Raw genomic sequence first — 55,786 nt, forward strand, 5'->3', positions numbered from 1 at the left:
TGCATGGATGCTTTTCAATGATACACCCAGCAACTTGAACAAAGTTATAAATGAATGAATGAATTATGAATGAATGAGTGATGAATGAATGGATGTTTTTTTGTTGTTGTTGTTGTAAGCAGTATGTTAAACATGTCACACACAATATATGTATGTATATATATATATATATATATATATATATATATATATATATATATATATATATATATATATATATATATATATATATATATATATATATATATATATATATATATATATACATATGTTTTTTTTTCCTTTTTTTTATACAACAGTTCTGTCTGGTTTTTGAATCTGATTGGCTGATAGCCGTGCGATTTTCTGCAAATAACAGCACTCATCTAGCCTCTTCACCCTTGTGTATTACTCCGCCCACATACAGCAACAAGCAGAGGACACTCTACAGTTTGACAAGTATTGCTGCTGTTGGACAACATAATGTACTTTTGAGGCTTTTTTAATCGAGAATGTAGTTGTTTAGATTGCAACTGTGCAGTTTATTTATAAGGATAGTGCCTATTTTTAAATATTTATCATTTCTGAGAGACAGCGCGTCGGCGGCCATTAGCCTGTTTTTGAGCAAAGACGGTTGACGATGTCCAACCATAAGATGGCGATAGAGACCGCAAAATAAGCTCTACGAGAAAAACAGCATAATCTTTAACTACAGCTGATCAAAGCATTATTAAACAGATAAATGACTTTCTAATATGATGTCTCTCTTTTGTATGTTGTAGTGCTGTATTTATATCATAGTAATATTATGATCTACCGATTACAACAGAGAAATAGCCTACTGGGAAATCACTGTATACTGAGATGACATTTCATGCCGATTAGCCTTATAATCTTGAAATGTAAGCAAAATCAACAGTTTTATCATCATTTTAGACATTATGCTAGAGAATCATTCAAATACTAGCTTTAAAGTGACATTAGTGAATGAGCAACGGTTTCTGCTCTTCTGACGTCAGATGTGAAAGAATGGCGGAAGAAAGTAGTTCCTCTTACAAAAAGCTTTTGAGACTCTCCGTGTTTGATTTTCTTTTTTATATACACATTTATGCCATCAAACTGTTGTATAAACGCAATATCACACATAGCAGCAGAATATCGTCACTGGCGGGACACTAAAAGGCGCACGCCTCCCACCAGTGCAGCCACATCACACTGCTGCGAGTGTGATATTGCTCATATATATATATATATATATATATATATATATATATATATATATATATATATATATATATATATATATATAGTACAATACAGTATATGTGTGTGTATTTGCGGACTGAACAAATATATAATATAATAATAACAAATAATTTATGCAAGTCGTTGGTTCGAGACCCAGCTGGATCAGTTGGCATTTCTTTGTGGAGCTTGCATGTGCTTCCCGTGTTCACGTGGGTTTCCTCCGGGTGCTCCAGTTTCCAAAGACATGCACTATAGGTAAATTGAATAAACTAAATTGGCCGTGTGTGCATGTGAGAGTGTATGGGTGTTTCCCAGTACTGGGTTGCAGCTGGAAGGGCATCTGATGTGTAAAACATACGCTGGAATTGTTGGCATTTCATTCCACTGTGGTGACCCCAGATGAATAAAGAGACTAAGCCGAAGGAAAATTAATGAATGAATGCTGTTTTACTTTATCTTTTACTTCATTTTTAATGTATTTAATGGTAAATTCAGAAAAAATCTAATTAAAATTAACATTTTCTAGTTAAAACATAGTAATGGCCATTTCAAAATCTTTTTAAAATCTGTATTTACAGCTTATACTAACTTTTGCTGCTTTTTCCGATCAACTTCAAATTGACAATTAAATTAAAAAACTTTGACTGGTCACATGGTTCTGATTTAAATAAAAGCATGTTTCAGTTGATAAGTGAAAGGCTGCTTCCCTTTCTAACATCAGAAATCGCTGTGGAGAATACAGTTTGCTATTTTCTTTTAATCTAACATTAAAAAAACTTGGACATGTGTGAGACGTTCAAGATCTGTTCAATCAAAACCTCTTTGATCATTTTCTTCCCACAGGAAAAAAAACTCTATCTCATGGCTTCTGTTTAGTTTTTTCTTTTCTTTCCTTTTGCTCTCTGTTTGTTAAAACAAACTTTTCTGTTTTTATTTTCGAATAACTTCATCTTTTATGCACTGAAAAGTAATTTCACAAAGCTTGTGATCACAAATCTCATTTAGATTTCCGCTTTGGTGTTTGTTTTTAATGAGTGATATTAAACATACAAATATTTGTGTTGCAGTATTTCCCAGACTAGTAAGCTTTTGCTCATCTAAAAAAAGGCTCATATCTAGTAGTGAAATAGACTTACAAAAAAAAAAAAAAAAAAGATCTTGAAAATGATGAACCGTCATATTTGAACTGTGGGTCGTCAGTATGACTTAACATGAGGTCAGAATCACTCTCTTTGGCCTTCCCTTTGACTGTGTTGCAACAGTCATGTCCAGTGAGAGAAGGAGCCCTCTCAGCATAACTCAGAGTATGTGTAATGGAAACCAAATGACTCAACAGCTTTTAGTCAGTGTCCATATTTCATTTGGCTATGTGAAAAATTAGGTTATGCTGCTGATGTGAGAGGAAGTGCACTGCCCATTGTGAGCACAATTTTAGTTTCATCTCTCATTTCCGAAAGCAAAATTGCAACCTAAAAACCTTTATCAATAATGAAATATTATTCGATAAAATATTAACTGCATTTATTTAAATACACACCATTGTAATGTCTACGTTTTGAACTGAGAAAAACAACTTTAGATAAATGTCAGTTCAAAAGTTCACTGTCGAGAAAAAAAAAGCCTATTCGGTGGATTTCGAAAGCTTTTTTCACCCAGGGCAAATCAATCAAATGTGCACAAACAGGTGCAGCTTTTCCCCTTGGTGATTAATAAAACATGGCTGTTCGTTATATCTGCTAACACATTCACACTTCCACACTGACTCGCCCCGAGGTATTGAGAACATTGTGCATCAATGTCACTCCTGTTGAGCAAATCATGACAGGTAACGGCAGCGTCCTAAGAGACTCCCATAATTCCTTGTAAGCCTGTTAAAACTGAGGCAAAACTGCAAGAGCGATGTTCACCGGAGAAAATGCTGGTCTGAAGTGAATTAATGACCGCCAGAAAGGAGTACTGTAGGTCCATCTAGTGGTCAAAAGTGTAAGCGAATGAATTATGGATACTTTGATATACTCTTCTGCGTAAATCACACTACAGCTCACAAATATAAGGTTAGAAAGACTTTTGATTTAAAAAACAATTATAATTCAGTTTAGCAAGGAAGTCACAGCAAACAGAAATACATGTAATATTACATAGGCTACAGTACGTCCTGCTGTAGCCTATGTAATATTACAGATATTTCATTTTAAATGCTTTCGACATTGACAGTAGCCTCATCTTTTGAGTACGTGCCACTTAAAACTATATGCACATAAAATGAGATCTTGGATATGGAAAGGTATTTTGGTGAATATTTTACACATCTGAATTCTTACAACTCTAAGTGTGATTACAGAACACTCATACGTACAATTGTTATTTATTTGATTGGATTTTTTTTATTTTTTTTGTCATTTTTGGAGCTCGACAGGTCCCCTTTATTAGATATTGTTAACATCTTGGTAGACTATAGGGCTAACTACTACTACACAACACCGTTAATCTTTTTCTGGTCTGGGAAAATGCCCTTTTAATAGTCACATATTTTTCTCCTTAAACTTTTGTAAGCTATAATACTTTTGTATTTATGTAAGGCAATAGACCTACATAAGTTAAATATATCACCATTGTGATTAATATTATTGGAGCATTTATATAATGTATAACATTAATGTATATCTAATCTACAGAAATTAAAATTCCTTCAGTCATTTTCCTTCAGCAAATGAATTATCCTATTTTTTAAATTAGAAAAACAGACTTTATCAGAATTTACCATTAAATACATTAAGTCAAATTTGAAGTAAAACGTCATTCATTCATTCATTTTCCTTCGGCTTAGTCCCTTCATCAGGGGTCTCCACAGCGGAATGAACCGACTTATCCAGCATATGTTTTACACAGTGGAAGCCTTTCCAGCTGCAACCCAGAACTGGGAAACATCCATACATACTCACATACACTAAGGCCAATTTGGTTTATTCAATTCACCTATAGCGCATGTCTTTGGACAGTGGGGGAAACCGGAGCACCTGGAGAAAACCCACATGAACACGGGGAGAACATGCAAACTCCACACAGAAAGCCCAACTGGCCCAGCTGGGGCTCAAACCAGCAACCTTCTTGCTGTAGGGCAACAATGTTAACCACTGCACCACCATGCCTCCCCAGAAATATAAATTATTAGAGTTTTTTCTTAAATATACAGTAGGCCATATATAGGTTTATATGTCAAGTCACCTTTATTTCTATAGAATAAAAGCCATAGCAACATTTCAGATTATAGAACACCAGCATTTCAAGCAGGAAGCAGAGTATAGTATAATGCTGGTATAGATTAAACCTGAATCAGTTCAGTTTAATATGAATGTCAGTGTTGAAGGACGATCCACAGAAGAGCATCTCCACCGATGATGATGATGAACAATGGCATTTTTCATTGAACTATGCTTTTAATTAATCACTTTATAAGTATATATATGAACATCAGTTGCTCCATTTGCTCCTGCTCCAAAGCCTGACTACAAGTCATAGCTAGAATTTTGACACGTTTGTTGTAACGGGATTTTTCGCTTTGTTTCTCTTTAGTGCTTTTTTGAGTGTGTTTAAAATGACGTCTTTGTTGTTCAGAATGTTGTAGGTGGTGAGGCTGGACAGTTTCTGGAAATCTTCAGGCTCATAGGTAAGATTGAGAGTGGAGAATGGACAGAACATTCTGGTGAAGTCAACATCAAAATCTCCTTCCTTCATCTCTGCTTTACCTTCTCGCTTCACTCCTAACGCACACGCACACACACACACACAAACACAAACACAAACACACACACACACACACACACACACACTCTTAGTAGTAGCAGTAGTATATTCAATCAGTAGATTATGAGGTTGATTTAATTTCACAGAAGAATTTCAATTTAAGATTAAAAGTTGAATAGTTAAGGGGAAAATTATAATATAAATAAAATATAATAGATATTTTAAAGACAACTTTTTTGGGGGGGCACACAATGAAAGTCAGTTGGGTCCTTAGTTGTTTTGGATCCCACTAAATATCAATGCAATAGAAAAACATTCTTCAGACATTCAGACTTTTTGGAGAATACATGTCCATTCTCATTTAGAATGATAACCGTAGAGACAACAACAATACTGTAATGATATTTTAAACAGCCACATTTTATTTATTATAAGCGCAGGTTCTTTAAAACAGGATAGATTTTGGTTGGCTCTCATTGTTTTATTAGATCATCAGTAAAAACTAAAATATTTAAAACTTGTTTCATAACTTCCAACTCTATGATTCCTATAGTATAGTGTAGTATATTTTTTTGTATATATTTTTTCTATATCATCGTCACACTTGGTGTGAACGTGCCTTAAATGATGACAGGATGTTTATTTTTAGGTGAACTCCAATGTGTTTTGATGGTACAAATGATGATAATATTAAAGGTAATGATGGCAATACTCACCTGGAGCTTTGAACTGTTTGAATGAGACATTGATTAAGGGAAAGTGAAGCACTATGGGAACCTCTGGATTCTCTTCATCTTCAAACACATACACTTCCCTGATTGGCTCAGTCTCCAGCTTTTTGAAATCGATCTTTGGAAATAGAATCTTGCGTTCATTGCAGTACTCCTGGGTTTGCTTTATAATCTACAGTAATGGACACAGACATAAACAACCAAATCACATTTGTCCTCATTATTTTTCTCCTCAAAATTCGACAGGTCTTTCTGGCAACTCTCACCTTGAAGTGGTCTGAGTCCCAAGCATAGTTGAGAGACAGAATAACATCTGCGTGTCTATTAGAGCGCAACACAGGAGGAAATCCAGATTTGAGAACAAAAGCGGAGTCTACCAGGCCAAGTGTGGTATCTGCTGGTGTCAGGGAGTTCGGGAAAGCGTCTGGATGTGTGTCTGCGAAAAGTTCACTTTATAATTAAGACCATGTCTATTGAGATTAAATTGATTTAAAGAAGGAATGGTGCTAATTAGGCTAAACTGAACTGCATAAATGATGTTCTGACCTTTCCATGCGGTGAAGTCACAGTTCTCAGTGTAGTTCCTGTGCAGGTGGAAGCCTCTCAGGAAGTTGAACACTTGGCTGATAATGGGGCGGCTGGTTAGAAAGTTGCTCAGCTTTTTTGCCAGTTCAGTCATAGGGTTGACATGAAGCGTGTTCGATGTTGATGGTTTGTTGTCTGTGTCTATTGATAATGGATTTTTTGCATTAAACAAATGCAAATCTAAAACCAGGTTTATGCATCTACTTAATCTGCACATGGTTTTATGAAATGATTAGACATAGGGCTCTATTTTAATGATCTAAGCACAAAGTCTAATGTGGATGGAGCAAAAGCACTAAGGGCATATTATAATCCACTTTTGCTATTTTAAGGATGAAAAACAAAACTGCACTGGTGGAAGGAAAAAAGGGTTGTCCTCTTTCTCTTAATGAGCTATGGGTGTGTTTTGGGAATAACATGCATTAAACCAATCAGAGTCTTATCTCCTATTCTCTTTAATAGTCAGTTGCATCACGCCATGGTGCATTCGCTATTTACATGCAGGCTTTATAAGCAAAAAAACTGAACTCTTTACTAGTAGGAAAACGGTTAAAGACCATCTATATGAGGTTAAAGACAATCTACAGAGTGAGCTTCTTCCATTCAACCATGGAGTAAGAAAACGGTGGTGGATGCACTCCACTGAAGACATCATTACATTTTTTATTTCGTAATTCAATTAGTTAAGTACAAAGATTTGTTTAAAAACTATTTCTAAAAACAGGAACGTGGTTGAGAACCACTGGTTTAGGTCATCTGTGAACATCATTTTTGCAGGAATCCTGTAGGAGGTAATGAAGAGCACAACTCCAATGATTCCACCAACATAGGCTCATTCTGAAAACGTCCCCATATATATTTCTGGAGATCACGAATTATGTAGCCAGAGGTAAGTATTGTTGCATTTCTTCTTTAAAACAAATGCGTTCTATTTCATGCTTACCAGCTGACCGCTTACCTCCATACGGACGGCTTTCTCTCGGTTACCAGTTTGGTAACTTAGCTCACCATGTATGTCGGTAGACTTGAGATGCAGGGTTTAGGAAAGTGGGTGGGCGGGCCAATCTGTGCTTTTGAAAACACCTTTTTTTTTTTTTTACGAAAGAGGGTGAGCGGGGGGAATCGGTCGATCGATCAGTCAGTCAGTCAGTTGACAGCAACCTCTGGTGGATTTACACAAGAACAGTAGTCGCAAATGGCACACGCGAGAGAAATTTGAGATCTCAAAATGTGTACACAGCGGTCTATGGTCGTTTTGCGAAAACAAAAACTGCAAACAAATGTACCTCCTAGGACATATTTGGTGCTCTTTGGAAATCTATATAGCATTACGTTTTCAGAATGAACCTGAGTTGGATTCCACACTAAGTCACGATGTCATCAAAATGCACATTTGTTTGTTGTGAATTTGCGCCCTCTAGCAGTGAAAATTACATGCCATCTATTTGCAAGTTTCCTCATGAATTGCACTGCCAGAAAACAATTTAAAACATAGAGAAAGCAAAGAGAAGCATGGATAACATATTTACAGTAAACACTCATTGGAGGAACAGTATTACTTACTGACCATAATGGCCCATTACCTTTAAGCATGGGAAGTTGCAGGCAAATTAGCCCAGTCAAAGTGAGTCAGTCAGTACTTGCTTACTTCCACGTTACTTGCAGTAACAACAATAATTGACTGTAATTTAAAGTTATATTAAATGCAAGTAATTAAGAGTGCCTTTTTGACCTACTAAAGTAGAAGTTACAGTAAGTACATCTTTATATGTAATGAATAATAAATGTGTAATAAAGTGTACTGCCAACAAATGTACTGACACATGTTTATGTTACCTATAGAGGCTTATGTTACAGGATAGTGATTCATTTTTTGTATTTTAATTCAATTTTATTCATTAAATTACAGTACATAAAAAAGTTTTTTATTCAAAATTAAAATTATTTGTTTTCTCCTTCATGTGATTTTAAACCTTTATGAGTTTCTGTCGTCTGTTGAAAACAAAAGATGATATTCTGAAGGATGCTGGTTACTGGCACCCATTGATTTCCATAGTAGAAAACAAAGCTCTGTAAGTCAATGGCACCAGCTACCAGCATTCTTCAAAATTTGGTTTTCTGTGTTCAACAAAAGACAGAAACTCAATTTATGAACAAGCAAAAGGTGAGTAAACGATGAAAGAATTAAATATTTGGGTGAACTATCCCTTTAATAAGGCTAAAACAGTAGTCAAAGAAACATTTGAGAAGCTTCATTGCCTGGCGACATTTTCTCCTGTGCTCAAACTCATTGCTTTTCTCTTACCTGTGTGGTTCACTTCGTCCCCAACCTTGCTGGCCCATGAGGGAATCACTCCAGTCACGACAGTCCAAAGCTGAGTCAGACTCAAAGAGAAAACACTGCTCCAGATTCCTGCAAACATAACACATTCTGACTGATATCTTAAGAACAATGAGTCACGATCATTGACTCATTATGGTTTCCTACTCTTTAGTGCATTTACATCTATTTACCCAACAGGGAGTATATTCCAGCTTCAGGGAGTTTCTTGACCATGTGACCGAGGTAATATTCACTCCCATAGTTTTGAGCAGGTATGAAGGCGCCGTACTTGGTAAATCCCACCTCATATGGAGTGAACTCACACCATTCTGACAAGAGAGCAAAGAGAAGCAGTGATTGAAGCCTTTAAAATGCTGATTTGTGAAGATTTCAAATCATTTTCTTGTTGAAGTCTTTGCTTCAAACTAGTGATTCAGAGCAAAGAGCAGAGTGTGTAAACATTATACACACAATTTGTATTTAATGACATGTTGATTTGGTAATCCGTTGCTTTTAATGAATAGAAAAGAATAGATTACATTTTCTGTCATCTTTCGAGTTTTTGATGCATTTAAACAGTTTTGACCTTTAGAAACAGTGAATCATTTTGGGACAGTTGATTCAAGTTGTTGATTCAAAAGTTTGTTTCTCCCGTCACTAATATCTAACGCAAGCACTTTTAGCTGCTCTCAATCCAAAGAATTGATCTGTTAAGTAAGAAACATAATAATCTTGACCTTAATGGACCATTATTTCGCAGGAAAGGAAGTGGCAGGCGATAACATAAGCCAAAGTGAATTAAAGTCAGTGCCCACCAGTCTCTATGGTACATCCTGTCTTGCCGTTCTTCATGTTGAGAGCTGTGTAGATGGGAAGTGGGTTCTGGCCATTACATAGTGCCATCTGCTGGTCTGATAGTGTACCCAATTTTTTCTGAGGAAGAAAATTATTGATAAATTACATTTAAATAGAGTGCGAATTACAGGGGGGGTTAGAAATACAAATATTATTAATCAAAATAATAGATAATATAAATATATATTAGACCACCCCTATAATAGATTATACCATTGTGAACACATAATCACGTCAATCAGTCTGCGCCAATAGATATGGTAAGTGTTTACAAGACACTTTTCTTGTGAAATAGGTGTTTGTTTCCACATATAGCCTAAAAATAAAATTAGATGCATAGTTTGACCTACAGTAACCTCTGAAACAGCTAATCAGAGGATATTGTAGGTCAGAATACACAAAATATCCCATAAAACACAAATATGTTTTATTAATAAATGGCATTTAAATAAATGCATACATTTGATTCACTGAAGGATAAATTAAACAAACTAATTACCGAAAAAGTTGACCCCCCTGATCCTCAATGTATAATTTGCACCCAGCATTTAAATTTGACATTTTAATGCTTACAAAATTAGTTTTGCATCTGTGATATGAAAGACCCAGTACCTTTCCTTTGACGAGGTACTCTATAGCAAGACCCCACATGTCTATGAGAGATACGAGGTGTCCTTGTTTCTCTCGCTCCTCCATCTTCTCTTTGTAGTGCCGTAGCTGTTCAGGTGAAAATACACTAAACACACTTTTAGAGATCTCCTTCTTTACAGACTCCATAGCCACATTTAGGTCATTGTTTGACCAGTTAGCATCACTATAAAGTGAAGCCATAGTCCTGTGATACAACAAGAAAAAAAAATATTGACATGATTATTTTCTGTAATCTAAAAGCTATGATACTAAACAGATAGGAACTACTGATTTTGAGTTGGAAATGTGAATGTGTTGCCTTTTATATTCATATTTATTTTACATTTACCAGGTAGAGCCAGAAACCCCTGTGATGTAACTGACTGCATCAAGAAGTTGGAGCTTTTGCAGAGCTCTTAGACCTCCAAATGTGGCTGTCATTGCTCTAGTCCCACCTCCAGAACACACCACAGCCACCTGCGGGACCTGAAGAATCACGAAAGATTTATATACATAGTAGTTTTAAATAAGTATATACATATACAGTATATGTGACATTAATTCATTTCTTGTACAGTTATGTCAGTAGATAAATTTGTTCAATATATTTATAATAAATTTTAGTGCCATTTCTATTATACATAATAAATATACATGGTAAACATGCATATATTATGTAGATACAAACTTTAATTTTGAATGTAATGAATCACAATGAATAGTTTGACAGCACTGTTAATTATAAATGTGATTCATTTCATTTAATATACACATGGAAACATGCAAACTCCACCCAGAAAAAAAAAAAAAAAAATTATGTATTTCAGGCCACTATCCTATCATCTGTTGAATGCCTTTATGCTTATGTTTGTGTTCTTGCCTTGCTAGGATCTGGTGCAGAGCTGAGATTCAAAGCTTTCTGAAGAGCTTGCGAAACAACTTTCCTTCTCTTCAGCAGAAAATTCTTCTCCTCCACTGGAATATCAAATTCCAGACGCACATCCATCTCTTCATCTGAGCTTCAAAACAAACACACATTCACGAATGAATCATGGAATCAGTTGAGAAAATGCTGGTAGTTCCTTGTGATTTACCTTATTTAATTACCATCAATAACACATTTAAAACCATTCACTTTTGATCAATGAATTGCATGCAAAAGAAGTTTATTTGAAACTTATAGAAAAGATTGTTTACCGGCCCTCTGTGTTCAGTTCTAGATGCACTTCACCCTAAAATAAATGATTACTCCAATTAGTTACTAGCTTTTCATTTTATGCTGGAAAACTATATAGATATATAATACAAATCTGATTTTACCAGTACGTACCTGTCCAATAGGCATGGAGAGTTTCACTTGCTGTATGGCCGATAAAGGTTTCATAGGAACAGATGACAAAATGTCTGCAGTCTTTGTATATTTCTCATCCATTTCTGCCCCAGCCTGGATAAACATGCAAACAAATAAGCAAGATTCAGATTTTGTATTCCTTATTTGATTTGGTAATAGTCATTTTCTGAGATTATCTGTTTAATCGGTGACACACTTTTGGGGGTAAGAGACTAAACTCAGTCTCCAGGTCTCTGTTGATGTAAAAGCACATGGTCTGCGAGCAGCTTGAGTTTTCATCAGAGCTCAGGATCATACAGTCTTCCTTATATGCGCCTCGCAGTTTTAACATCATCTTGTTCTCCACTGAGGTAAATGCAGAAAAAAATCTTATTTTTTTACAATGTTCTTATTTCATCACCTTTAACTGATTTTTTTTTTAATTTAGAACAATATTTACTGTAAATTTTTATTATTGAATTAAATAATCACTAAAATACTGGTTATAATTTCAGTTATAACAGTTCAGTTGACATTTTAAAGCTTGTGTATATATATATATATATCAATGTCACATTGTGGTTAGTTATACAGTCAAAAAAATATTTTGCTGCTTGTTCAAACTACGCATTTAAAATGAGTTGAAGCAACCCAATTCTGGATTTTTTTTGGACAACTTAACTTTTTAAGTTCAATACACTTAGGTTTGTAAAAACGATTGATTAACTTAATCGGCTTGTGTTGGGACAACATGAAAGAATTGCGTGGAACCCAGCATTTTTTACAGTCTATGTACATTTTTATGAGTACAATTTTTGACGTCTAAAATCAGAAATGATTGAATGTTCTTCTGTTCACCATTTGTCTTCAGACGTTTCTGCATCTTCACATCCAGTGCACAGAATGGACCTGCCTAGAAATGAGTGGGGAAAAGAAAAAAGTGCTTTTGCTTTTACAATTAATTCAACAATGATATTCAAATTACAGTCAGTTTTGTTTAATGTAAACTTGAACAAAGAGTTTTACATATTTTATTCGTAAAATATAAAAATGTCACTTGATGGAAGGATGGTAAAATTATAACTTTTTTCAAATATTTCATAGTTCTTGAAAAAATATTTACATTTTCTTAGGAGCGCTAATAATTCCATTACATTTAAATATGTCAAAACTCTTACCATCAGCACTCCGTTTGAAAAATATGGTACAGGCTTCTCAGAGCTGAAGAAAAAAAAAATAGAGAACATAAACAAAACATTTTTATATGCACTGATTATTTAAGACATGCCACCTCTATAACTGTTTTTTTAAGTTCTTTTCCCAACAAATTGATCCCAACAATTTTATTTTAACTCACCTCACAGTCATCTCAAACTCTACCCACAGTACACCCTCTCTCTGGAATAAATAAATAAATGAATAGATAGGACTATACTTGACATGCATTCATTTATTTAAAGTAATGGACACCGAAGGCTTCAACTTTAAAAAATAAATAAATAAAAGGAGATGTTTTAGGTCATATTTCTAATATCTAATTAACATACCTCATCGTCTGACATAAAGCATTTGGTCTGCTTTTGTCCAGGTGTGAGGTTACTGATGTCGAAAAGGATGGTGGATAAATGGTCATCTTTCGTTAACTTGTCAGCATCAAATATGTGGAATTCCAAAATGTTCTGAAGAAACAAGAATTTGGCCTACTTTAGATAAGCAAAACAATCAAATAAAATTAAATATTGTGAGAAAATTCTGGTCTGTAGCAATATAAATGTGGGCCAGCTAAAGCTAAACATGTATTAGGCCTACTTTAGGGTTGAAGCATAAGGTACATAAGGAGTAAGATTGTTTTGTTCATGTGAGTTGTGTTTCGATCCCGGGATGAAACTGATGAATAGTGTAAACTAATAAACCATAAAAACTCCAAACTCCCCCAATAACAAAATCTGTAGATACAGTATGTCTTAGGAGCACAGGTAAGTTGTCTTTATGCTGTTAGTGTTTTGACTTGCTGGAATCAACTAAAACAATGGCAGGAATAACATAACACTGACATACCAAGTATGCATTTTTATTTATTTTTTTTAGCAAAATGACAACATTAAAAACATTAACAAAGTGAAATATTATTTTAATTATAAAAATATCTCTGTGTATACAGTTACAAATATGTTTGTATACATATTTCTATTCCTGTTATTCAGTTCAGTCTTAAAAAGAAGTTTCACCAAAACGTTCACCAAACATGAACATTCTGTCATTTAGTTTGTTTCTTCTTTTAAACACAAAAGAAGATATTATGAACGATGCAAAAAAAGCTGTAGTCATTGACATTGTTAGTATTGTGGATGTTAGTGCCTACTGGGTTCCAACATTCTTCATTTTCTTCAGAAAAGTGTATATATATATATATATATATATATATATATTCATTTTGTGTTGAATAGAAGAAAGATTTTAAAATTTTTTTGGAACCACATGAGGGTGAGTAAATGGCAAGTATTTTTTTAAGGCAAACTGGATGAAAGTTGTACAAATACTATACTTTGTTACAGACGTTCACAGAAAGTATTTTTTTAAGGTACTGCAATCAAATTTAGCCACTAGCTGACAATTCAACAAGCATTATGAGAACTGTTTTGATGGTTACATTAATGTGATGAAAGTTTGATTAAGTACAGTAATTAATCTAATTACTTCTATGTATAATGGCTTTGCTGTCAACCAGATTGCCACTATTACTGAAATCAACCTCATTTGTCACGTTAGTCAAGAACAATGAGGGTGGAGAAACACTTCATGCTTTACGTCATCAAGGATATTATTTTTATTTTGCAACTGTCTAAAACAGAATTTCTCACCTTGATACCGCTGTGCACTCTGAAATGGAAAGTTTCATTCCATTTTGGTTCATTACTATTTTTCACAGTCTTAGTGCGGTGACAGCAGGCACTGGCCGTGGGTAACTTTAAGATGACGTAGCAGTCATTTTTGGACACTGGACAGACAGAGCTCAGTCAATGCACACCAAGCACGATTATTACATGGAATATGTATTCTGATCAAAGACAGCAAAATCACACAAATGCTAAATATTTATGTTACAATGTTCAGTTCAGTTTCCTTTATTTTGTAATTCAAAACATCACAATAAATTGTAATGCAGAACGAAATTACATTGCAGCCCCAACAAGAACATAAAAAACATCACTATACAAACACTATAAAATTCTTACATAATAAAAAAGCTTTTATAACTTTATAAATATATTAAAACATTGTTGTTTAAAATATAACCCAATAAAAAAAATCTCTGAAGGGAATAACTTAATACTTAAATCCCTATTGCACCATTCGTTATAATTGTTGTAAGCATATTTATCATTAGTTCTCCACAAACAAAGTTTTTCAGGGGCTGACTGATAACTCACAAACATCATATGACTGATTGAATGTTCCTCTCAACACAGTGACACCGAGGTTCCAGTATGGCATCAACTCTATCTGTGAAACAGAAGTAAAATAAAACAGATATCTTTACATTTTGAGGGGCATTTGAGACAGAAATATGATTACTGAACTTAATAGAGAAAATGTGTAATTGCATGGAATATGTGAACTCCACTCATTTAAAACTGAGGCTGAACTTCACGACTAATGAAAATATATAAAAATGTAAACAAATATATCTAAAATTGTGTTTATTATTTTCACAAGCGCTTCGGTTTTTGTAAATTAAAATTTAAAATTTGGTAAATTGTTCACTTCTGTTTCTCTGTTTGAATAATAAATCCATTGTATGACCGTTCAACTATGAATGAGTTAAAAAAAAAACATAAAGATGGCACAATTCATTATTTTATATTTATTTTCAATAGATTCTGCTTCATCGAAAAATGAACTAAATCTTCTGAACTATTTTCTAAGAACATTCTAGCCCTTTGTTGGAAATAATTTTCACAACAGGTTATTGATCAAGCGAGCTACTGAGATTTGTTGGCAAAATGAACAAAAAAGCATTGTAAATAATTACAGTCAAATTTCCATGAGCTAAAATAATACCTTCAGCATTGTTTTCTCCTCAGCAGACCTGCAGTGAAGTCTCAGAACTAAAGAAGAAATGAAGATTGCACCAGTCAAAGTCACATATAACAGAGAAAACCTGAGAAACTAGTTTGTCCATCCCTTCGTTCCCTGATAAAACATTTGATGAGGTCTTGAATTATAGCATTGAAGGGGAGTTCATTAAGCTTGCTTCCAATAATCTCTACCCTCTGCTTGCTGATCATCCATCTCTAAAAGTTATTATTGTTAATGCATTGTAGATCGGACAGCTTGCAAAAAAATGATTGTGAAATAAGTTATCAATGGCAACTTTACAGATCTTGTTCGGTTTTGACGGATAAATAAAATAAATGTGACGCACCGCGGCTCATGATATGTTTTAAAATTCCTAAGATGGGGAGTGAGTTACATTTTAGTAATAACAAGGTAAAACCCTTCCATGCCCATAAATATCAGCCAAGCCCTGTTTCATTCACATGCCCTGTTATTGTCACTCCTGCTGATTCAAGCTCCAACTGAAGAAAATTGAGCCATTATAAACTGTTTACACTGCATTGTTTACCTGTATGGGTTGTTTTGTTTATCAGATATGTGCGTGTGCAGAACATTTCTACAAAGGTTGTAAATACATACAGACAGACAGACAGACAGACAGACAGATAGATAGATAGATAGATAGATAGATAGATAGATAGATAGATAGATAGATAGATAGATAGATAGATAGATAGATAGATAGATAGATAGATAGATAGATAGATAGATAGATAGATAAAGAGGAGAACCTCTTATCACGTTTGGATTTTTAGAGAGAAGGCCAAACCATCCAAAAAAAAATTTTTTTTTTTTTTCTCTACAGTAGTGACTGGTCAATTTTTCTATTGGTCTAAATGATTTCAATTGGCAAAATGTTGTTTTTTTTTTTCAATTGTAGCAATAGCCTTTTAACATTGGCTCAATAAGAATTAATGTGTGGAAACATTTGAAAAACCATGAAGTCTGCCGAATCATGTTATTGGCACGACTGACTATTTTTAATTGTAGCATGAGTTTTTGGTTTCACCTAATTTAAAAATTAACATTGGTAAATTTACATTGCTAAAGTCTTTAGAAAAATGAAAATAAAAACTCAGAGAATCTCCTAAATTGTTGAGTACACCTCTTAGAGTTCATCATGCTGCTGCTGCTTTCTGTTTCAAGAATTCCCATCTTCAATGTAGTTGTGTGGTTTTCCAATGGCCCTGTATGTTTAAAATATAAAATAGCAGTGTCAATATTAGGTCTACGTATATCAAATACATATACATTTGTCACCATGCCATTAATTTATTTTTCAAAAACACAATTTCTGTTGGATCACAAAATGTAATTTTAGAATTACAAAATGTAGATGTTCACATACTTATTAAGTTTGGGTTGTGCAGTTTAATTCACTGAATTTCTACAAAGCATGTCGTATACTGTAAACTCACTGACTTTTTTGGTCACATCCATAACGCATAAATATTTTCCTCATTTAAAATATAAAAAATGTTTACAGATTGATATTTCTCTGCTCCCATAACTCTGTACTTTGCTTTGTAGTTTTGGAAAAAATAAACAGTTGTTTCAATATAATGTTAACATGCTTTCTCTGTAAATTTATGTTTTGAGTTTTTACTGCAAATGTCACATTCATAATGCTGGAATTGCTCTCATATATAGTTAGTAAATAAAGTCAGAAGACAAAAACAGGTTTTGTTTTACACAAAATTGACAATTCTGTCATAATTTACTCTCTCCTCACTTGTTCCAAACCTGTTTGCCTTTCTTTCTTTTGGTAAACACAAAAGAAAAATTTTTGGCATCCATAGTATTTGTTTTTCCTACTATGGAAATAATTACAGGTTTTCAGTTTTTTTCAACATATAGTATGTAGTGTTTAACAGAAGAAAGAAACTTACACTTACAAGAAACAAACAAGTCATAATACATCTTTACTGTATTATTAAAACATTTATCAGTTATTTCAAGAGTTCACACTTAGCTCACGATTTATACATAGCTTGTTTGGCGTGCTGTCCCGGGAGAGAGCCCTGAGCTCAAGGTATCCTCGAGCCCAGGGCTCCCTCCTTTCACAGGGCGAGGGGAGACTGAGCTCAGGTCGATCTGAAACTCCCCCGCTGCTGAGGCCAAGGTGAACTTCCTGGGGAGTAAGACATTAGAAAAAGATTTAGGCTTATTTTATCAATAATATAGAGCAGAACAGAAACACCAGATGGCCTAGTGAAGACCCAACGCCATTGGTATTCTTGCTGTGAGGCAAACATGCTAGTCATTAGGCCACCATGCCACCCATTCTTGATAAAGGTGGGAGGAGGGGGGTTTCTTCCAGACGAAGATAGTTGTAGAGAGGAAATGAGGATATATATAGTTACTTGGGATCCTTTGATTGGAGGATCATGATTAGCTAATGTGGACCAGCTGGGTCAATCATGAGCACATGCTCCTCTCGAAATTAGTTTAACATTTAAACTTCACTTATGTTATTGTGAGCAGGAAGAAAAAATATTTCTCTGCTTAATTGTACAGAAATCAGAAATACATGAGTTTGTACACTGCTACATGTGATATCTGTCGATAAAATAAAAGTGATCTAAATTGATCAGTTAAGTTTAATTGTTTCTAAATTATTATTTTTTTTGTTAAAAATTGTTGTGTTAGTTATTTACACAAATCTAAAGTTACTGATACTTCATTTAATTGCACATCACTTTTATTTATTGATAAGAGAAATTGCGTTAGAAAATTAAATTTTGTAGTTAAATGGAAGCAAAAATGTCATTGTCCACCTTTTTAAATGAAAGACATTTAATAACGGTTGAGAAAGCATAAAGTCTTTCCATCCTAAAAAATAAAATAATAAAAAGGGAACCATCCTTTCCATCAGAATATACTGAAAATGTTTGGATCAACTTTCAAATGGTACATTATGTTGTAACACCTAGAATAATTGTATTTGTTTCATTGACAAATGTAAGTTAAGATTACTGATTATACAGAGTTTAATCAACTGAAAGTGTAAGGTTTAACTAAGGCATTACTGTGAGTGAATGTAACTTGATTGGTCTTGCTATTATAAATCACTTTACAAGATTGAAAGGATCTGTTTTAACTTATCTAAGGAAGCATCATTTTAATATCAATGTAAATGTGCATGTTTTATAAGCAGAATACAATCGAAACTGTAATGTAATTGCTTTTATTGTGAACATTTTCTCCTTTTTTTTCTCCGCAAAGCATGCTGGGACCTACAATCCATTACCATAACTATGACACCGTAAATGTCACACTATATAACGCAATAACTGTGGCATTTTGGCAAGTTATTACATTTAAAAACATTGCACATGTGTCATTGCAATTGCCCTACATACAGTACCAGCGCAGATTGTCCATGTGCAAATGAAAAACAACTCAACACTTCTCATCACACACAATTAGTGGATACAATAGAATTGTTAGTTATTTTTTAACAGGTGAATCTCTGAGCTTGAACTCTATTTCCTGTAGAGCGCAAAACTCTATACTGCCCTCTATATGTGGAGCTGACAGTGAGCATGTAATGAACGTCTTACGTCCATCCAATGCGCTACCCATAATTCTGAGGTTCAAGTAACATTCTCTAGTTTTAAGTTACATAAACATGATTAGAGTATGTAAAAAAAAAATGTGATTCACAAGTTTTCTGTTTATTTACAATTGTGAATTGCATTATGGGACCTTGATCTCTTCTCTGTCGACATTTGATGTTGAAAATTCAACTCCAAATTTTAACAAAGTGACTTTTATAGACATTTTAGTTTGAAATAGTATAAAGTATAAGAAATAAAAAAAGAGAGGCATAAGTCTGTAAAAAAAAAACCTTAAAATGCACTGGCAGTTTATTACAAGGTTTTTGTACAATATACAACACCAACCCAGACAATATATCCCTTTAAACTATTAAAAATGTTTATAAATGTCACTTTTTCCGAACCTTTCAATACCTTTCGAACCTTTCCATAATGCAATTCAAAAGCATAAACAAAAAATAAAAAAATTAAAACATGAATAAAAAAACTGTGCTAAATTACAGATATTTTTAGCGTTGGTTATAACAACAAAATATTTTTTTTCTAGTTGAATCAAGCAGAAAAGATGCTTTAAGTCAATAAATGCCTGTGTTCACTTTTGCAGTCAGATCACTTTTGTGTCTTTTGTGTTTTCTGTGATCCTGGTTTTGGTGTCGTTGCTGAACAGGTCTTTCCTTTCTCCTCTTTTTTGCTATCTTCCCCTGTCCTCTTGTCTCTGTTTCTGTTCAGTGCTTTGTTTAATGCATTCAGAATGACATCTTTGTTGTTCTGGATGTTGTAGGAAGTTAGGTTAATGAGCCTCTGGAAGTCCTCTGGTGTGTATGTCAGTTTGTGAGTGACATATGGAGATGTGTTACTGTTCAAGTCAACATCAACCGCTCCCTCTTTCAGCTCCTTTTCACCTTCTCTCTTCACTCCTGCACCACACACATACAGTTCATTAATTATTATCAGTTTTATAATGAGCTATATTCTTGGATGTGGGAAAATTTAACTTTATGTAAGTTTAACTTATGTATTATACCAAATTCCACTAATACATGATCAATTTGATCAACTTTTAGATTCAAAATTTAGCTGATGTTCCAAAGTATACTGCAAATAAACTTTCCATGATTATAATATGAATATATAGTTTTGACCCTGGACCACAAATCCAGCCTTATGTTGCACATGTATATTTGTGGAAATAGACTAACATAAATTGCATGAGTGAAGATGAATGCAAAAAAAAAAAAACATTAGAATATTAAGTAATAATCATCTTCCATGAAGACATTTTGTAAACTCATCTCATTTTCTAATTTTTGTCCACTTTTCCGGGGCCGGGTCGCGGGTCGCGAGTCTTAGGAGAGAACCATAGACTTCCATCTTTCCAGACACTTCCTCCAGTTCCTCTGGGGGGTTTCCGAGGCATTCCCAGGCCAGTCGAGAGACATAGTCACTCCAGTGTGTCCTGGGTCTTTCCCGAGGCCTCCTCCCGGTGGGACAAGCCTGGAACGCCTCCCTAGGTAGGCATCCAGGAGGCATCTGAAACGGATGCATGAGCCACCTCAGCTCAATTCTCTCGATGTGGAGGAGCAGCGACTCTACTCCAAGCTCCTCCCAGGTGACAGAGCTCCTCACCCTATCTATAAGGCTGCATCCTGCCACCCTGTAAAGGAAACTCATTTCGGCTGCTTGTATCCGAGAACTTGTCCTTTCGGTCATGACCCAAAGCTCATGACCACAGGTGAGAGTAAGGACGTAGATTGACCAGTAAATCGAGAGCTTTGCCTTTCGGCTCAGCTCCTTCTTTACCACAATGGACTGATGCATGGACTGCATCTTTGTTAACTTACTTCCAAAAATGTATCAAAACTTAATTTTTGTTTAGTAATATACATTGCTAAGAACATAAGGTGATTTTGAGTGCGTTTTCAGTATTTATATATTTTTTGAACCTTCAGATTTTTAATTAGCTCTATATTTGCTAAATGCTGTCCTATCCAAACTATACTGTACATTATATACTGCACATTTCCAAAAATAGATTGTTATGACTGGTTTTGTGGTCCAGGGTCACATACATTTCCTGCAGGAAATACCAGTGCTTGAGAGGAAACAGAATAATTTGATTCATGTTTTTAGAGCTGCTTTAAATATTTTCATGTGTGTACGTGCAATGTTAAAGTATAATTGAATTATATAGCCAAAAAATAATAATTTCAGAACTAATAGAAAAAATAGTATGCAAATAGTGTAATATAAAGTACACTAGTGGTACTTTAAGTAAAAGGAAGATTTTCTAAATTAAATCTTGTTTTCACTTAAAACACACTGACTGCTGTTTTGTCAGTATGACAAATTGAAATTTGTATTCATTCATACTGTACTTTTTCAACAAGGATGCTTTAAATTGACTAAAAGTAAAGTCTTTTGCATAGTTACAAAAATATTTTATGAAACAAATTATATTTTAAGCTTTTTTTCTGAAAAAAAAAAAAAATCTAATTTTAACAGGCAAAAATTTTAACAAAATAATGTAATATCCAGGTTTACAGCCATGGTAGAAGAGAGTTGGTAGGCCTTACCTGGAGCTTTGAACTGTTTGAATGAGACATTGACCAAGGGAAAGTGAAGCACTATGGGAGCATCAGGATTATTTTTATCTTCAAACACATAAACTTCCCTCAGTGGCTCAGACTCCAGCTTTTTGAAATCAATCTTTGGAAATGGGATCTTTCGATCGGTGCAGTATTCCTGGGCTTGCTTTATGACCTATTGGGCACAAGCAAGCGTAAAAAATTATATTTTCAAGCATACCTAAAGGCATACTTCATCCAAAAGTGCAAATTGAGTCATAATTTTCTCACCCTGCTATTATTTCAAGGCAATTTGCCTTTCTGTATTGAATCAAAAAAAATGTCCTGCTTGCACTCATCCATATGATTCCAATGAAGAGCAACTAGCATTGAAATTCATAAAAAAAATTTGTAAAAGTAGAACTGCATGGTCCAATTTGATGTACACATATTATAAGTGTTTAAAGGGTACATGATAGAGCTGAGTGAAAAACAAGCCAAGACTTAATCTAAAAAATCTGGACCTTGAAACTAAAAACTGTAGATCCCATTTGAAGATATTCAGAACCAAACCAAAAAGTACTTTTGAGGGTATTTATAGGTATTTTGTTGCATGCTTGATTAAACTCAATTGATCAAAACTGTGCATATGTGTGCTTTTGTGAACTGAGGTGTTAATAAGTTAAGAGTTCTATTAAATAATACACAATATTGTTTTGTTTACATTTTCCCTGAGAGCACTTCAAATAGTAAACACAAATGTATGACATGTTTTGCGTGATAACATTCTTTAATACTTCTCTAAGTGATAATATCCACTGCCGTTAGTGTTTGTGGGAGTTTATTACCTTTCTTTGTGGTCAGAAAGAAAAATACATCGCTAGATGAGCAAGGAATGACTCGATTTTCATAACCCTTTAATTTCCTGACCTTTGTATTTCAACCAGATCTTACATAATCTTCCAGATCTTCCTCACCTTAAACTGATCCAGGTCCCAGGAGTAGTTTATAGACAGAATAACATCCACATTCCGGTGAGAGCGAACTACCGGTGGAAATCCTGCATTTAAGGCAAATCCAGCATCTACTAAACTCAGCACTGGATCAGTTGGAGTCAGTGTGTTAGGAAAGGCATCCGGATGCTTCTCTGAAGACAAAACAGGAATGTTATGGAGGACTGCAAACACTATTCATGTGTAAAAAAAAATTCTGCTGGAATAACAGAGATCAAGTACATTTATAGATATGAAATAAGACACGACAGAGACCATCTGAATAATATCTGATTGACTTCTAAATGGAGATGCAAAACTCAGAATAAGTATAGTAGAGATCTCTGAACCTTTCCATGCGATGAAGCCTGTGTTCTCATGGTAGTTTCTGTGCAGGTTAAAGCCTCTCAGGAAGTTAAACATTTGGCTGACGATGGGACGACTGGTCATAAAGCCACAGAGCATTTTAGCAAAGTCAGTCACTGGGTTGATCAGGTGTGTGCTAAGTGCTGTCGGTTTACTACTCTCTTTACAGAAAAAGAACAGAAAAACAAGTGTGTCGAGTCAAGTTTCGTTTGCATTTTTTCTTTTAAATATGCATAAAAATAGTAATATTATATAGTGATTTAATGCATAACAGTGTTTTTTAAATAATTAAATATTTTTTTTAAATGTCTGTGCCATATGAATTAGTTGAATATCCATACAGGGTTTAAAATCTCACCTGTGTTGCTCCTTCCTCCTTCAACCTGAGGGGTCCATGAAGGTGCGGCTCCCGTGGCAATACTCCAAAGGTTTGTCAGATTTACAGAGAAAATGCTGCTCCACATTCCTTTCAAAACATACAGAGTTTGGATTTGTTAATGGTGACTGGCTACACTGTACATCACTTGCTTGCAGCACAAGATCACGTTCAGATATCTACAGCCTATTTTGAGCAATGCAAATTTTAAGACACTGAGAGCCATTTCATGTTTTCATAAACTCAAACTCACCCACAAGAATAGAGAGTGCAGTCTCGGGGAGCTTCTTGATCATGTGCCCAAGGTAATATTCACTCCCGAAGTTCTGTGCAGGTATGAAGGCACCATATTTGGGAAATCCAACCTCGTATGGAGTGAACTCACACCATTCTAAATAGAGCACAACATGTGATCAAGTCAGATGTTATTATGTCTTGGTTTTTTAAACAGATAAAGTGAACCTTTTCTAAAAACGTTAAGTAACCTTTTGGATTAGTTTTGCTAGAGTTATGTCTAACATACTGATATCTTCAGAAGCAGCGGCTGAATCATTTTTAAATTAGGCCTTTGATAAATCAATTTCAGAGAAAACAGGGAGAAATTCTCCCAACTGTTGAACATATAAGTCAATGTTGAATAAAAGGAGGAGAAAACTAAGTGAGACTCTGGCATTGTTATTGATTTAGTACCAATTGTATTTGCTTAATCAAGAATATAATGTGTTAAAGATGCAACAGTTACAGTGCAACTCTCATGATAAAATATATAAAAACACACACACACACACATTTAACATAGCAAATGATATTCATATTAATTAAAACTTGCAAGACACATTTATCAAGCAGTTCAGTTCTGGCAATTTGTATTAATGGCAATTCCATTTATATTATCATAAATGGATGTACTGTAATATTAAAGGTGCAGTTTGTAAGTTTAACACCCAGTGGTTGAACTAGGTATTGCATTCTTGGATCGAAACACACACAAGCGCAGGTTGCCAGATTGAGGACTAACAGGAGTGTGCCTGACCATCGAGCCTAAAGGCTGATTTAAGGCTGATTTAAATCGTGTTCTAAATAAAAGCAATGGCACGCGATAAAATGAATATTTTCATATTAAAAGGAGTTTTTGTTCTAACCAACACTTGGAATTTATATTTTAGAAATGGCTTCCATTTTTGGCAGCTGAACAACAGAAACTGATAATGATCACCTCAGGTACACCTCCTGTGCTGTATTTAGTGTTAAATGCTAACTTGAATGCTTGAATGCCATTTTACATGTTATCTATTGCCATATATAGAAAGTAGCAGCAGATCGTTCACCCCAGATCTTGAAAAAAAATAAACTGTTTGAAAATGAACTTTAGAACTGTAAAATAATGCAAACCAACACATATTAGTGAAATATATAAATGCAAAACAAATGTATAGCAGTTTTTCCAGAAATATATGTAAGCTACAGTACACTATGAAAGCATTATTTAATCCTGTACATATTGTTTTTAACCCATGTAGTAACTCTTAAAACAAAGCATGATGCACACCCAATAATTATGTCAGTAAGAAACTTGTACGACCAGTATAGCAGGACACATCTGACTTTAATCGCAACTGTGATCATTACAGAAAGCGACTTAAGTCAACACTATGTGTTTAACATGATTACTGCACATAATCTTTTACACTTTAGTCTTAGAACAAATAGACATTATATTTTTATTAGTACTTACCTGCATCTTCTATACTTTCTGTCCTGCCATTCTTTATGTTGACAGATGTGAAGATAGGCAGAGGATTCTGGCCTTCAGACACAGTCTTCTGCAGTTCAGAGAGTGTTCCCATGTGTTTCTATGAAAGGAAAGTGTGTTATGTAAAGCGTCTCTATTATGCCATTTTGAAGGTTCCTTATTATGCTTTGTATACATACAAGGTCAAAATACTTCAATTGTTACAATACACAAATACATTATTTAAAATATATATTTAATATACATCAAAACCACCTAATTTAAAGATTTGCTCTTTCTAAAATCATGCATTGTGGTTAATATACTGCATTTGACCTTCCTTCTCTCAGCAAATGGAAACACTAGGAGTATTATATCAATTCAAACCCACGATCAATGATTAAACACTGGAAAAACAAGTTGATCAACCCGACTCTCTGTTGCAAGCACAACATGAACATGAGTGTATACTTTGTAGGGCATTACAGTATGTACACTTATTTGTTGAATGAACATATGATTTAATTGTGGAACATATTATACATTTAATCAAATCAAGTAAACTTGAAATGCTTTGAATGTGTTTTATGAACACGTTATACACTTGTAGCTCAAATATGATTTTAACATGTTTGTCTTACTTGTTTGTAACTAAATAAATCAAAATGGTAGGATTGTGTAAGTGAGATCTACTCAAAACACTGCTTTTGTTAAGCATCACCATGCTGGAGAGCAGTGGCTGCTTATACTTGGGCTTTTTCACTCATTTATATCTCATCTTAGTGTCTTTGGTTGCTGTCATTTTGAGTCATAGAGACAAAAATACTGTGATGTGATCGTTGTTTAATACACTGATTTGAAAATTGTATTCGAACATAGTAGCTCTTTGATTTTACAAAACCACATTGCACTCTGAATGTTTAGCACATATGAGAAACCTAATAACACAGAGACATCAAGAATCAGCATATGCATCCCATGATGGTGATTTGCTTTATGCTTGGGAGAATCATACAAAACTCATCAATGACTCTCAGCATGCACGGTGCATGTGTAATATAGGGTTTGTAAATGTAAAAATATATACAAGTAAGGGACAAAAAAGTACAATTTAGCCATCTGTGTTTCTGTCAGCTTTATGCCTAATTCCAGAGTTACTACAGCTCAGATCAATGCTTTTTGTCTAATTGTTTAGTTTTGTGAAACGTAGCCATGTACTGTAATAAGCATGCAATAAAAAGCCATGTAATAATGTCAGTTTGTATCCCTTACTTGTCATGTCTTTTTTCATCCACAAACCATTATTACACACTGCAAAAAGCATGCTATATGTTCCAAATTTTAATACTAAGCCAAAACTGCCAGCAAACATATGTTGCTGTTTTTACCTTCCCCCGGAAAAGATACTCCAAAGCCAGACCCCACATGTCTATGAGAGATACAATGTGTCCTTGTTTCTCTCGCTCGTCTATCTTCTCTTTGTATTGCCGTAGCTGCTCCGAGGAAAACAAACTGAATATGGTTTTAGAGAGCTCCTTCTTTACAGACTCCATCGTTTTATCAATGTCACCCTTTGACCAGTTCGGTTCTTCATAAATAGATGCTAAAGCCCTGAAATACAGAGATAAAAGAAAAACATAAATTCTTTACCCATGCAACAATGTAGCAGTGTCATACAATGTACTTATTCATCTTCAATTTATTTATTATTAAAGGGATAGTTCCCCCCAAAATTTGCTCTCCCTCCACTCCTCAACCTGTTTACATTTCTTCTGTTTAACACAAAAGCAGCAAGTATGAACAATGTAGAAAACTGCCACTGAATTCCATGGTATTTTCATCACTCAGTTACCAACATTCATTCAAAGACCTGCGGTATGGGTGAATTGGATAGGCTAAAATTGTCCGTAGTGTATGAGTGTGAATGAGTGTGTATGGATGTTTCCCAGAGATGGGTTGCAGCTGAAAGGGCATCCGCTGCGTAAAACATATGCTGGATAAGTTGGCGGTTCATTCCGCAGTGGCAACCCCAGATTAATAAAGGGACTAAGCCGAAAATAAAATGAATGAATGAATGAATGTATTTTATTAAACTCTACCCCCAACCCCAACCCTAAACCCAACCATCACAGTACGGTAAAAACAGTAGTTGTACCGAGTTTTATTTATGGTATGTATTAAATTACCCAATAAATTGTATTTTTTAAAGCCTACCCCCACTCCAACCCTAAACCCAACCGTCACAGTACTGTAAAAATATAAATTATTGTTATACAGTGTCATTAAAAAATGCTGCTACATTAATGTGCGTATTGCACTTCCGGCCGGCCGTGTATCCAATCTAGACGTTGCTGTTGCAATGGAACGTTCTATTGAGTCTCGCCTCTTGGTCATTCTAAGCTCTTTGGGCTGAGTAGTGTGAATGACATTTGTTTTTTGTTTTTTTAAATAAACTGTCTCTTAAATTGCAGTCTGCCTGACGCAAACGGCACACAAAACACATTCGGGCACTTTTTCTTTCAAAAGAGAAAGGCACAAAGGCTTTTTATCAGTCCTGAAACAAAAGACTAAAACTACATGTATGCTCCTCGTACTTACCAAGTGGCACCTGAAACCCCTGTGATGTAGCTGACTGTATCAAGAATCTGGATGTTTTGCAGACCCTTAAGGCTTCCGTATGTGCTTGTTAATGCTCTGCTGCCTCCTCCAGAACACACCACAGCCACCAACGGGACCTGCAGTCACATCAAACACAGACCTTATCACATTTAGGTTTATTTAAATGCTGCACATCAACTGATTTTTTTTGTCAGTTTTGTAGTTCTTACTGAGTTTTCTGGTTTGTATGTGTGTGTACTTCTTTATGTGGTTTACGAGGACACAAAATTGTATAATGAGATGATAGATTGCATAAAGACTTAAGTATTACTTTGTTAAAGTGGTTTACTGGATCATGCCTTGTGTCCTTATAATGCAAAATGCTTAAAAATCCAACGTAACAAGGTTTTGAATTTAAAATTGGCCACAGGTTCCCTGTGATGGTTGGGTTTAGATGTAGAGTAAGGCCATATAATGACAGTTTTATAAATATTAAAATACATTACGCATATCCTCATAAGCCACATATACAATGTGTGTGTATTTGTGCCATTAAGGTGGTTTACTAGGACAAACTGTACCTTGTGTCCTCATAATTCAGAACACTTAAAAATCATACTTAACGCATACCCTCATAAGCCATATATACAGTGTGTGTGTGTGTGTGTGTGTGTGTGTGTGTGTGTGTGTGTGTGTGTGTGTGTGTGCGTGTGTGTGCGTGTGCGTGCGTGTGCGTGTGCGTGTGCGTGTGTGTGTGTGTGTGTGTGTGTGTGTGTGTGTGTGCACACAATGCAGTACCTTGCTGGGATCTGGTGCAGAGCTGAGATTCAGAGCTTTCTGAAGAGCTTGTGAAACAACTTTTCTTCTCTTTGCCAGAAAATTCTTCTCATCCACTGGAATATCAAAATCCAGACGCACATCCATCTCTTCATCAGAGCTTCAGAACAGACACAAATACATCTAGCTTACAATGATTTGTTTACACATCCAGATTATAACAAATTATTATTGAACTATTATTGAAAACAGGTTAGTTTGTTACCGATCATCTGTATTCAGTTGCAGATCAACTTTATTCTATGAAAAAATTTTTTGTAAAAAATGAAAATTAATAATTAAAATAAAAATTATTATAAAAAATTGTCTCTTAGGTAAAATGCACTTAGTAAGAATCTAAACACATGATTGTTTTAATATAAAATCAATAAACTGTAAACAAAAAAGATTTTTATAGTGCTCACCTCTCCTAAAGGCAAAGAGACGGTAAGCTTCTGTTTGGCTGGAAGTGGTTTTAGAGGGACAGAAGTCAGTTCAGTATCTGCAAGAGCTGGAACTGTACCATCCACTACAACAGTCTGGAGAAAATTATGTTTAAGCAAATATTTAAAGGCTTTTTAATCCACAATTTCTGTTTTATATGCTTTAAAATAACCCCACATGTGAGGCTTGTTGTTTCCAATCCCACTAAACACCAGTATAATTGCTAGTATTTTTTAGATAGTAGTTTTTAAATCTATTATCACATAAACATGATACAGTATTTGTGTGTATGAAATGCATGTTGGCATTACAGATTTACATTTTCTGGCCTGACAGCTGTCTCAGAGGTTAGATTGAGTTCAGTTTCCAGGTCTCGGTTAATGAAGTAACGTAACGTTTTCATGATGCTGAAGCATTCCTCAGAATTTGAGATCAAAATATCCTCTTTATATGCCCCTTTCAGTTTTAACACCATGTTCTGCATCGCTGGAAGACAAAAAGGAACACACCTAAATATGGGATTATATCACTCTGTCGAGTGCTTTATACAGTGCTTATGTTGTCAACAGTTATTAGATTATTGATAGATTATTATTAGATTATTTATATTAGATTACTTAGATTAGATTATTATTAGATTATTAGATTATTATTAGACAATTAATAGAGCAGTTTAACATTTGTGACCACAAAACCAGTATTATGTTACATGGATATATTTGTAACATATTTCTTGTTTCATTGTATCTTTTACGTCAAAATGATGATTATTTTTCTTTTATGTCATAAATCATTCAAATAGAAAGCATTCATGTATTCATGCTTCTTGAAGAGCTTTTGTAAATTTCCTCCTGTATCAAAACTCATTTTTTGAATATTGTGCGTTCGCTTCATTAAGACAACAGCCGGTTTGAATGTTATTCCATTAAATGGGCATCAACAGTGGTTATCAGCTGATAGTGATGGGCCAGTAGGGGCCTTCTGTGCCTACTGGTAGGCTCAGAAGGCTGTTATCATCCATCCACATGGTTATCCGCTATAGATCACATATGGCTACGACCGGAAATAAATGAGAATTATTTATATTTATTAAATTTCCCATTATATTTTATTAACGTCTACCCCAGGCATGGGCAAACTTGATCCTCGAGGGCCGGTGTCCCTGCAGAGTTTTGCTCCAACACTAATCAAACACACCTGAACACCCTAATTAGTGTCTTTAAGATCACTAGAAAGCTACAAGCAGGTGTGTTTGATTAGGGTTGGAGCAAAACTATGCAGGGACACCGGCCCTCCAGGATCGAGTTTGCCCATCCCTGGTCTACCCCAACACTAAACCCAACCATCACAGTAATGTAAAAACAAATCTGGATCTGGAGTCTTCTATATTAGTATAGCTGATTAACCATGTGGATAGATGTTAACAGCCTTCTAAACCTACCAGTAGGCACAGAAGGCCCCTACTGGCCCATTTCTATCAGCTGATAACCACTGATAATGCCCATTAAATCGAGTGATAACATTCAAAGCGGGTGAAAACAACTTTAAAGGTGATTTTCTTGAATTTAAATGAATTTTGTACATACATTGTATATTGGCCAAATATAGTTCTATCTTAACGTATACATCAATGGAAAGTGTGTTTATTTAGCTTTCATGTGATGGACAAATCTATCTATATATAACTGTTAAAAATAACTGGTTTCGTGGTCCAGGGTCACATTTTATTTTCTACTGCATCTATTTGTGAATAGTATAGTTATCGAAGCTTTCGCTCGAAAAATTAGGATGAAAATGTTTTGTAATGAAAACATATTTACTTTCAGAGTTCTTCAGAAGCTTGTCTATCTCCACATTCAGCTCACAAAACGGTCCTGCCTGATTTCACGAGAAACCAAAAGTTAAAAACCAGAATACAAAACATTCTACTGTAACCCATGACACACATTAGAAAGCTGTAAAAGTAAAGATTCATACCACCAACACTCCATTAGATGTACATGGTCTTGGTGTCACAGGGCTGGAATACATGCACAAGCAAAAAACTAAGTTTAGATGTGTACCTAATTTCCTTAATTTTCTAAAATAAATAAATTAAAGTAAATACAAATATCACCAGAATCCCATTCACCTCTTAGTCATCTCAAACTCTACCCACAGTTCATTCTTGGTCTGAGAAAAAATATATAATAATCACAAAATAAATATTACTGGAAGTGCTCTATCAAGTGTGCGTTTTATGCTGTACTGTCTTTTTAGATTCTCATATATAGCACTGACCGTTTCATTTATTATGAAGCATTTGATCTCCTTTTTCCCAGGAGTGAGGTTATTGACATCAAATAGAATGGTGCCGCATTGGTCATCCCTCATGAATGGATCCTCATCATAGACCATGAACTCCAGAACGTTCTGTGTAGGAGGACATGAAGAAAGAAGTGCAAGTGTAATTGTTATTATTGATGAGTGATCTCTTAACGTAAAACGTGATATGTTACATTTTAGTTCATATGACACATAAAGATAACTGTAAATAGTGGAGGTTAAAAAATCTAGTAAGTAAAATCTTATTAACTTCATTAGTTTACCTTAATGTTGCTGAACACCCGGAAAGTGAATGTTTCATTCCATTCTGGGTTGTTATTATTTGATATAGTCTTGGTGCGTTTTGTGCGGGCTGATGCCGTGGGTAAGTTCAGCATGACATAGCAGTCAGATTCATTCACTAAAGAAAAATAAATTCAGAATGTTAGTGAGTCATACTGTACACTTACGGAGAGATATTTATGATGGACAGTCAAACTGTAAATGCTTTGAAATGCCTTTTAGTCTGGAAAGGATCATACTGATATTCATTCTGACACTTCGGATTAGTACTTTTATTGTATGTTACATATTACAAAAGCAGGAACGTAATCAGGAGAGCAAGTTCAAACAACAGCACACATTTTACATCAAATCTGCAAACAGGTTTGGACGTGCTTGATGTGAGCTTGGGGTTTCTGCTAAAAAGTATAGACTGTAATCTGTAAGATTATACTTGGTTGCTGTTAAGAGTGTGAATTGTCTCACAGTAGTCGTAGGACTGATGGATCGTTGCGCGCAAAACTTTGACAGACAGATTCCAATATGGCTTGACTTCTTTCTGTTAAAAGAAAAACAAACAGAAACAGAAACTGAAGCGGTTGAGAAATATCACAATTTGATTACAAAAAGGCCCAAATAACACATGATCTGTATGATCATGAGATATCCACTCTTGACTGACGTAAGCAATAATTACAACTAGAGGAAAAAGGGAACTATTTTGTGTCTCATAAAATATTTCATTTCAAACATGTCAATTGCAAGTCACCAAATGAATCCAAAAAGGAAAGACAGTCTAACCTTAAGCATTGTTGAAGCTTTGTGTGGAGATCTGGATACAGCTGTCCTTGAAACGCAAGTGAGAGTGCCTGAGTATGGAAAAGGCGGTGCATGCATACTGTAGCTTGAAAAGCTAGTTTTCTTAGAAAGTCACAAGTTAACCTTTTCATTCTCATGCTAAAGCCAGGCTTTCAGAACAATGCAAATATCATTTGACATATTCGAACAAGTCATAACTGGACTATAAGAAAAAGCAAATGCACATAAAGTAATTAAACAGGAGGTCACAAATTCACCTTGACTGGGAATTCAAAACAAAATTCCTCTTTAATGACACAGTATTTTATTTATACAAAAACATTGTTAATGTGAAATACTGTAAAAATGAATATTTCCTGTGGATTTTTAAGAATACACTCAAGTGGTTGTAATCTTTTGTGAATACCTTTCTTCTTTTGAACACGAAACAAGATATTAGAAGAATGTTGAAAACCTGCAGCCATTGACATCCACAGTAAGAACAAAAAATAATACTATGGAAGTCAATGGCTGTTGCTTACTGACATTCTTCAGTATATTTTTTGTGCAACAAAAGAAAAACTAGGCTAAATAAATGATGACAGAATTTGTATTTTTGGGTGAACTATGCCTTTAAGGCTGTCGTTTCTTTACAATGATTCATCCAGCTATACAGTAAAATATATTTTAATATTTATGTATATATGTCGTCATACTGCAATATTTTGTCCCTTCTATTCCTTCTTTATAAAATTATATTCTTCTTATATAAGCAGGTATATTATTTTGCTCTCTTTTTCAATGGAATTAAAGTGGATACTTACCCAAGTCAATGGATGCAATGTTGCTTCAGAAAGATTACTTCTGTCTGGCTGAAAATAAGTAGCTTCACCAATGTTCCTCTTTCAAACCTATATCACAAGATAAGTGATGGCTAAAGCCTCATTCAGCTGACTTATTAAAATCACCCTATTTTCTTGAAAGCATTTTTGTAACATGTGTTAATGTTGCCAGTATTGTCACTGTTTATTGTTCATGTGTCAGTTCAAGAATTCTGCTTTGCTACAGCATGTCTACTCCACCTAAATTCTGAACATATACAAAAAAACTCACCTTACTTGCTCCTCTCACAAATATCACCTGTAAGATGGCTTGTGTCCAAAGACAACAATAGGCATATAGTCAAATTAGACACTCAAATAACTAAATATCCTTTTGGAATGTCTTTTAAATAATTAACATTAATTGTCAAGCATTGTCATGTGTTGTGTGATGCACTACACTTTACTTCATTTAAAACAACAGTCTATTGAACTTTTAATTATTTTATAATTATTATAAAGGCTGCTTTTATGACTCCACATGAACTATTTGTTTTTCTTCTAGAATGTCAGATATCCTGTATGATCCAATTAGTTTGCTATTACAAAAAACAAAATCATATAGTAAGCATGCAGTAACATGGTTTTTTGGTTTCCATTTAGTTTCACTACAAATTACATGGTTAACATGTAACACTACAAATGTTATGGTTAATGTAGTAAAAACAGTTTGGTTGCTATGGTATATAACTCACTGAAAAAATAATAATTCATTGGATTTATTAACTGGTTGCAAACAATTTAAATGGGCTGACATTAAACAAACAAATTACGTTCATCAAAAATTATTACATTTAATTTGCTTGTTTAAACTCTATCTTTAATTGTTTGCAACAAGTTATCTTTTTAAAAAATGTGTAAATCCTATGAATATGTTTTTCAGTGTACAAAAACCTATAGTATTATTTATTTTGTTGTAAAACAGCGTGGACACCTCTCACAGACTTCATTGTTTTTATAAAGAGGTCAATGATATTTTCTAATTCTCAAAGATTTATTTTCTCATTATTGATTTTTTTTTTTTGCCAAGATTTAACTATTTGAAGACCAAATAATTCGAATTATTTCGTTATCACTCCATTAAATGGGCGTTATCAGTCTTTATCAGCTGATATGAGCCAGTAGAGAGAGGCCTTAACTGCCCCATATCTATCAGAGCTAGCTGATAACAGCCCATTCAATCGAGTGATAACATTCGAAGTGGGTAAATCCTTTTTTTACTTGCTATTTATTTATGTTTTATAACCGTTTAAACAGCTGACATGTCAATAATTTACATTTTAATGACATTTTGCCGCATAGTGTCAAAAACAATATTTCCTTTTTATATCAAGTGATCTGTGAACACTTTTCAATGTTAATATTTGTACAAACAGCACTGTATAAATTGTGCCGTTTAAAATAGCTTACTTAACTTTCAAAAACATAAAGTAAAATTTATCGGAGTAAGTACAAAAGCACTCGTTCAGTTACTAGAAAGTGATGTCGTCACAACACCAGAAGATGGCGTCAGTCGCTAAACTGTAGGAGGCTGAAGAAGCGCCGAAAAGGCAAACACTTTGGAAAGGGTGGATAACGAGATTAAGGTCGGTTTGCTCTCTCCAGAAATGTATAAAACATAAACAATTTATCCTCGCTCCTTCTAATTTGTATTATAGGCACACTCAGACCTATTTCGACGGTGGCTTAGCTTTTGAAATCTCGACGCTAGTATGTGTTTCTAGCTTCGAGCAAGTTAATTTCAAAAAGGAAAACACCTAAGGGGTCAATAAATGTAGAAATAATAAATGTCAATAAATGTACAAATCAGACTTATATTTGACTGCAACTATTTGAATCAATCTTGCGGAGTCTCACACATACCTACAGATGACCATAACTTTACCTTAACCTGCAAATTTTCTGTGTATCGTTATTATATTCAGCCAGTGCGTCGCATTAATTTACTCTCTAACTCTTGCTTCTGTACGGTAACAGATTGAGGTTTTTAGGAGGATGCTACTATAAGAAGAGCTTTACAGATGAAATCCTGAAACCAAGCTAAAGTGGGACACCGGAAGGGGGAGGGAGATCTTTATCCTAAAAAGCCTAAATGCTGCATGTTTTATAACTGCAGATTGTCCCACTGGGAACTTAATATTCATACATTTTTTTCCCTTAAAGAAATAGTTTTAGTTAAAAGAGCATGCATTTAACAGTGCAGGCATATTAGTTGGTTTTCTTTGTGTGAAGAGAAAAGAAAATAAGAGAACAGAAAATCATTAAATGTTCACAAATATTTACAGGTTTTTTGCAAGATTATTGAATTTAAATCATTTTTCCCTGTAAACATCAAAGCATCAGTGTGCCTTTTGAATTCTTTAAAACCGTAATGACTGCACTTTTTTAATTTTACAAGACCACGTTTGCTTTTGTTCAAGCTTTTATTGAGCATAAAAGAAAACTGAAACATGCACAAATTCCTCATCTCTCTGCAGCCTGACTCATTTAATTGAAATTGGAGTGATTGTCAGCGATTTGGTCTCAAAGATGAGAGCCGTGGCTACAAGCACCCCTCCTGCTCCACCTGTAATGGCTCTGAAACTCCACATTAGACCCTCACAAAATGCTCTATACATGATGAAGAAACCTCAGCCTGTGTGATTAAACACACAGAGACACAGACTTCAGGTCAGGGTGACACACTTACACAAAGCTGTGTTTTATTTTTATGCTGGTATTATAGGATCTATTGTGATTTGAAGGTGGTCCCTAACATTGCTGAAACAATATGCTTGATTCATATATCTGAATGAGAGGCTTTTGGTCACAGCATGGAGGAGAAAAGAGGAAACATTGACCATATGCCCTCCAAAGTAATTATTTGAAAATCACTTCCATTTCAAAACAGCCAGGTCTTTTGTCTAATCCTTGTGAATATACCAAACTCTGAGCCGCTGCATGTAAAACAATGAATCTGTGACCTGAATGTGCCGGACTTCAAATAATTAGAGTTGAGTGTCTATAAATGCACAGGGTCTAAAATATCTAATGCATGTACGACCATCAACCCCTATAGCCTATCTGGTGAATGTTATTTTTGCAGCATATATTCAGTTGAAGTGAGCCAAATATCATATGCTGTGTAATATGAATAATATAATGGAATATTTGTTCATTTTAATTCTCTATCATGCTTTAAATTTGCAACAAAAAAATAAACTTTGTCTCATAAACCATGTAGTATTACTGTATTTGAATATGGTGTGCATTTATTTGGCACTAAAGGCTTTATATTATGCCTTTTGGTGCTGAGTTTAAGCACAGGCCTTGTTTGCTTTCACGTGTCATGTAAGGGTTTAAACACCTGAACTTACATACTTTAACTAGACGGAAGCAGCTGCCTGTTTCAAGCCCACAACACAAAAAAAGGATGACCCTTTCAGGATATTTCAAAGCAATCCCTCTGTGGAAGCAACTTAGTATGTTTTGAAACCATTCCCAGGTTTTGGCTGTTCTTGGTCTCTGCACATTTGACACATTTAGAGGGCAGAAAGAGGTATGGGGAACATTAGGAGAATAAAGGTGCTAGCGATACAGAAGAGAGCCTGCTTAGCCCTACTAATGAGCTATTAAGAGCAAGATAGGACTCAAGTCTCTCCCCCTCTGTCTCTTTTGCAGCCAAAACACACTTTGTCTGGTAATGGGTGTATTAGCAGTGTAAGAACACACTTGTGTTTGTTGGGGGTGGCGAGTGGGATCTGTGTTTTAGATGCATGTTTCCCTGTTACAGTAATTTAGTTTATTTTTTACAATATCTTTATTGTGTTATGAATCAGAAGATACTATTTGAGCGCATTTGTTTTTTAAATGGCCACAATTTATAAGTACACTAGTCTGTCAGTATTTAGATTTACAAATGGATCATTACTTATTAATAAGGGAGATTAATTGATATCACATCAGTTTATCTGTCAGTATTAGAGATTCTCTAATATGATGTAATGTTGATGTTTAGTTATGTGTGCTAATTGTTAACTTTATATGCATCCAATATGCACTCCAAACTTTTTCTTGATTGAGACATGTTGAATTCTTTCGTCATTTGCAATGTTTCTGAATTGCTTTGTTAGTCATGTTTCTTACCCTTTTTTTTATTATCTGTATATTGTCTTATCTGTTATTTTCTGTAAAGCTGCTTCTGATATTGACGTGTCCATACTAAATAGTCAGGAGACGTGCTTGAGGGATTATATGCAACTTTCTCCATTTATTTTCTCCATTTTACAGCTTTTTTTAAATGGCCACAATTTATAAGTACACTAGTCTGTCAGTATTTAGATTTACAAATGGATCATTACTTATTAATAAGGGAGATTTATTGATATCACATCAGTTTATCTGTCAGTATTAGAGATTCTCTTATATGATGTAATGTTGGTGTTTAGTTATGTGTGCTAATTGTTAGGTCTAACCTAAAGAAAAGCTTTAAAAGCATTAATGATTTAGTGGTAGTGATAATATTACACTTTTATTCTGTATATTATAGTTTTGTTATTCTTCACGTGGCATTTGAAAATGTTTTTTATTAAAATTTAAATATATATATATATATATATAGTTACGATTTTTTATTTAGTTTTTAATAAAATAGAATGTGATTTCAATGTTTGCCATTGGTTGGAACCTTAAAATATTTTATAAAATTTAAATTAAATATACAAAGTACATTACTAAAATAAATTCACACCAAAAAGATTTATTTATCAGTATGGCCATATACTGTATGTTTATACTCGATCAACCGAAGATCTGTATCGGCCCATAATCACATTTTATGACTTGATCGGTACTCGATAATCTGGCCGATCGCATGAACCAATCCCAAGTGTTTGTTTACAGGTTTACAAGCAGAGGAAAATCCATTTTAACTTCATATGCATCAAATATGCACTCCAAACATTTTCTTGATTGAGACTTGTTGAATTCTTCTTTCGTCATTTGCAATGTTTCTGAATTGCTTTGTTAGTCATGTTTCTTATCCTTTTTTTTATTTGTCTTATCTGTTATTTTCTGTAAAGCTGCTCCTGATCTTGACGTGTCCATACTAAATAGTTAGGAGACGTGCTTGAGGGATTATATGCAACATTCTCCATTTATTCTTTTAGGAAAGGAGAGATCTTCACTGAAGTATCATACTTGAAGGGAAAATGTGCTTTATGCAGTGTTAAAGTTATATAAAGCTTGAAGCATCAGAATCATTACTCGGTATCGACCACGTCGAAAAATCTGTATCCAAATATCTGCTCCAAAAATCCTGATCTGTGCATCCCTAATATAGGCAATTTTAACTATACTGTTAGTCCTTTTTTAGAATTTTGAAATTTCATGAATGTTGAAATTTCGGAGTCCAAATAGTTTCAGACATTTATAGCATCTACAGATATTTTATGAAGCAGGTGTTCTGTATTTATTCTCCAAGTGATTACAGTTCTGGAATTTTCCATTCTTCTTATGCACACCTGTTTTGTTTTTCCCAAATCCACAGGCGGTGTGTAAAATCTTGGCATTCTGAGAGCTGTGTTTCCCAAATGCATCACCCAGTCTCAAAGGGGCTGCACCAAATGTGCCTTTCACATTTACAGGTATTGTCATGTTGTGCCTTGTTTCTTATTTATCTATTGATATGTCTTACCATCTGTCTTTTTGTCTCTATCTGTGTGTGTTTCCGCCCATCTCCCCTTTGTCCCTCTTCTCTTTTGACACTGAAGTGTTTTGTTGTCTGTAAATAAATGAGGTGGGTGAGTTTTGTCATTCTGACACTGTGAGCTTTACTTACCATCTGATTGGAGGCTTTACCAGAACTGGCACAATAGTGACAAACAGAGAGGAAGAGGAAATGGCACTCATATTGTTTTGAGATCCTCACAGATACTTTATTTGAGAATATGTGAATAACTTTCACATAGAAAATCAACAAAAAAAACTTGATGAAAGCCCAAAACATGTTATATTCAAAATATTAGCATTTCACAATGTTTTGTTTGCTTTTGTTAATGACTGAAGTGACTAAAGTGAAGGTCGGGACAACAATTTCCTTAACAAATGGTTGTGCAGTGAGGCCTTAGACCCTGTCAAATCTGTGGATTTTGTGTCTTTAATACTCAGATGCTTGCAAAATTTGTACCTATCGAAAGGTTGATGAGTAATTTGCGTGAATACAGTGTCAAATGTTTTCTGACATGTCAGATACATGCAAGTTCTGCTGGCTCTCAAGGACCAGGTTTTGAGGCCAATCCCATTGCCCAATAGTACATCAGTCCTCATAACACTCCACTTGTCAATAAAAATAAACATAAAATCCACAGCACAAAGTTTCTGGCATTGGTTTTTATTATTGGTACTTAACGTGGTGAACAGACTAAATGAGAATTTAACTTGCATGCTAGTCCCTGTTGGTTTACACTGGTTAGGTGGCTATCTAGTTATTGCACCAACATTGACATTTTTGCTGATGCATAAACACACCAGCATAAACATTCAGTTAAAGTCAGAATTATTAGCTGCCCTTTGAATTGTATTTCCTTTTTAAATTTGTTCCAAATAATGTTTAACAGAGCAAGGAAATTTTCACAGTATGTCTGATAACATTTTTTCTTCTGGAGAAAGTCTTATTTGTTTTATTTCGGCTAGAATAAAAGCAGTTTTCATTTTTTTAAAAACCATTTTAAGGTCAAAATTATTAGCCTCTTTAAGCTATATTTTCTTTCGATAGTCTACAGAACAAATCATCATTATGCAATGACTTGCCTAATTACCCTAACCTGCCTTGTTAACATAATTAACCAAGTTAAGCCTTTAAATATCATTTTAAGCTGTATAGAAGTGTCTTTAAAAAAAAAACTTCTTACCGTTAAACAGAAATTAGGGGAAAAAATAAACAGGGGGGCTAATAATTCAACAGTATGTTTGATCTGCCATGTTGGAAAACAAATGGCTAATCCTTATTAAAAAGAAGTATGCTTTATATTCATTTTATTACTTACTTAAATAATGTAGAATGTAGTATATTTAAAGTAGCATATACTTCATGTATTAAGTATAGTACTATAACTATACTTGTAAGTATACTGCTTGAATAACTCTTGGGAATACATTGAGTACAGTGCTATATATGTAACAGCAGTACACTTTAGGTACACAACTAGTCAAGCTTCAAGCTTATTTGTGTAGCACTTTTCACAATAATTATTATTCCAAAGAAGCTTTACAAAAAGTGCACGCTATTATATCACAGCCAAACTCAGAAGGTTTTATTATATATATATATATATATATATATATATATATATATATATATATATATATATATATATATATATAGATAGATAGATAGATAGATAGATAGATAGATAGATAGATAGATAGATAGATAGATAGATAGATAGATAGATAGATAGATAGATAGATAGATAGATAGATAGATAGAAAGATATGTAATTATACTTTTGAATATGAACAAATATAGCCTAATATACTGAAACTTTTCTGTCAGTATAATCAAGTATACTTAAGGGCAAAAATAAGTATTTCTGAGAAGTACATAAGTACATTTCATAGAAGTATAGAAAAAGTATGCTGAAAGCATATTTTCTTTTTGTTTAAAAAAGTTTACTAGAGTACATTTGACTAGAGCAGTATAGTAGAGTACATTAAACTTTTTTGTAAGGAATTCTTGATGTTTAAGCTAAGAGAGAGATGACATATTCATACTCACCCTTTAGTATTTTTAATTTTTTTTGGAAAACAAAAGGTTTTTAAAGAATCTTGCCTAGCCATCAACAAAAACGTACAACGGCAGTCAATGTCTACTGGTTTCAGGTTCTTCAAAATATCTTCTTTTGTGTTCAACAGAAGAAAGAAACTCAAAAAGGTTTGCTCTCAGAGGCAGCGCTCTCACATATTTGTTTTAATCAGTTTTGTTTTAGGCGATTTGAGGTTAAGTCCTTACTTGGGGTGCATTTCCGTTCTCTTTTAAACTGTGCGTTTTGTCAGTCAATACTATCCTATCATTAAAAAGACAAAAATGAATTCTAAAAAATGGTCCATACTAGTTCCTTAAGTTACTTCATTACTTAAGAGTGCATATTAGAGCCTTAAGAGATCAGGACCTGAAGAGATTATTTTAGTTACTCAATGCATGGTAGGTAACCTTGCATCCCAAACCTAACAGATTTTGTTCTTTTCAGATGGTAATGTACGAGACATGCCAGCTAAAGAAGCTAGCAATATTTGAAGATGCCTCTGAGCTGAGACAGTTTATGTCCTTCAGTCTTTATGCAGGACATCTTCATCTTTTGTTGACCTGGGACGTCTCGGACCACAGCTGGTGCATGTCCCACCAAACTCTTTTTCCCAAGCTCAGCGTAGAATCATCCGGCTGCCCCTGCAGCCCCCTTTCGTAGCCTCCTCTTACCTTTTCTTTAAACAATCCCTCCCTCTCATCTTTTCTTTAAACAACCTTTCCCTCTCTCCAACAGGCTGCCCCACACACTCGCTAAATGAAGTTAGTCCAGTACCCCCCTCCCCATCCTCTTCTGCTCCCTACCAGACACACTCACAGAATTGTTTGTTAATAGTCCAATTAGATAATTGCCATCTTTCACTCCTTTTGCTCTCCGTTTCCCATAAAGGACTGAATGGCTTCGGGAGGGGGAGTTCAGCATGAAGAGGGCCTCTGGCCCTGCAAGGTGACAAGAAGGGTCCGAGCCTGTTCCCTGCTCACAACCATTGGCTTGAATTGAATCATTGTAGCCTAATCAATGGTCTTATTGGATTACAGACCACTGCTGTTCCCCCAGATATTGTTGCGTTGACAATGAAAATAGGCGAGACTGAGTGGGTGGGTGTGTAGTGGTGTGGAAGGAGTGGGAGAGAGGAGGAGGAGGAGGGGGTCGTTTTGGGTGTTAGCATTGGGATCTTGGGCAGGTTGAGTTTTTGGCGTTCTTTAGTAGGTTTCCTATAGGCTGAGTGATCGTAGTGTTTGGTTTGGGGTTGTACTAGAGGTGCTGGTTAACTCGAGGTGGTTGTTGCTCACTGTCCAGTGCTCGACAGAGTTCCCTTGTGTTCATCTCCTTTCTTTTGTGAATCCGTGTTCATTACCACTACAGATTCCGAGCGAAGTGGATTCCTTTTTTTTCGTATTTCAGGTCTCTCCGCCTCCCTCATTCTTTCTCTCTCTCTCTCTCTCTCTCTCTCTCTCTCTCTCTCTCTTTGCTCTCTACCGATCTTTCCCTATCTCTTTTCGGTCTTTGCTTGTATTAGCTCCGAGGGTTCAGCGTCTGGTATCGGGCCGTTATCCGGGGGGAGATTTGTCAGCCTGCGCAAAAAGTTAGCCCGAGCCAACGTCTACAGCTCAACAGCAGGGGAACGGCCAGTACCGGGGCATCGAGGAATGAAGTGGAACTTTTCTGGTGGTCCTTTGGCGCTGTGATTGTGCGCGGTGACGATTCGAGGCAAATCATCTCCCTTGATCCTGTGCGAACGAGGGCGGAGAGGGGGGTCGGAGTGAGCGGACCCCTCTATCAGGACAATGTGTATTTCCCAAACAGTTTAGAGTATTCATGAGGTTACGCAAATGTGGAGGCAGCAAAATTACCGTAATCAATTGAAGCGGCGAGCATGCGTCCGTCCACAGCTTTGATTACCCGGAGATCAGCCTGATGTGAATGTTGCAAGAAGAGGAGCTGTTAAATTGCTGTTGAATTTGGGTGAGAAGTCTATGATCATTGGGCAAGTGAGTCTGCACAGAGATAATAAGGCAGATCAGTGGACCGGGCAAGTGCTGGTGGCACATTAGCTATCTGACTCTGATTCCAAGCTGCTGTTTTACAGAAAGACCAAACCTATATTACCCACAATAAGCAGTGTGTGTCCATCCCCAACAGTTATTTCTGCCCAACAAGGAGAAAAAGAAGGAGAACTCTTCGCAGAGGATACGAGACTATGGAAGTCCGCTACAGCCAAGACTCAGAGTCCGGAATGCTGCTGAAGAATGGACTAAAAGAGGGGAAAGAGGGAAAGGATTCCCAGGGGAACATTTCAAAAACGTTCCTGAAGGACCAGCAGGAGTCTTTCTCTCCATCCGGAGCAGTGGAAAACTGTGAAAAGAGCCGGGCGAGCTCAGGAGATCCTGACTACTGCCGGAGGATTCTAGTTCGGGGTGAGTTTAAAAACACTCCTGGGAGCTTTCTGCACATTGTGCTCCCACCCCTCTCAAAAAATAATAATAAAATAAACAGGAAATCAATATAACAAGAACTTTTCCTTTTGATTTTTGTGCCAGTTCCAGTTTCTGGATTTGTATTATTTTTCCTCCATCGGCAAGTGTGTATAGATTTGAGCATGCACAAGTGTAGATGATGCAAATTGATACAAACTGAACTGATAACAGGCATAAAAGTATAAATATTGTAGAAAAAAAATGTACTTTAATTTTGCCCAATGTTAAGGTGCATTTTATGGCTTTATAGTTTATTTTATAATGCTACATTTTGGTTAAAGATAATTGCAAATGCTATTCAGACTAATTTCAGCTGTGTATTACAATTATTAGTGTTTTACATAAACGCTAAAATCTAATAATTAAAAATGACTTTTGCATGATTATGGTTGTTTTTAATTTTTTTTTTTAGCTATTTAAGGAATTCTTTATTATTGTACATAACGAGAATGTACATTTATTTGTATGTTGTTTATTATTTTTGGAGTTATTATGTTTTATACTCTTCGATTTATATTTATATTCTCTCCATTTTTATTTATATCTAAATTTATTTTACTACATCTTACATTTACTTAGTCATTTTTTATTTTAATTTAGACTGTAGAGCATACAAAGCACTTTATTTGTAGATTTACCATTTTTCACAATACGTTTACCGAGAAGCTATAATTATTTAAGCTATAGATATTATAATGCGATCAATTGGCTAAAAGCTTTTTGTCTATATTTGTGTTAAATTGTGAATATTTGTGAAGCCCCTCCTGCTGGTGTCAGCTGATTGTGAAATTCTGGAGAGCAATCAGATCCATTAATTTATTTAGGTTGTGAAGCTAAATCTAGGTCAGTCTCAGAGGCCTATTGAAATATGAGGAAATTAACCTTATGAAATGATTGTGTAATTTCATCTGTTATAATTCAACAGCTAATGTAGTCTTTTTTTCAATTCTAATAATTAAATAAACACCTCTGTTTCTCAATAATACTTTTTAAATTGTCACAATCCATCAATAATATTTTAAAGATATATTCCTTTTTTGTGCTAAGCATACCAGAGCACATTATTCACAGAGATACACACACACACGCACACAAACACACCAGCTAATGTGTTTGATGAATGTTTTTAAATATTTTATATCTGTTTTAAATAACGCATTTCTCTCCCTATTTGTATTCATTTACGTTATTAAAAATGTAATTTACTGAACGATTTTAATACCATTTTAAAAACGATTTAAATTAAGATAGCAGACCGATTATGAATTTCACAACTAAAATAGAAAATAGTTTTTCTGTCTTTTTGTGTATTTGTGATTTATGCCATTTTTTAAATGCATTTAAAATTGCTTTGAGCTTAAATTTAATTTAACATTTTTCTTCTTACTGATTTTTGTAAGAAAATAGATTTTTTTTGTTAATAAAATAATAAACTAATGAGCATTTATTTGGCATTTAAATGCAACAACAAAACAGCATTCAGCAGGACAAGGGTTTCTTTAGTAAAAACATCAAATGCTTTGGTTATTTAGCAACCGAAATTGTGCAATGTTTAATACGATTTGCATGACTACCAATATTAATTTCTCAAAAGAAAAAGCATTTTAGCATGTTTTACTTATATAACATATTCTGATTATTTCAAGTAATTTTAATAATAGTCTTATAGCAGGTATGACAATTTTCTGAACATATTTTCCCCTTCACATGTAGATGCCAAAGGGTCGATTCGAGAAATTATTCTCCCCAAGGGTCTGGATCTAGACCGACCAAAGCGCACTAGGACCTCGTTCACAGCAGAACAGCTATACAGACTGGAGATGGAGTTTCAGCGGTGTCAGTATGTTGTGGGACGGGAACGAACCGAACTTGCCCGGCAACTTAACCTGTCTGAAACCCAGGTACACACTCGCATGCAAATAGTGATACACAAATACTATTACAAATACATTATAAAGTCTACTGAAGTCAGCTATTGCCATACAAATGCAAAATAATTAATTTGCCTCTCAGAAATATGTCTGTCTACGTGACTCATGTCTGATGCACAAGTATAATTATTATTCAGTATATAAAAAGTGCAATGCAGATGCTCTTTACCAAAACACACAGAGCTACCTGATAACAAAATGTACTCATAACATGATATTAATATTTTATTTATTTGCATGATGATCACCCCAAGGCAACCTAAAATATCAACAATCTAATAGCATTTTTTTTTCTGGACAATCCCTTTTTTGCCCTCTTCAGCAGTCCAATAGTTTGATGGTCTGTTAGTGGCATAAAGGCCCGCTTTACAAAAATAAGCCTAGTGATGCATTTGCGGCACATGCTTTGCACAGGGGTCAGTAAGAGGTCACAAGCTTGAGATTACATGACTGAACTGTACATGCACTCTGTCTCTCTCTCTCTCGACCTCTTTTTATCCCTCTCGCTCTCTCTCTCCCTCTCCCTTCGTGTCTCCCTGGATAATCTGCAGTGCGGGGAAACTCTGACTGCAGTAGTAAGGCTAATTTTGGATCCTATGTTTTTATTTGCTTATTCGCCAGTGAACATGTTCATTATATCACATGCTTGCGTGACCAAGCACTGCGTTTATTAAGAAAAACAAGTCATTGGAAAATGATAAAACAAAAATATATTGCTGTGTTGACCAATTTTAAGGCTTTAATTATTTATTTTTATATATTTATTTTCTCAAATTGTAGCTATTCAATATTCATTATATACAGTACCCACTGCACAGAGTACATCATGAGTACAAAATTTATCAATATTATATATGTTATAACAAATGTTTTAATAAAACTGTTATATTCATTAAAACAAGACTGTGGCGACTTAATTTTAGGATAAGAAAAAGTATATATTATACATTAAAAATATAAAAATATTGAAAAAAAATATACATAATGTGCATATAAATACTAATTATACATGTGTGTGTGTGTTTGTGTGTGTGTGTGTGTGTGTGTGTGTGTGTGCGTGTGTGTGTGTGTGTGTGTGTGTATATATATATATATATATATATATATATATATATATATATATATATATATATATATATATATAATTTGAATGGGTTTTATCTTAAACATACATTGCTCAGCATATATAATAAAACCCTTCACAAATCTATCTTTTAAATTCATATTTTTAATAGGAAGCTATACAATATTATATTTGTGCATATACATTAGATTAGTCAGTACTGAACTAAATCTGGAGCTTATCTAACAAAATAACTTACAATAACAGTTCAAAAACGAATACACCCAAATTTATATGACGTAGAAAAATATTAAAAACAAATAAAAAAAGAAAAAATCAAGAAAAGCAAACAATGGAAAAATTTTGTTGAAATTTTGTAGGTTGTAATTTCTTTTTTTTTTGTGCAATATTTAGCTTGAGTTTATTTGTATTATCTTTCAGTTTCTAAAAAGTTTGGTGACTAAAATATTATTTTAACAAATATATCTGTTTAATAAATCTGTGTTGTTCTAATGCACAAAAATACATTGCCTACATTCACTGAGAAATGGATACAAATATTCATTTTCAAAATGGTGTGTTCTCAATTATGCTGAGCACTGCCTATTAAATATTTGATTATATATTTTACAATTCAATTCTACATTCAAATGATGCAAAAAATTACCTACACAACAATCAACTAAATTTAATAAACAGATTTTTTCTTTACTATTATTATTGTTTACATTTTCATATCCACTAATTTTTGCATCAGGGCCTCTTAAAGTTATTTTGTTAAATTAGTTCTAGTTTTGTCTTATTTAATTAAATGTAAAATAAACAAATAAACTAGATTTGCACAAATATCTCAGTGTAAAGCATCACAAAGAAAGTATCAATCTTTCTAAAAAAAAAAACAAATATGTTAGGGTGTACTCATTTCTGCTGGGTGCTGTGCATTGTCAGTCAGGGATGCACTAATTAAACTCTCTGAACACCTGCAAACCGACAATGCCGTCTCAATGTTTCTAATTCTATTGGCCATTTGAACTATGTCACATTCTATCACATCATCGGCCCACTAACGACTTTAAAATTCTTCTGCTCTCCTGTGGACCGAAATTACGACATGTAAAGCCCTGAGGCAGATCGGTGCTGCTAACACAGGGTGCACAATAGAGTTCGCTTCACTAATGCCCTCTCTAATGCCCCGTGCAGCAGCGCAGTTCAAATCCATGCCTTGATTACATTAAAGCTTCCCGTGTCTCTTCTTGGCCGCCTGATGAGGAGGGTGAAGTGCTCCTTAATGACAGCTTCATGAAATTAACATTGTGTTCGGAAACACGTAATGTTCTGTGGAAAGTCATGCATTTGTGGAAGTGCACCAGCAATGTGTTTTTTTTTCTTTCTTTGGTTTTTTTGTTTGTTTTTTAAAAGGCAAAAATGCATCAAGAATGAGAGGGAAAGTATTGTGTTTAGAAAACGTAATTGCTGGTAATTACTTGACCTTCTGGGTTCATGGTTTTCGCAAAACATTAAATAAATACAAATGACAAATGTGGATTTTAGTGATTTAGTAATCTGAAAACTCAATATTTAGCATTCCATTACAACATTCATGAACATTCAGGCATGCACTTATGTAACTAACAGCTACATATTTATTTTTTAATACACAGTGTTTAAAGATTATTGCTGCCGTTGCAATGCATTTAAGCTGTTTATAAGAGTGACGGTTAAACCGTGTGACTCAATTCTGAGATGTTAGTCATTCTTCTTTGTTCTTATTCCTCTGAAGCTGCTATCGATCATTTGAAGTACAGCGAATATAAGACGGACATCATTTGCTCTATGGAGTTTAAATGTATATTATAGGACTTTGTTTTGCTATTGGAATTTGATCTAAGCACGAGCTGTCTGGAAATTGCAGTTCGCTCTTTCTTTGCAAACCTAAATTAAATGGATACAGTACAATTACGAGGTTCAAAACAGTATTGATCCAGACGTCCTTGCAAAAGGAAGTTGTTTTGCTGTGTTATTCAAAAGAATATACACATTATTATTTACATTTTGATAGTTACATTTATGCTTTTTTTATTTAAAAATTAGTGTCATTTACAACATTTACATTTTAGTTCCACTTTTTTATGTGCACAGGGATTCTTTTCCCACTTTTTTGTGTTTATTTTTTACCACCCCAAAATACACATCAAATTGCAACTCTAATTTAATCGAATTTAACTTAAACAAAAAATATTATTTAGCTATGATAGAAACATCATATTTAATACACAAAATTTAGTACATTTATTCTAAATTATTATCTATATTTATTTATAGTATTTTATAAACCTTTATTCATTAAACATTGTACAATATTTTTAAAACCCAGAATGCATTTAATCTTAACCAGTCTAAACACTTATTAAATGATATCTACAGCTGAAATCAGAATTATTAAATTAAAAAAAAAAAATCTTTTTTAAATATTTTGCAAATGATTTTTAACAGAGCAAGAAAATTTTCACAGTATGTCTGATAACATTTTTTCTTCTGGAGAAAGTCTTATTTGTTTTATTTCAGCTAAAATAAAAGTTTTTAATTTTTTAAAAACCATTTTAATGTCGAAGTTATTAGCCCCTTTAAGTCAAATTTGTTTTCGATAGTCTACAGAACAAACCATCATTATTCAATAACTTGCCTAATTACCCTAACCTGCCTAGTTAACCTAATTAACCTAGTTAAGCCTTTAAATGTCACTTTAAGCTGTATAGAAGTGTCTTGAAAAATATATAGTAAAATATTATTTACTGTCATCATGGCAAAGATAAAATAAATTATTAGAGATGAGTTATTAAAACTATTATGTTTAGAAATGTGTTGAAAAAAATCTGCTCTCTGTTAAACAGAAATTGGGGAAAAAATAAACGGGGGGGCTAATAATTCAGGGGGTTTACTAATTCTGACTTTAACTGTAGTAACATTTTAGTTCGATACTTCCTGTCAAAATAGGTAGTTGGCATGACTTTATAACACCAACTTTTCTTTCTTTCTTTCTTTCTTTCTTTCTTTCTTTCTTTCTTTCTTTCTTTCTTTCTTTCTTTCTTTCTTTCTTTCTTTCTTTCTTTCTTTCTTTCTTTCTTTCTTTCTTTCTTTCTTTCTTTCTTTCCAAATTCAGTATGGAATTAACATTAGTAGCATTATGCTAGCTCACATCATTCCCCATGTTATATATTTTTTTAAACTAATTTCTCTCTGCTGATCCTCTGTCAGGTGAAGGTGTGGTTCCAGAACCGGCGCACCAAGCAGAAGAAGGATCAGGGGAAGGATTCAGAGCTGCGCTCGGTGGTCTCTGAGACAGCCGCCACTTGCAGCGTCCTGCGTCTCCTGGAGCAGGGCCGTCTCCTCACTCCCCCGGGCCTGCCAGGACTGCTGCCCCACTGCGGGAGCTCGTCGCTGGGCTCAGCTCTGCGTGGGCCATCGCTGGGGATCACAGCTAACGGAGGCTCCTCCAGCAGCAGCAGCAGCAGCGCCGGCAGCTCGGGCACAGCGGGAGGAAGCCCACCGCTGCCAACCGTGACCAGTTCTGGGACAGTCACGGGACTGCAGGGATCCCCACCTGCACACGGGCTGTTCAGCTTCCCAATGCCCTCTCTGCTCGGGTCGGTCGCCTCACGTATCTCCTCCACCCCGCTCGGCATGGCCGGATCCCTCGCAGGGAACTTGCAGGAACTTTCAGCCCGATACCTGAGCTCCTCCGCCTTTGAGCCCTACTCGCGGACCAATGGCAAAGAAGCACTTGACAAAAAAGTTTTGGAATGATCACTAAGGGGTTTCTTCTCTTTTTTTGTCCTTTTTTATTTTTTTGTTGTTGTCGTCGTCGTTGTTGTTGTTTTGAAATTAGTTTGAGCTCAGATTATCACTCTTGAAAATCGCCCTTTTGTCTCATTGGTGCTGTTGTGTTTTTTCCCATGTCATCAACCTGCACACTTGATGCCTCTCAGAACTGTAAAAAGATTTTACTTTTGAAAAAACAAGGATTTTTTTGCACTAAATCAAAGTTTCTCTAATTTGACATACAAGAGAGCTCGGGGAAGGAATGTAGCAAGGGATTATGGAGGGAAAGAGAGATTTAAACGGTTGCTGAGGCAATATTTTTGGGGCACTTTTTTCCTTGTACACCTTTTTTTTTTTTTTTGAGCTGGACAGTTGTGTTCAGATTATAAAACTAATCTGAAAGCTGCTGGGTGAAAGAAAGAGAAGAAAAAAAGCAGAACGTCCAGACCCCAAGAGAAAAACTGAACTCGCGGCAACATTCTTTACGTTTTCAGTTTTAAGAGCGATCTAAATGTGAGATTTCTACATAGTAGCGTCTGCCAAGGCTCAAATAATCAAATACATATATTATATCGGGATTCATTTCCAAAGGCTAGCAAACAATACAGCCACACTGCAGATTTGTACACACAGTTTGCTACATACAGTACACAGGTCTTGAATTTGCCAAGATCAGATGTCTACCGTTTTGTATTTGTTTGGTTAAACATGTTCTGACTAAATCGAAGGAAAACCACTGTCACACCGTTAAATAGTCCAATAGTCCTGTGTTCATTGTTCTCTAAATGGTTTCTGTGAGGGTGCCCCCCAAAACGAGTTTTGAAGGCAGTCTCAGTTTGTGAGTTTGTATGTCTTAATATGCAGTTTTTCTCCTCTGTGTGTGTGTGTGTGTGTGTGTGTGCTGGTACTGAAGTTGTAGTCCTGGTTTCCATGTTTAGGTGCGTGTTTAACTGAAAACCTTTCAAGAGCTCAAGATTGCCTGGGATTAAGCTCCGGAGCATCGATGAGACCCTTTCATTATCGGACTAGACGCTTTGCCGTCAGCAGCAAACCCCTCTACCATTTTCCAGAAGAATTCGACGCCCTTTCTGTTATCAGAGCTGAGATGAGGCGCATCTCTGAAGGACGAACAGGGTACGATTACTGTAGTATAAAAGATTGAATAACTAAAATTGTTATTTTATTGTAAATTATTCACGTCTGTAATAAATAGATCATTAGTATATCTGCAAATAATGAAAGAATGAATGTATGGGGGTGGGGGGGTGGGGTTTATGATTGAGCATCCAATCAAAGCTCTGGTGGTGTTGTTGTTAAATATCTTGAAGTTTGTGAATCGTGGTATGAGTGTGGATATATATTATATATAACTAAAAAAAATCAAAACAAAACAAATCCTTTCAGTCTTTCTTTTCTGAGCAGTATAAACCCTAAATGGCATTGCGGTTTGATCATGTGACGTTCTCAGCATCCGTACAAATTATCCAAGGTCACTTAACTCTGCCAGTTTCATCACAGCTCTGGCTGACGTTTTCTGATGTTGACAGACATCCAGGAGAGCAGCCTTGCTGGGTGAATGTCTCTGAATATCCTGGGATGACAGGTAGATGCGTTCTACCTTTTTGAATGCACAGGGATGCATCTGGATGAAAATATCTCGTGTTATCTTGGTTTTGCACTTAAAACCTTTGTGGTAAACACAATAGAAAGGAGTTGAAGCTGAAATTAGGGTCTAATAATACAGGATTTAAATAATCAAAGTTATTAATTCAGAAATGGTCAATTTATGGGATTTTTGGATTTTTAATTACATTAAATTTGTTTTTGTGGCTCTTTGAAATGCAATGGATAGACATTTCCAAGATGTAGAATTGGAAAGTAGTCTAGTCCTTCTTGTAAAATGATGTTGTTGTTAGAGCTATCTGGGAGGCAATGGCTGGACAAACGAAAGCAGAACTTCTCAGTGCAGTTGAAGTTTTGCAATACTTAATTCATTTTCCATTTACACCCCTTCCTCTAATTATAATATACAGTTGACGTCAGAATTATTAGCCCCCCTTTTAATTTTTTTTGCTTTTTTTTTGCTTTTCTTCTGGAGAAAGTCTTATTTGTTTTATTTCAGCTAGAATAAAAGCAGTTTTTAATTTTTTACAAACCATTTTATGGTCAAAATCATTAGCCCCTTTAAGCTATATATTTTTTCAATAGTCTACAGAACGAAGCATCGTTATACAATAACTAATTACCCTAACCTGCCTAGTTAACCTAATTAACCTAGTTAAGCCTTTAAATGTCACTTTAAGCTGTATAGAAGTGTCTTGAAAAATATCTAGTAAAATATTATGTACTGTCATCATGGCAAAGATAAAATAAATCAGTTATTAGAAATGAGTTATTGAAACTATTATGTTTAGAAATGTGTTGAATAAAATCTGCTCTCTGGTAAACAGAGATTAGGGATTTTTTATTGGGGGGGGGGGGGGGGGGGGCATGGAGGCTAATAATTCCGACTTCAACTATGTATAATTTTTTTAATTTATTTTTATTTATTATTTACTTAATATTCGATCAAAAAACTTTAAAAATTAAATAAAAAATAAAACATTTTTACAAAATTTATTAGGTTGGAGAATATTATAAAGTAAAAACATAAAAATAATGCTTAAAAACTGTAGTGGACTTCAATGTACACCTTTACTTTAAATCTTTAATGTCACATTTTCATGTAAAGCACTGAAGTGTTTTTTTCTTGTAACATGTTACTTTATTTACAGCTTCTTCTTTTTACAGTGACTATATTCAGTAAAACCCTGGAGTTTAAAGCATTAAACCCGTTCCAACCACATGACACTTTGGAACTTTGCCTACATTTTCTTTACTTGATGACAGACCAGTTTTAGTTTTAAGTTTTCACCATCACTTACAGTGCTCAGAATAATTGAGTACACCCCATTTTATAAATTAATATTTGTATCCATTTCTCAGTGAATATAGGCAATGTATTTTGGTGCATTTAAACAGATTTGTTTAACAGATATATTTATTAAAGTAATATTTTAGTCACTAAACTTATTTAGAATTTGAAAGACAATACAATTAAAATCAAGCAAAATAATAAAAAAATAAAATGCAACCTACAAAATTTCAACTACATTTTTCAATTTTTTGCTTCTCTTGAGTTTTCCTCTTTTTTTAAATTTGTATTTTATATTTTTCTATAACATATACATTTGGCTGTACTAGTTTTTGGACTTATCGTAAGTTATTTTGTTAGATAAGCTCCAGATTTGGCTTCAGTACTGACTAATCTAATGTATATGCACGAATATAATATTGTATAGCTTCCTGTTAAAAATATGAATTCAAAAGATTGATTTGTGAAGGGTGTACTTACACATGCTGAGCACTGTGTATCCATGCTAACCGTTTGCAATCTCATAACCGAAGGCCTTTGTCACTTTTATACTTCGAGCCTTCAAGCAATCCCGCCCTCCTGAGTCTTGGGAATCTTCTTAAAAACACAACAGTCTAGGCCTCTCTCACTCTCTCAATCCCAGTCCCCCCTCGCTCCATCTCTCCTCCCTCCTCACAGCCCAATTAGGCTGAAGGTCGAGCTGCATTGTGGTTGGGGGTGAGGGAACGGGTGGAGACGATGGGGGAGAGTGTGAAAGAGGGGGGGGGGGGGGGGGGTGAGACCACCAACACGTTCCCTCTATCACATGACCAGCCTTCAAACCCCAGCCTGTGCTGCTGGAGGAAAGGCAGCATCCTGTGTGTGTTTTGTGCTCTTTGTGCATCCCTCACTTCCTCTTTTATTTGTGCTTACATATGGTGATCAGAGCGTAAACGCACGCTGTGAAAGAACCTTGTATGGCTATGGAGTGGACTCGTGACCCCGATGTTCCTGGGGAGCGTTAAATCCTGTCACGGCTCTTCTGGTCTTTGCCTGAAGTGTCATACATGCTGACAGGCTTTTCTAACTAACTGATCCAATAAACCAATCAGGGGATTTTCCACAAGCTGAGCTACGCATTCGGCGCATGGACTCAGACGGGCTCTTAAAGTTTTGATGCAGTGTTGATGCTGATCGGAAAACATAAAAAGTATTTCAGATCATTCCGTCAAGGAGTAATCCCATCATTGTCAGATTATAATGATTCACTCACATTCTCAAGCTGAATTAGAGCAAGGTTATTGTGTATGTTAACTATTGTTCAGTGGAACAAAAGTTGAAATGCCATTTAATCTTATCAGGCATATTTATAACAAGAATTATTTGATGATATATAATAAGATTATATTTATTGGTCACAGTGCAGCCCCAAAATACAAATGAACCATTTAACTACCCCACCAAGAAAAAAAATGGATTGCATTTCTTCCCTGCAAACAATTGTGTTTAATAGATGTCTAATAGACATCTAAACGTAGACAGCTTGGCTAAAACAAAGGTAAACTTGGGCTGTCAGTGAAAATCTAATAGACATCTAAGAATAGCCCAAAACTAGACTAGTGGTCAAATAGACAGATTAGACAGACTTTATATGTGTAGTCATTCATTTCTGTTTATTTGATGACATTTAAAGTAGGCTGTAATACTGCATTTTAAAAAAAATATAAATTATAATTTAGTCAGTAAGTGTAACTATATGGTTTAATTTTTATGTAAATATGTGTTATGCTGAATGACAATTAAACATCATTTCACCCATGTCTTGATATATTTTCCCAAAATACTATTTGAAACATTAAAGAAACTCTTTAGCTGAATTTAATGTGCTTTCTTCATTTTTATGACTTAATATAAATATAATGTAACTATATATATAAAATGACTTTTGTAACTTATATCTGATGCAGACATCAAAATGGAATTTATTTTATTTCAGCGTGATTTTTATTAAAATAAATGAATAAACTATTATGGTCATATAATAAAACACAAAACTACACTCTCAGAGATAAAGGTACAGGAGCTGTCACTGGGGCAGTCCCTTATCAAAATATACATACTTGTACCTAAAGAGTTCACTCAAAGGTACACATTAGTACCCAAATGTACCGAAAAATTACCGTTGAGGTACCATTATGGACCCGTCGGGTACAAATGTGTACTTTTTGAAAAGATACACATAAGTGACACAAAAGTAACATTTTCATTGAAAGAAAATCTTGAAGAAAATGTATCAAAATTGAGCCTACACTGTAAAAGAATTATTTGATCAATTAGTCCTGACAGCATGTTTTAGGCCATTGTAACTTATTAAACTAATTTGATCATGTTCTAACTTAATTCTTAATTCAACCAGAATTTTTACAGTGTAGTTTTTAGTTTGAGACACATTTCAAGAACAAACGAAAATGATCCATCGCGTGCGCGCACGTAGCTACACAATAACCAAACTTGCTCTGCCTCTTGAATAAATATTCAATTGAATTAGGCACATCATCAGTT

The 55,786-nt window shown here is 34.7% G+C and overlaps 3 protein-coding genes across 6 annotated transcripts; 1 reads left to right on the forward strand and 2 right to left on the reverse strand.

The window, feature by feature from the left end:
• Positions 1–4,431: 4,431 nt before the first annotated feature.
• pla2g4f.2 (phospholipase A2, group IVF, tandem duplicate 2) lies at positions 4,432–15,660 on the reverse strand. The gene is made up of 20 exons (XM_056476870.1): positions 15,488–15,660; positions 14,857–14,929; positions 14,287–14,423; positions 12,973–13,104; positions 12,783–12,823; positions 12,604–12,646; positions 12,284–12,338; positions 11,643–11,791; positions 11,426–11,539; positions 11,293–11,327; positions 10,976–11,114; positions 10,445–10,581; positions 10,078–10,300; positions 9,426–9,543; positions 8,802–8,939; positions 8,593–8,700; positions 6,249–6,428; positions 5,969–6,138; positions 5,688–5,874; positions 4,432–4,988 (listed from the first exon to the last, which is right to left on the reverse strand). Exons 1-20 carry the CDS (start codon positions 15,494–15,496, stop codon positions 4,747–4,749), a joined length of 2,430 nt encoding a protein of 809 aa, XP_056332845.1. The 5' UTR covers positions 15,497–15,660; the 3' UTR covers positions 4,432–4,746.
• Positions 15,661–18,712: 3,052 nt separating this feature from the next.
• pla2g4f.1 (phospholipase A2, group IVF, tandem duplicate 1) lies at positions 18,713–33,417 on the reverse strand. Of its 4 annotated transcripts, none has more exons than XM_056476869.1 (21): positions 33,201–33,417; positions 32,380–32,420; positions 32,065–32,137; positions 31,581–31,717; positions 31,273–31,404; positions 31,124–31,164; positions 30,970–31,012; positions 30,813–30,870; positions 29,312–29,478; positions 28,974–29,087; positions 28,775–28,809; positions 28,531–28,669; positions 27,733–27,869; positions 26,523–26,745; positions 25,138–25,255; positions 23,656–23,793; positions 23,385–23,492; positions 23,011–23,187; positions 22,646–22,815; positions 21,678–21,864; positions 18,713–20,021 (listed from the first exon to the last, which is right to left on the reverse strand). In XM_056476869.1, the coding sequence occupies exons 2-21, from the start codon at positions 32,386–32,388 to the stop codon at positions 19,714–19,716; spliced, it is 2,514 nt and encodes an 837-aa protein (XP_056332844.1). In that variant the 5' UTR covers positions 32,389–32,420; positions 33,201–33,417; the 3' UTR covers positions 18,713–19,713. The 4 variants fall into 4 exon arrangements, with proteins under 4 accessions (XP_056332844.1, XP_056332843.1, XP_056332842.1 ...); XM_056476868.1 differs by having other exon boundaries at positions 32,380–32,425; XM_056476867.1 differs by having other exon boundaries at positions 32,380–32,447.
• A 9,705-nt stretch (positions 33,418–43,122) lies between these two features.
• vax1 (ventral anterior homeobox 1) lies at positions 43,123–50,316 on the forward strand. Its single transcript, XM_056477503.1, has 3 exons — positions 43,123–43,458; positions 45,232–45,419; positions 49,768–50,316. Exons 1-3 carry the CDS (start codon positions 43,242–43,244, stop codon positions 50,314–50,316), a joined length of 954 nt encoding a protein of 317 aa, XP_056333478.1. The 5' UTR covers positions 43,123–43,241.
• The last annotated feature ends 5,470 nt before the right edge of the window (positions 50,317–55,786 follow it).

This window comes from Danio aesculapii, chromosome 17, assembly GCF_903798145.1.
Source record: "Danio aesculapii chromosome 17, fDanAes4.1, whole genome shotgun sequence".
Taxonomy (NCBI): domain Eukaryota; kingdom Metazoa; phylum Chordata; class Actinopteri; order Cypriniformes; family Danionidae; genus Danio; species Danio aesculapii.

Excerpts from the sequence above, each read along its gene's own strand:
- pla2g4f.2 (XM_056476870.1), bottom strand. Across the intron at positions 12,339-12,603 it reads TTTCAAACGGAGTGCTGATG|GCAGGTCCATTCTGTGCACT; the intron begins GTAAGAGTTTTG and ends ACTCATTTCTAG. Across the intron at positions 10,301-10,444 it reads GGGGTTTCTGGCTCTACCTG|GACTATGGCTTCACTTTATA; the intron begins GTAAATGTAAAA and ends GTTGTATCACAG.
- pla2g4f.1 (XM_056476865.1), bottom strand. The coding sequence starts at position 32,475 with ATGCATGCACCGCCTTTTCCATACTCAGGCACTCTCACTTGCGTTTCA. Across the intron at positions 26,746-27,732 it reads GGGGTTTCAGGTGCCACTTG|GGCTTTAGCATCTATTTATG; the intron begins GTAAGTACGAGG and ends TCTGTATTTCAG. Across the intron at positions 20,022-21,677 it reads CAAACAGTTCAAAGCTCCAG|GAGTGAAGAGAGAAGGTGAA; the intron begins GTAAGGCCTACC and ends TGTGTGGTGCAG.
- vax1 (XM_056477503.1), top strand. The coding sequence starts at position 43,242 with ATGGAAGTCCGCTACAGCCAAGACTCAGAGTCCGGAATGCTGCTGAAG. Across the intron at positions 43,459-45,231 it reads CCGGAGGATTCTAGTTCGGG|ATGCCAAAGGGTCGATTCGA; the intron begins GTGAGTTTAAAA and ends CTTCACATGTAG. Across the intron at positions 45,420-49,767 it reads TTAACCTGTCTGAAACCCAG|GTGAAGGTGTGGTTCCAGAA; the intron begins GTACACACTCGC and ends ATCCTCTGTCAG.